The sequence below is a fragment of the Muscardinus avellanarius genome, assembly GCF_963383645.1.
Source record: "Muscardinus avellanarius genome assembly, chromosome: 1".
NCBI classification, from domain to species: domain Eukaryota; kingdom Metazoa; phylum Chordata; class Mammalia; order Rodentia; family Gliridae; genus Muscardinus; species Muscardinus avellanarius.
Genome location: NC_137786.1, coordinates 50,137,162 through 50,209,250, shown reverse-complemented (window position 1 = coordinate 50,209,250; position 72,089 = coordinate 50,137,162). Strand labels below are relative to the sequence as shown.

The following is a 72,089-nucleotide window of genomic DNA, read 5'->3' as shown; positions in this document are numbered from 1 at the left end:
ACCAGAGGATTTTTTTTTTAAGGTGAAACTATTATACATTTATTTATTTTTCAGAAAAAATCTATCCTAACATGAAGTATAAACTCTAAATACCCAAAACAATCTCAAAAAAGAACAAGGCTAGAAGATGTACATTTTCTGATTTCAAACCTTGTAAAGCTACAATAATTGAAACAGTGTAGTACTGCTATAAAGGCAGATATATAAACCATTGGAGTTAAATAAAAGCCTAGAGATAAATTCTTCCATATATTGTCAAGTTATTTTTGACAAGTTTTCCATGAACATTTGGTGGTGAAAATAATAATCTTTTAACTAAATATTGTTGAAAATAATAATTACATGAAAAAGAATAAAATTGGACCCTTACCTAACACATATACAAATATTAACTCAAAATAGATAAAAGACCTAAATATAAATCTTAATACTATATACTTTTAGAAGAAAATCTGGGTCATAAAACCTCACAACATTGAAATTGGCAGTGATCTCTTGGATATGATTTCAATGGCACAGGCAACAGAAGAGTATACAAACTCCCTAAAAAATAAAAACATATTGTATATCCAAAGACAATGTAAACAGAGTTAAAAGTTACTGATAGAATGGGATAAAATATTTCCAAATGCTATATCTGAAGGTATATTAATATTCCAACTAGAAATCCTAAAAATTAGCAACAATAAAAGCAAACAATACAATTTAGAGATAGGTAAAAGACTAACATAAATAATGAATCTCCACAGATAACCAATCTTAGTTGTCTGTTGGATGGAAACTCTTATTTCTCAGGTTCTGGTGTGTGTTACCTATTTCTTCTTTGTAGTTAATCTCTTTGAGTATTTTCTCTAGTGCTGGTTTTGAAGACATAAATTCCTTCAGTTTCTGTTTGTCATGGAAGCTTCTTATTTCCCCATCTAATTTGATAGAAAGTTTTTCTGGGTAGGAAATTTTTGGCTGGAAGTTGTTTTCTTTCAGAGTTTGAAATATGTTACTCCAAGCCCGTCTGGCTCTCATGACTTGGTTTGGGAAGTCTGGAGTGATTCTAATTGGCTTGCCTCTGAATGTCACTTGGCCCTTTGTTTTTGTTGCCTTTAAGATTCTCTGCTTGGCTTCCACATTGGTCATTTTGACAATTATGTGGCGTGGGGATCCTCTTCTCTGATTCTCTCTAACGGGAGTTCTGTAAATTTCCTGGATCTGTGTATCAACCTCTTGCTCTATGTTTGGAAAATTTTCTGCTATTATTTCCTTGAAAAGATTGTTAATCCCTTTGGTTTCACCTTCTTTTCTCTCCTCTATTCCAATTCTTAGGTTAGCTCTCTTAAAATGGGCCCATATTTCTTCAATATCAGATTCCTGCTGTCGGATTTTTTTTTCTAAATTAGAAAGTATGCGTTCATTTTTTGAATGATCATCTTCTAGGAGCGAGATTCTATTCTCCATGTGGTCTAATTGGTTGTTTGTACTTTGAATTGAGGCCTTTACTTCATTAATTGCATCCTTTATCTCTCTTTGGCTCTCTCTGAATTCTTTTCGAAACACCTCTATTATTTCTACAGTTATTTTCCTGATTTGATCTTCTATAAATCTCTGAATTTCTGTTTTATCAGGTTCTGATGTTGTGGGGTTGTGGGCATTCATTGCTCCATTGTTATTCCTCTTTCCCATGCTTTCGGAAGTTTGTGCCTTCTCTGGGTTCTTCCCTGCGTCACTATGACTTCACTTAAGGTGCTGTGGATCTCGAGTCTGTGGTATCTCAGTCCCCAGTACTCCTTTACTGGGTTGTATCGCAGAGTCTCAGACCCAGGGAGTCAATCGAGGCTGCTTTAGACCATGGGGGGTGCCAGGTTGGGCGTTCTCCTATGGTGTAATATCTCTGCCACCACCACTCCCCCACTGGGTCAAGTCCCTGGGAGTACAGTACTGGTATTTCTCCTCTAGGGGCCCCAGTTTGACTCACTGTTGAGTGCACAGATGGAGCTGTCATGGACTCGGTGAATTCACTGCTGCTGCCGCCGGTAGCAATATGGTGCTGCTGCTGCGCCCTCGGCCGTGAGGCTGGTGTATTTCTTTTCTGTTTTTGAACTCCACTCTGGGTCCCTGCAGAGTGCGCTGAGGCCAGCCCCTGGGAGCTTTAGCTGCTCTCTGCGCCGAGAAATTTGCCCAATCCTGCCCGGCTGTTCCGCAGCGGCTCACCTCAGCTCGCTGTCCGCCACTCCTCTCTGGAGCTTGGTAGGCTGTTGAGTGTGTTGGTCTTGTGCCGTCCGGTGAACTCACCGCTGCCGCCAGCAGTAGGGCGCTGCTGCCGCGTTCTCAGACGTGAGGCCAGCTTATTTCCTCTCTGGTTTCTGAACTCCGTTATGAGTTCCCTTCCTCTCTGGAGCCTGGTGCTGCAAGGCAAAATGGCGCCCGCCGCTTCACACCACGGCTCTGGCTGCAGCACTGCGGTCTGGTTTCTGGTGTCTCGTTTTTCCAGCCCTCTTTTTCTCTGTCCCTTAAAATTACATTTTTTGTTTCTCCGCTGATGGTGTTTTCTGGCTATGAAAGGCGCTGATTTTGTGGTAATAGAGATTGGTTGTTAGCGGGGCTCATAAGCCCCGTTTTGCTCCGTCGCCTCAGCTTCCAGAGGTACCATGACTATAGGCATGCACCATTATACCTGATAATCTCATTAAAGCTTTGTTAAATCCACCTCACAGTGGTTATGTCATTCCCTCGAGGCACCTATAAGGTATCCTTACCTATTCACCAGTTAAGAGTGAAGCTTCCATCATCAGTCTATCTTGTTATTCCATTCCTGAATCTTAGAAGAAGGAGGTTAGGATTGATGCCTGTGCTTCTCTTCAGATTTGGGGATGCTGGCAAGAGTTTTCAGACTCCTTTGCCACCAGCAGGACAGCCAGGGGAAGAGGCCATGTTGAGTGAGGAGCCTTGCCACGTCTCGAGTGCCACTCTGCTTCCAAGCCTTTCTGAGCCACACCTTTCTGGGATTTAGAACATTCATAGGTGGCTTTTCCATATTTGGTTGCTTCTGTGAAGTTTTGTGAGATGTGTTCATTTGTCTTTTTTCTTATTTATTTATTTATTTATTTATTTATTTATTTATTTGTACTTGGAGCCACCACCAGGCAGTTTTATCCTATAGTGTTCTCTTTCTTTCTTGTGTCTGTCCCTGGCTTCTCTTTCTGTTTCCTAAATGTGGGTGTTTCCTTCAGGTACTGCCTGTTGGCTCCTCCTATGTTACTTATCACAAAGATTTACACTACACCCATGCAAATGATTACCTCCCTTTATTGCTAACCACGGCCTTATCCTGAGCTCTGATTCTGGAATTTTCTTCAAGTTGAAAGAACATTTTCACTTGGCATTTTAGTTTTCTAGTGCTACCATAACAAAGTACCACAAAGTTGGTGGTTTAAGCAACAGATATGTATTATCTTACAGTTGTGGGGTTTAGAGGTCTGAAATGGAGGAGTGAGTAGGGTATGTTTCTTCTGAGGTCTATGAAGGAAGGATCTGTTCTTGGTGTCTTGTCTTGGCTTTTGTAGAATGTTGTCTTTCTGTTCACATTACATTCTCCCTTTGCGTATGTATGTCTGTGTCCAGATTTGCGTACGTATGTCTGTGCCCAGATTTCCCTTTTTATAAAACAGCAGTCATGTTGGAATAGGACCTACCCTAGCGACCTCATTTTTACTTGATCGCCTCTATAACGACCATTCTCCTAATGAGGTCAAGTTCTGAGGTAATAGGGGTTAGGGCTTCAAATGTGAATCTTAGGGGGATGCAATTCAGTCTATAACATTTGGTTATTCATTCATGCTACACATATTTTCAGTTACATGCCAGACATTAATCTGGGCACAAAGATAAAAAGACAGTGAGTCTCTTCCCTCCTGATGAGTAGAGAAGATAAAAATTAATAAACAGATATTTGCAATACCCTGCAGTAACTGCTCTCATAGATGAGAGATGACTACAGGACATCTTAGTGGGGCATCTATTCCCGACTGGCTAACTCAGGGGTGACATCTCAGAGGAAGTGATGCTTGTGCTGTATCTTTCCCATCAGGATGCAGCACTCCAAGCCACCCAGCCCTGGTTCCCACCACCTGGTTAATCTTTCCAAAGCAACCCTCGGAGGAAGACATTTCCCAGTTGTAAAACCTGTAATGACTCCTCACTGTCAACGTTCTAAAGTCTGAAAACATTCTTTAGCCTGGTTAGTTGTTGATTCCTCCACAATCAAATACCACCTCTGAGTTTGCCTTTTCTGTTTTGATCTATCATTCCCCTCCCTAACATTGTCAAATATCCTAAACACACACCAGAGTTTTTCCATAACTTTATGAAGGCAGGATTTTCATTTTGTTTTCTACTTAGATCACTGATACTGACAACAGGGTTTGACAAATAATAGATACTTAAGAATACTGATTGAGTCAATGAATGAGTTTCTCATTGGCAGTCTCTGCTTTCGATGAGGCCTCTCCTCTCTCCCAGGTGCTCACATTTTTGCCCATTGATCTTCTCAAGACTCAGCTCATGTGTCCTCTCCTCCAGTATGCCTTTCTTCTTACATGTGCCCAGAAGATGTGACACTTCATTCCCAAAGGCTTTCATATTCTGTGCAAACTGTTCGCATGGCTCTGCATTTCTGCCTTGGCATTGTAGACACCTATCTGAATAGGTATCGTTCCTCTGCGAGATTAAAAGTTGTCTGAAATCAGGAACCATATTTAAAAAATAATATTGTATTCTGCTTAGCGTTTCCATGCACAGTAATAGGTGCTGAATTTTTTTCTATGTTTGCAGAGAAAACAAGTGGGAATATTTTGCCTTAATTTCAATAAAATTGGGAAGAAGGCCCAAGGAATAATGCCTTTGATTTGGCTCCCTTGCTTAATCTTATTTTTTTCTGAGTTAACAACATTCTAAAATTTATCCAAGCCTGGTATGGTGGTAATATCCTATAATCCCAGTGTTTGGGAGGCTGAGTGAGACAGGAAGATTACAGGTTTGAGGACATCCTCAGCAAATAATGAGACAATCAGCAAACTCGTGAAACCCTTTTTTATTTTTATTTATGTTTATTTATATTTATTTATTTTTGTGGGTCTGGGGATAGAACCCAGGGCCATTCGACCTCTGTACTGGGGATTGAACCCATTCTACCTCTGAACCACACTCCCCACTCCTATTTTTTTTTTTTCAAAACAAGGTCGTATTAAGTTGACGTTACTAAGTTGCAGAGGGCCTTGCTAAATTGCTGAGGCTAGCTGCAGACCTGCAATCCTCCTGTCTTAGCCTCCCAATTACTGAGATTATAGGCATGCATCATTGTACCTGACGACAATTTTTTTTTTTTTTTTTGCATACTAGGAAAGGAACCCAGGAGCATTCTAACTCGAGCTATACCCCCAACCATATTGTTTTTTATTCTTTATTTTGAAACAGGGTCTCACTAAATTGCAAAGGGCCTCACTAAATTTCTGAGGCTGTCCTTGAACCACGATCTTCCTGTCTCAGCCTCTCAAATGCTAGTATTACAAGCGTGTGCCACCAGGCCTAGTTTGATGACAACTTTTAAACCTGATTGAAGGACAGGCTGGAGACTATTCATGTAACCAGTGCATTAACATGTATTCCTATGTCATTGTTACAGGGGAGGTGGGAACCATCCATTTTATTTAAGTAGACTGTATACCAGCCATAACAATGTAAGTTTGTGGAAATAGTATAATGACCATTACAAGTATTGTTTAGCCCTATGGTCTCTGGGTTTATAGATTTATGCTGTGTCATCTATGCCTAAGAGGTTGTGGCACAAGGTCATTCTAAACAGCAGGTACATAAAACTCACTCAAAAGTCTTATATGGTACCCCAAAGCATGCCTAACTTATTACTTATTTACTTATGCTTTATTTTAAAAAATCAAGATCTGTTTAACTTGAGCACATATCAGCAGGAAGGGTAGAAAATGCCTGGATACTGCAGGCTGTCAGAGCTTTGTTTCGTATTTGAGAAGGCACTGGAAGCCAGGCATGATGGCACACGTTCTGTAATCTTATTGCTTGGGTGGCTGAGATAGGAAGATTTCAGATTAAAATCCAGTACATGGTAATTTAGACCCTGTTTTAAAATAAAGAATAAAATAGGGCTTGGCGTGTAGCTCAGAGGTAGGATTCCTCTGAGTTAAACCCCCAATACCACAAAGGAAATAAAAAAAAAAAAGGCACAGGATCACAATCCCTTATGACATAGTTTCTCAAAGCTAAGCCCCTCCTTCCTGTGGGCTAACTACTTTTTTCCATTTCAGGATTCTCCCCTCCTCCCTAAGGCCATGCTTCCCCATGACACTTGGGGAAAGTATGGAGGTAGGGATAAGTATAAGCCTGATTAACAAAGGAACCACTGCAGCCCCAGTCCTTTTTCGGTGCTTGGTTTAGATGTTGATGTGAGGTGCATTTCTGTGAAAGGGGCATTTAAGGGCTTTCTGGGGAGCAAGGATAAGGGCTTTGAAACTCCTAAAAAGAAATGCAAAGAAAATTTCCTGTCATTGCTCTGGAGGAAAGTGTATGTGAATGTGATATTTGGAGTGGCTGGCACTATCTTTTTCAATAAATCAACAAGTCAGAACTCTACCAACTCAGGACTGTTCTTTGTTCTATAAGTCACCTTATCTCCTTACTGGTTAAGTAATTCTGAGTTGAATGTGCTGCTATTTGCAGATAAAGCATCTCCCCTGATTTGGTAACATTTTCATTTGAAAAATAGAAAGTTAAGTGCTTAATATCTTTTTTGATATTTGATTCAATCAGTCAAATTATTTATTTGTTAGATTTTTTTAACCTATATAACAAAGTTGTGGTTTTTCTTTAACATACCAAGACCTAAGATGTAGAAATGATTTTTCTCTCTCACTTCAAGCTTATTGCACCTCCAAAATAATAGGTTAGTTTCTTCATATCCAGGATATATAAGCTGACTCAGAGATCTGCTCCCAGATTTCCCAACGAGCTGCTCTGAATCATCAGATTAATCTCTTTCAGTTTACACCTCCTCTTCCCGCCCTTCTCCATCCAGATGGCTTGCCATGTCCAGGTGACGTCATTTACGGAATCGTCTGTTGGGTATTTTATCCTTATTCCACATGCGATGGGTGTTCTCCTGAGAATGGTTTATGTAGTATTAAAAAAAGAGGTTCCCAAAGCTAGCCCATGATCAGCATTTCCCCAAACACTAACTGAATCCATATCTTTCTCTCAGTAACTCTGATTCTTTTCTTTCTTCCTTCCTTTCTTCTTCTTCTTCTTCTTCCTCTTCCTCCTCTTCTTCTTCTTCTTCTTCTTCTTCTTCTTCTTCTTCTTCTTCTTCTTCTTCTTCTTCTTCTTTTTTTTTTTTTTTTTTTTTGCGGTACTGGGGATGAAACCCAGAGACATTCCTAGTACTCCAAGCTATATTCCCAGCCCTATTTTTTATTCTTTATTTTGAAGCAGGGTCTCACTAAGTTGCAGAGGGCCTCACTAAATAGCTGAGGCTGGCTTCAAACTTGCCATCCTCCTGTCTCAGCCTCCCACATACTGGTATTACAAGCGTGTTCTACCATGCCAGGCTTCAGTAACTCTGATTTTCAATGAGGTTTGGGAGCAACTAACTTACCAAGTACAAAATACAGAAAACTGTACTAACCTCTTTCCTACTAACTGGGACAAATTTACCTGGGATTCTGTTGTAATATCTCCTCTTTCATTTTTCATTTCATTTATCTGAATCTTCATTTTTCTTAGTGTAGCTAAAGATTTTGTCAATTTTTGTCGATCTCTCCATAAAACAACTCTTTTGTTTTTTTTTAATTATTTTATTGTTCTAGTATCTATTTCATGTATTTCTACTGAGATCTGTATTGTTTTCTTCTTTCTGTTGATTTTGGATTTAGTTTCCATTTCTTTTTTAGTTCCTTGATGTAATGTTAGGTTTTTCATTTGAAATACTACTTCTTTTCTAGTATAGGCATTTATTTACTATAAGCTTTCTTCTTGTGATTCCTATATTCCTTAAATTTTGGTAAGTTGTCTTTCTATCTTCATTTGTCTCACAACATTTTTAATTTTACACATTTGATTTCTTCTTTGACATATTAGTTGTTCAAAAGCATGTTGTTTACTTTCTACATATTTGTGAGCTTTCCAGGTTTTTTTCTGTTAATGATCGATCTCTCTCTCTCTCTCTCTCTCTCTCTCTCTCTCTCTCTCTCTCAATTTTTGTGATACTGGGGTTTGGAATAAGGGGGCATTTTACCTCTGAGCTATACTCCTAGTCTGATTTTTTATTAAGTTGTAAAGGGCCTCACTAAATATTACTAAGTAGCTGAGGCTGGCTTTGAACCTTCAATCCTCCTGTCTTACCCTCTCAAGTACTGGGAATATAAGCATGTATCACCATACCCAGATCTGTTATTTATTTCTAAGTTCATGCTATTGTGGTTGTGATTTCAGTCTCCTTAAATATCTGTAAACGTGTTTTGTGTCTCGCTGTATGCTGCTTCCTGGAGAATGTTCTGTGTTCTCTTGAAAAAATAAGTGTACTGTATCTCATAAGCCACAAATTGAACATGTCAGCAGTAAGATGTTTTATCATTAAACTTGGTTCCACTTTCCCATTCCCATTGGTCTGGCCAAATTTGATCTGCTTACCTTCAAAATCATTTTTTAACTTTTGCATTTATGAACTTATTTTTTATAAGTGGAACATACTGAAAGTGGTGTACATTTAGATTGAGCTTCATGCCCTTCCTCCTCCCAATAGAGATTGTCCCGGTTAACCATGTTACATTTATACTATTACACATATTCGGATATAGCTCCTCCATTGAACAACCTCAGCTGTCTTCCTCTCCTATCCTTCCATTCAAGCTTTGCTGAGATTTCCCCTCCATCATCTGGAGTCCCTCTGGTATTAACCACTACTCCCTAGCTTGGACATATTAGAGAAAACATGTCCCTTTTCTTTCTGTGCTTGACTAATCTCACTTAACATAATGTTCTCCAGTTCCTTCCATCTTCTTGCAAATGCTCTTATTTTATTCTTCTTTATAGCTGAATAGAATTCCATTGTGTCTATTTCCCATAATTTTGCAATCCATTCATCTGTTGATGGAGATCTAGGTTGGTTCCATATTTTGGCTATTATGAATTGTGCTGCTATGAACATGGGTATGCATGTGTTAATGTAGTTATGAACTTGATTTTTAGAAGCAGTAGATAGATTTTCTCCTAAAAAGCCACTTAAATGAAATTCTGGAAAAACTCTAAAATTAACTTATAAAGAAAAGCTCAGACATTGTTTTGGACTTCAGCATCCCTGAAGCAAGTATCCAGTTGACAGGATGAGTACTACAAATTACTACAAATTACTTTTATTTGGATGAATATAGGTTGGTGGATTGAACTAGTGGTTTATAACCTTGGAAATTTTTCCCTCCAGGGCACGTTTAGTAATTACTGGAGACATTTTGGTTGCCTAAGCTAGAAAGGATGGGTTTTTGGAGTCTTTCTAGTGGACAGAAGCCAGGATTGGTTCCAAACATTGTACAGTGCTCAGGACAGGTTTCCACAAGCAAGAATCGTCTAGCATAATACACGAGTACTGTCAAAATGGAGAAACCCTGCTTTAAACCAATATTACCTTATAGTCCTCCCTTACATTTTAATATAATTCAGAGTTTCTCTTCATACTAAATCTTTGGGATCAAACAAATTCAAGCTCCCAAATATTTCTGACCAGCAGTGGAGACTTCTTTGAGGCTTTATATTTGTTTCATTGGACAGGGTGGGGAAGGAGGAGGAGACCAGTTCCAGCAAGAAACATATGGGGAGGAGAATACAGGAAACACACCAATTAATATCTAGGTGGAAATTTCCTTAGCAACCCTGGAATTCTTATCTCAACGGTTTTTCCTGCCCAAGATGATAGAAGCTGAGACCCCATCTGACCTCTGATTTCCTGGAGTCATAACCCAGAGAAATTGTCTATAATCCCTCCCTCCCCACCCCCAGGCAGGAGAACGCTTTCACCTCCCACCACCCTAGGGTAACTGTGCTGGACTCCCCTGCCTCCGGGCTGCCTCTTTCCCTCCACTCTATGCTGCTCCCACTCACTATCCTTGTAAAACTTTCATTTCTTGATTTTGTATAATTAGCTAATTAGCCTTCTCTTTCATCTCCTGAATTCTGAATCACAGTTAGAAAAGTCTTTCCCATGCCAAGGTTTTAGAAGTCTTCTCCCGTGTCGGCATTTGGTGTTTTCATGGTTCGTCTGTTCCCTCTGCCCCCCCCTTCATTCATTCATTCATTCATTCATTTATTTATTTATTTATTTATTTATTTATTTATTTATTTGTTTATATATTGTTACTGGAGATTGAACCCAGGGATATTCTACTTCTGAGCTATGCCCCCATTTTTTTTTTAATTTTTTGTTTTGAAACCGGGTCTCTTTGTGTGCCGACAGTCTTGCTAAATTGCTGAGGCTGACTTTGAACCTGCGATCCTCCTATTTCTGCCTCCCAAGTACTTGCATTATGTGCACCCCTACACGAGGCTTCTGTTTTTCTTATTTAGATATATTTGGAGTTTATCTTGATTTGTAATCCAGTGTTTGATTCAACTTTTTTTGAAGATGGCTGCCCAGTTGAACAAAGCCATTCGTTGAATATTTTTTAATAATTCAGTGTCCACTTATTTGAAGTGCCACTTTATTATATACCATGTGTCTTTTTTTTTTTTTTTTTTTTTTTTTTGCGAGTCTGGGGATGGAACCCAGGGGCATTCAACCTCCGAGCTACACCCCCTGCCTTATTTTTTATTCTTTATTTTGAACCCGGGTCTCACTGATTTGCAGAGGACTCACTAATTAGCTGAGGCTGTCCGCAAACTGTGATCCTCAGGTCTCAGCCTCCCGAATGCTGGGATTACAAGCGTGCACCACCATGCCCGACTTTACCATGTGTCTTATATATTTATTCCTATTTATGTAAATAAAATTGATTTATTTTAGAATGCTAAAAGTCTTGTGTGTGTGTGTGTGTGTGTGTGTGTGTGTGTGTGTGTGTGTGTGTGTTACTGGGGATGGAACCCCAGGAACATGTTCTACTTCTGAGTTACACTCCCAGACCTATTTTATTTGTTATTTTGAAGTAGAGTTTTCCTATGCTGCTGAAGATCTAAGTTGCTGAGGCTGGCCTCAAACCTGTGATCCTCCTTCCTATCTCAGCCTCCCAAGGACTAGGATTACAGGTATATACAACTATGCCTGCCTGAAAGTCTCAATTTTTCTGTGGCAAACTTAGTGAATTTTTTATTGTGGTAAAACATGTATAATATAAAAGTTATCATTTTAACCATGTTAAAATATAAGGTTTGCCAGGTGTGGTGGCATACTCCTGTAATCCCGATACTTGAAAGGCTAAGACTGGAAGATTGCAGGTTTAAGGACAGCCTCAGTAATTTAGTGAGGCTCTCATCAACTAATGAAGCCCTGTTTCCAAATTAAAAATAAAAAAGGGCTGGGGCTGTAACCTAGAGGTAGGATGCCCTGCATTTCATCCCCAATACAACACACACACACACACACACACACACACACACACACACACACACACACAGTAAGGTTCTATAGTATTAAATACATTTACATTAGAGCCAGGCGTGGTGGCGCACATTTGTAATCCCCGCATTTGGGAGGCGGAGACAGGAGGATCGCGCAGGTTTGAAGCCAGCCGCGCTAGCTTGAGACCCTGTTTCCAAATAAAAAGTATAAAATAGGTCTGGGAGTGTAGCCTGGAGGTAGAAGGGTTTCAAGAAACCCCAGTACCACACACGAAAAAATACATTTACATTGTTGTGCAACCATCACCACCATCTCTAGAACTTTCATCTCCCTCCATATGGCTTTAAATCAAGCACACCATTATTTTGTGACTCACCATCCATTTTTAAGGTGTACCCTGATTGTGGAGATGTGTTTTGGCATATTTCTGGATGTTCTGTTTTGTTCCACGTATTTGTTTCTTCATGTGCCAATACCATACTGTTTTAATTATTAAATATTTACAATATTTTTGATATACAATAGTGCTAGTTTCTGCTCACTGGCCATCTTTTCCTGAAGACTTTTCCTCCCAGATATTCTTTACTACATGTCTAGATAAACTAAGTAGCTCCTCCTTGACTCTTGTATGTCTTTCTGCCTCTATTCCACTTTAATTATAAAAGTATGCACATAGAAGACCTTAGTGGGGCTGAAGAAGAGCTCAAAGCCTGGGATCAGTGTTCCTTCTCTGGAGGTTTGTGTATCTTCTCAACTTCCTATTAAATTTTTACTTCGGCATTGCCTTAGTAGGTGCAGTCCATTGCTGACCTGGAAAAATGCTTCTACAAAAGTTCTTGGAGTCATTTACTTTTTTAGTATCTTGGGCATAGTGTCTTTTTTTTTTTTCCCCAGTGGAGTTAGCAGTGTCCCTGGAAGAGTGGGAAATCTGAAATGTTTACAACTGTCTCAGATATTAATGTTATTAATAAATATTAATAAACAGATTGATCCTCTGTTGAAGTTGGTTGCTCGGCCAGTTTTCCTATTTTTTTTATCATTTTTAATATTGTGTTACTAAAAGCTTATCTTTATTTGCATTTATAGATCATAGAGTCATTCTTGTTTTGTTATACTGAAGAATCCATTAAAAGAGCCAGTGAGTCTTGTGAAAAATGGCCTTCAGCGATCTTACGTCAAGGACTGTGCGTTTTTATGATAATTGGATCAAAGATGCTGGTGAGTAACCATATTTCCTAATGCAGTCTCATTTTTCCTTTTACTGTCAGATTCCCATAGTAATAGCATTTTATTAGAATAGAATAGAAAACTTTGCAATTTCACACTTTATTATTAGTTAATGAAGAGGAGTGTCAAGGGTTTTTGTTTACAGATGTGTGCAGAGATGGAACTATGTAGATGTTCATTACAATATTTACAGTAGTAAAAATAGCCCAATCATCCACTGAAGGAAACTGCTTAATAAATGATGGCACATTGACAGTAATTGTGGCAGGATAGTGCTCTTTGGAATGATTCTGCCCTCGTGCTCCAAAGAAAAACTGGAGGTACAGCCAACAGCGGTTCAGTCAGTCCATGGTGATTCTAGAATGAGAGAGCTGCAGCCCTAAATGGATATCAAAAGGAGCAGGGTGTATTTTTTGGGGACACCCCTGAGTGGTTCTGAGATGCCTGCCTTCTCCCTTTGCCCATTAAAAGAAAAAATCAACCTATTAGAAGAACCCATAATGATATAGCAGGAAGTTTAAAATATGTTAACTGAAAGCAAGGTATAAGGCACCACATGTATTTCTTTTGGAGAGGTTAACAGTTATTTCAGAATTATGGGTAATTGGGGGAGGGGGCACCGGGGAATGAACCCTGGGCCTTGTACATGCTAAGCATTGCTCCACCATTGAACTACATTTCTGCTCTCATGGTTGATTTTTATTTACTTATCTATGTATGTCAGTATTTTAAAAAACCACAACCCATGTTTATTTTTATAACTGTTAAACAATATTTTAAAAATTGAACAAAGCTAAAAAGAACCAGAGCATTTTAGAGTTTAGATAGACAGACCTTTGATATCATTGAAGCTAATATGTCATTTTAGAGTTGAAAATTGAGATCCACTGATATGACCTTCACAAGGTCAAGATTAGTTGATGGAAAAAAAAGACTAGTTCCATATTTTCTTTTTTTTTTTAATTAGCATTCTGGTATTTAACATTTATTCTTGAGTTACTGAGTTAAACATACTCACTGCCGTCACCGCTGGAAATTTGTTCTTACCTATCAATCAAAAATCACATGTACACCAAATTTAGAAGGAAAAAAAATACCACCTTTTGGTGCCTAACACAGTTGAAATTAGATTCTGATTTACAGTGATTTCAGCAAAGACACACTTATTCAGGTTGTCATCTTTCTCAGTAAACTGCAAAAGACCAATTTTATTTCATAATAGGTCCCAATAGCTTCATTCTTGAAAAATGCCAAGGATATTTTTAAAAAAATAAAAATAGCTATACTCTGGTTGGAGATGGAAGTGACTATTTACATGTTATTCTTTTTCTCTTAGTTTTTTTTTTTAACTTATTCAGTGACATAGAAAACAGTTATCTTTAGAGGTTATTTTGAAGGTTCTCTGAAGATTTACAGTACTTCTTATAAACTCAGTAAATTTAAATACTAAAGTTTTAATTGTTCTTTGAAGTAGAGATCTACCTTGCTAACTGAACTCTCACTTTGTACTTATGATTTTTGAAATAGGTCTATTAGGAAGAACAGATCCTTTGCAATCAGAACCTTGCTATTCATATTTCCAAATGCAGACACCTAAGGGATTTATAAAATCAATATTCTCAATTAAGAGCCAAATAGGCTTAGATGATGGTAAATATTTTAGTGGTCCTACAAAACCAAAATGTTTTAATGTGAGCTGCTTCGAAATTGTACTTTCATGTTTATTTGTGGGTCAACTCTACTTTTTATTAGGAATACCTCATTGAAAAGCTGAGTAACATTAGGTTGGACAATGGACTGATGAAAGGCCAGATGGGATTAGAGAGGTGGAGAGAGTCCTAGAAATAGTACAAACAACGCAGGAAGACGAGATAAGAGAAGCAGGGATAAAGGAGGGAATGCCACACAACTGAAGTTATGTGGATTTCAAGTCTAGGGAGAGGAACAAGGGCATGTGCATGTGGAATGAGAAGACCTAAAGCTAAGGTCCTTCACTACTGCAGACTAATAGCTGATCTTGAAAAATTATGCATCTTGAGTGAGTAAAACAAAGGTGATGATAGCACCTGACAGCTAAGTAATACGCAAAAATTACCCTGTCATTTGGGAAGGATCCCAATACAAATGGTGGTAATTGTTAGCAATGATAGAAAATTTTGTCTTTAAGTACTTTTAATATAGCATATCACTTTGACCTTTTTTCTTTACATTTTCCCCCTTGATTGTAGCAGTTGAGTTTTTTGTTGTTTTTGTTTGTTTGTTTGTAGTCAAGATTTACAACACTATGAAAACCCTACTGAGTACAATAGAAGAGTGTTTTTTTCCTCCTACTTAGTGTAGTATTGATCTCTGAGAGGCATTAGGAATCATTTCTGGCCCTCTTAGTCCAGTTTTACTCTGCTTACTCTGGGAAGGTCTGAACTCATGATCAAGGGCCAAGAATTTCAAGTGTATTCTTGGCTTTCACTCTAATCCTGAGTAGCCTTGGGAAAATTTACTTCTATTCATTGGTTTTCTGATTGCTGGAGAAATGGTAGGTGCACATAATTATTTAATGTGGAAAATTCCACAGCTACAAAAAATTTAACTGTCTTAATTAATCTTAAGCTATAAGAGGACTTTATTGTGACTGAGATATTAGATATTAAAGTTTAAAATAATGCTATTGTAGCATTTGGGGCTGTAGAGAAATGAACAAGGTTTTTAATAATTAAAAACAACTCTATTTAAATTTGTGTAGTACTAATGGCATTTCAGTCTTAGTTGTGATCCTTTTTTTTTTCTCAAGAAGATAGAGTATGAGAAAGATTTCTGCCATTTTGAACCTTCATAAAGTGCATGAGAAACAGGTTTGCTTTTCATTCCAGTTCATTTCATTGGTGCTTAGAATTTTTAAGGGTGTACTCTTGGACCTAGTACATGCTGCTTAGGAAAAGAACACTGTCTTATAAGTAGTTGATGGAAAAGCTCATTAATATTATATATATATATATATATATATATTCTTGTACTTTTCCTGTTCGTTCTCGTTCTCTCGTTCTCTCTCTCTCTCTCTCTCTCTCTCTCTCTCTCTCTCTCTCTCTCATAAAAGAATTAAGCTCATAGTAAATCAGAACTCTGGTAATCTCTGGGGTATAAACTCTCAGATAGCCTGCTTTCCCATCCTCTGCTTTCCTCTTGGCTCTACTCAAGACACTTACACCAACTCTGATTCAAAAAGAAGATATGTGCAACCCCTTCCTCTGGGGAAAGCAGAGAGCACTCAGCCCTGAGCCTGATGGGATTTGTGGTAGTCTGAGACTGAATTACCTTGAAATGCCATTGAGCAGCCCTATCTAGAACCCCACATCAAGTCTTCCCTGGCACCTGGCCTGCAAGGAGCCCACTACCTCACATGGCAGTGGATTCCCCTTCAGTGCAGTGTGACTGTTGCTGAGAGGGAAGGGAAGGAAAATGAGTAGCAGTTGTGAACATCTTAACTTTATTTGCTCCTGGAGGGAGAGCTAATTTAAGCAAGAGAGTAATCTAAACAGAGCTTTACTCCTAGAATGTGAATTTGGCATTAGTATGGAGGTCAAATGTGGCAGATTGGACAAAAAGGCAGGAAAGCACATAAAAATTATTACAAACTGGGTGTGGTGGTGCTTGTAATCTCAGCAATTGGGAGGCTGAGATAGGAGGATCAGGGTTCATGGACAGCCTCAGCTACTTAGTGAGGCTCTTTGAAACTCAGTGAGGCTACAGAGGATGTTGCTCAAAGGTAGAATGGCCCTGGATTCCAACCCTAGTACTGAAAAAAAAAAATCATTACAGAGTACCTAGTGAAGGACACCATAGCCCTAAGGAGAGGTGAAGGAGGCTTGGTCACACATCAAAATCCTGGTTCTGAACTCTGATAGGGCATCATGATCATCTCAACAGCTTTTAAAACAATTATTTTCTATTAAAATTGTAATTTAATCTATTGGATATAAAATGATGTGATAGCTGTAGAGACTGGTATGATTAGATCAGGCTAATTAACATACCCATCACTTTAAATAATTATCTTTTTTGTGGCGAGAACATTTGAAATGTGTTCTATCAGCAGATTTGAAATATACAGTGAACTATTAATAATTATAGTCACCAGGCCATACAGTGAACCTCAAAAAAACCAGATTCCTAGTGTCTAACTGAAACTTTGTACTCTTTGTGCAACATCTCTCCATTTCTACTCTTTTTCTAGCCTCTGGTAATCATCTTTCCACTCTGCTTTTACCAATGTTTTAGGTTTAACCTGTAAGTGAGATTATATATCTTTCTTCCTGCATCTGGCTTACCATAAGTATACTAAAGTCTTCCTGGATCGTCCATGTGATTGCAACAAACAGGATTTTCTTTAAAGGCTAAATTATATTCCAGTGTGTGTGCGTGTGTGTGTGTGTGTGTGTGTGTGTGTGTGTGTGTGTGTATGTGTGTGTATGTGTGTATGTATATATGTATGTGTGTATGTATGTATGTGTGTGTATGTGTGTGTGCATGCAAACTATATTTTATCTATTTGTTTATTCATGGACACCTAGGTTGATTTCATATCTCAGCTACTGGTGAACAATGCCACAGTGAATCTGGAAATAAGTACCTCTTCATTTTCTTTGGATATATACTCACAAGTGAGGTAGCTGTATAATATGGTAGTTCTACTTTTAGTTTGTGAGGAACCTTCAAATAATTTTTCATCATAGCTGTACTAATTTCCATTCCCCTCTGAGTGTATAGGGTTCCCTTTTCTCCACATCCTGGCTAGCAGTTTTTATCTTATCTTTTGTCTTTTAGATTAATAGTAACTCCCATGAACATGAAGTGCTGTCTCATTATGGTTTTTAATTTGTGTTTGCTGATTTTTAAAAATGTCTTTGTGGACCATTTGTGCATCTTCTTTTGAGAAGTATCCATTCGAGTTTGTTGTCCAGTTTTGGGGGGGCAGATTTTAAAAACTTTGAATGCCTGGTATCCACACCATAGGATTCTGGTTCAGTTGGACCAAGGTCATTTTTTGCCATTTGACTTTTAAGTACTTTAGAGGTCATCCTCCTGTGCTAACAGAGTTGAAATCAGCTATAATAATAGTAGCAGGCTTATTGAGTGCTTAAGCACTTTGTGTATAATTCATTCAGTCCTCTATGAAATACATGTTGTTTTATGCCAAATGAACAGATGAGAAAACTAAGTACAGAGAAGTTAAATCAGTTTCCCAAGGTCACATAACAGGCCAAGGGGAGATTCAGGGTCACAACACAGACCATCTGGCTCTAGAGTTTTGCTAAAATAGGATTTTAAAAGCTGGGCATTTTGTTTTATTATTTGAAAATAACATCCGATAAAATTAACTAGCTTTTTCCATAATTTTTTCTCTGTATTACTTGAAAGTCAATTTTAAAATTATTTTCTTCAGTTTCCTGAGCCAACCCACCATGCTTTTCCTGGTTTATTTTCTTTCTGTTGCATCAGAAGAACAGAAAGATGATGTCATTTGATTTCCCCCCTCGCTGAGTCAATGAATGAACAAAATAAAATACATCTCTAATTAAGGAACTCATTTGCTGACACTTGGAAATAGCCTATTTTTTTAACCCTATATGGGCGATTAATAGAAACAAAGTTACAGATTTTTTTTTTTTTTTTTTTTTGGTACTGGGGATGGAACCCAGGGGCATTCTACCTCCGAACTACACCCCCAATCCTATTTTTTTCTTCTTTATTTTGAAACCGGGTCTCACTAGGTTGCAAAGGGCCTCACTAAGTAGCTGAGGCTGTCTGCAAACCGCGATCCTCCAGTCTCAGCCTCCTGAATGCTAGGATTACAAGTGTGTGCCACCACGCCCGACTCAGAATTTTATATTACAGAATTTTCTATTTTCTTCTTCCTCACTACATCTCAAAACAATAGACTTTTATCTTCTCCTATTACTACCTTATCTTTAACCATTTAATTTATAAATTTATTTTAGCAAATTACTCTATTTCACAAACTGTTTTCCACATAGAACAGCTAGTTTTTTAAGAGGTTAAATGGTATTCTAAAAAAATAAAATAAGCCGGGCGTGGTGATGCACACTTGTAATCCCAGCATTTGGGAGGCAGACACTGGATCTGTAACCATATTTTTACATTTGAAAGAATGTCTGGAGGGAGAACATTTTAATGTTACAGTGGTTATAGATGAATGAATGACCATTACTGGCCATCCTGTCCTCCAGATCTAACTTACACCCCGTGCTGGGCCCTGGAGAATGACTAGTAGGACTAGATATCCTTATACTTGCTTCTCTGCCCTCTAGTTTCTGTTTGGATTCAGCAAGGGGAGAACCCCAGAGAATAGAAAGAGGGAGGAGAGTGAGCATCTGTTTCTCTGGCCCTTTACTTGTGGAACTATTCTGCATGAACCCAGTCCCTCAACTGATGGTCGTAGCTTCTCACTCTGTTCAGGTTGCTGCATCAAATTACCATAGGCTGGGTGGCTTATAAGCAGCAATAGATGTTTACTTCTCCCCGTTCTAGAGGCTAGAAATTTGAGGTCAGAGGGCTAGCATGGTTGGGTTATGGTGAGAACTCTCCCCCAGTTTGCTGACTTCTCACATTATATACTCACATGGCAGGAAGAGGGCAAAAGACCTTCCTGGGGCCCTTTCTTATAATGGCATTAATCCCATGCCTGAGAGCTTCATCCTCCTAAAAACCCAAAGCCCCACCTCCTGATTCTATCACATGGGGGCTTAGAATTTCAACATATGAATTTGAGGGGAACACAAATATTCAGTCCATAACACAGTTCCTTCCCAGAAGAGTTTCTCCACATGACTCTCTCCTTTGGGGATCTGGTAAATACTGCCCCTTATCCCCTTGAGACTTAATGGTCGTGACAGCCCCCCTATTTCTAGCTTGGGGGTGCTTCACCAATCCTGGTGATTTCTCATCATCCTTCCTAAAGATACCAGTGATCATTGCCCAAATAGTTCACTTTTGATATTAGGATCTTGGTAATTGGCTAAAGAAATGTTGATTGCTGTCAGTTATTTTTTGGCTAAGTGGATGTGTACTTACTTATTATTTTTCTCTTAGATCCAAGAGTTGAAGATTGGCTCCTCATGTCCTCGCCTCTGCCACAAACCATCATCCTGGGACTCTATGTCTATTTTGTTACTTCTCTGGGACCAAAGCTCATGGAGAATCGAAAGCCTTTTGAACTCAAGAAAGTCATGATAACGTACAATTTTTCCATAGTACTCTTTTCTGTGTATATGTGTTATGAGGCAAGTGTCTTCAGTATTCCTAATGGGAGAATTTTGCCTGTCTTTCTGTTTATATGTCATTATATTTTTGTTATAACCATATTGTAACCATTGACAATTAAGGCATTCAGAAACATACCTGAGCTCATGAGTGCAGGTATTTAATTTTTTTAAACTGTTATGTCTAGACCAAAAAGCAATCTCTTTAGAATATCTCAGGATAGTCTACCTCACAGTAAGAAAATTAGCATTTAGTACAGGATTTACATATAGTTGGTCTTCATAGATGGATGGATGGATCCAAAATGTTAATTTTGAAGAAACTCATACCCAGAGAAATTAAGTAACTTACTCAGAATCATAGAGCTGGTAAGTTGAAGACTGATATTCTTCTCTGTAATGAGCTGTCATCATCATGGCGGGGACTTGTGGTCTCCAGATGTTCTGATGAGCTGGGCAATGGTGGACAGGTTGGTTTCTCTCTCTCTCTCTCTCTCTCTCTCTCTCTCTCTCTCTCTCTCTCTCTCTCTCTCTCTGCTTGTATTATGTCTCAGCTGCCTTCACATATCCACTTCTCTGAAATTCTTTGTTTCTTCTTCAATGCTGGCTGTCTTCCTCATTCTCCATTTTACCTCTTCTCTAGTATAGCTTAGGCTTTGTCATATGGGCTGAGAAGTCCCCCCATCAGGGCCCCCATGACTTCTCTGGACAATACAAGCTCTCCATGAGCACCCTTCCAACCCAATTTCCTATTGCAAGTCCACTTGGTCAGTTCACTTTACATATACCCTTGTCTTATTTCTCACAGGCCTTTCCTGAGTGAGGACTCAACTCTGCTGCTTTTTATTTATCTTAATTTATTTCTAAATTAACCCAGAGGTTATGCTATTGTCCCTTCCAGTGTAGGGGCCATTAGATGGGGAAGGTTCTAGAGAGAGACAGAAAGCAGAAAAAAACACCTGCTCTTAGGATGTTCTCAGAGATAGTGTGTAGCAATAGTATGTTATTTTAGCGATAAGAACAGACTTGGAAGCCAGGAAGCCAGGTGCTAGATAATCCTGGTTTTATTAATAATTAGAAGCATGATTTTGAGCAAGTTGCTACACCTCTCTAGGTCTCATTCCTCTCAATTTGAAAAGCCAGGATTGAACCAGTTGTCCCTCAGGTCCCAGAATGCTCTGTCATTCTTAGGTTCTGTGTCTAATTGTGTCACTAATTGTGATGTCCCCCAAATATATTTCTCAAAGTTGGAAAGAATCTACTTATAACCATTCAGTTTGGGTCTCTACTTTATCAACTAACAATGTAAAAGAAGGTTTGAAAATATCTGAATTTGAGAGAGTCTGTTTTCCATTCACCACTAAACTTGAGTTATTAGTGCTGAAATATATGCCAGTTTCAGAGATTATATACCTGCCAAATATAAATTATTACTTTTTACTATTGCTAGCATCGAATATAGACATATGTCAAAAGCTTCACAGGCTATTGGAATGAACTTAATATCAGGAAAACATTACACATTCCACTTTCTGTTTAAACAAAGAGTTTTAACAGACAAGCAGTGTGCCATCTGCTGATGGCTCCTTTGCACACATGGTTTATTGTCTGGAACACAGATTCATTTGGTGTGCAGAGTAAACACCTCCACTAGGGATATTGAGCCAGATATGATCAAGGTGAAAGGGAAGCTCATCAGACTAAAAGAACTCAGATTCTGTCTAGTGATTGTCTGAATGTGATAGATACTTGGCAGGAGGTCAGGTCAGACCCTACAGAAAGCCAAGTCACACACTGTTCAATACAGTACTTGTTTGTATTTGGGTGGGGCAAAGAATTAGTCATTCCAGTCTAAGAAAACAGCTCCTAGGCTTTCAGTTTACCTATATCAGTTAAAATTGGTCCAAGCGCAAGAAAATATGAGACCACTCACTATAGCAGGATTTTGTAAAACAGAATTAGCTATTTCTGTCACATTCCCTGTTCCTTTGAGAACATCTGTTGACTTGTTTTTGTGAAATATGTTCTCATCCATGAAATGTATACTTTGTCCTTTACTGAGCCTTGATTTTCAGGACTTCATAATTTACCAAATTAACAATGTGATTACATTGTCTTTTTTTTTTTTTTTTTGGCAGTAATGGGGATGTAACCCAGGGACATTCTACCTCTGAGCTACACCCTCAGCCCTATTTTTAATTCTTTATTTTGAAACAGGGTCTCACTGAGTTACAGAGGGCCTCACAAGTAGCTGAGGCTGTCTGCAAGCCATGGTCCTCCTGTCTCAGCCTCCCAAATGCTGGGATTACAAGCGTGCACCACCACACCAGGCTGCATTGTCTTATAAATCAAACCAAGAGAGAGAATCAGAAAAGGATGATGTGTTTTTAGCTATCTTCATTGCTGTTGTTTTCTCCTTTGCTTTATTTTTGCACCATTAAAATATGAAATATTGCCGGGCGTGGTGGCGCACGCTTGTAATCCCCGCGCTTGGGAGGCAGAGACAGGAGGATCGCGCAGGTTCGAAGCCAGCCGCGTGCGCTGGCTTAGGAGACCCTGTTTCCAAATAAAAATGTAAAAATAGGTCTGGGAGTGTAGCCCGGAGGTAGAAGGGCTTCCAGGAACCCCAGTACCACCAAAAAAAAATGAAATATTAAAATTTTTTGTACATTAAAATATTTATCATTCTGATAAAGCTCAATAAGTGTTTTTGGAATTTAATGTATTGTGAAGTTGTAATTTTAACTTTAGTAGCCAACAATAAATGTAGAAATTCAACCTGTGCTTCAGTGCCTGGAAAAAAAATGAGAAGACATTCAGAAAAGATTCTGGCACTTGTGAGAATAAGGAGTTAGAGAAGAGAATCATGTTGTCATTCTCCTAAATTAAGCCAGCCATTTAACCATATGCATTCATTTAAAATTAAAACCCTTGGATTTCAATTTTCAGATACTGTTTTTATTAAAAAGATCTTTCCACCGTAAGCCTGAACATCAATATAATATCTGAATTGCAATTCAGAGTTATCAACAATAAGCTTTTTCTTCTTCCCAGCAGTGGAAGGTCACTTTGTGGGTGTGTTGGAATTATGGCCTGCCAGATTGCACGCCCATTGTTAGCAGGGGCATGTTCCTCTCCTACTTGTCTTGTAAATCCAAAGCACAACTAGTATCTGAGTCTTGTGGGTGGTCAGTCTTGTTTTTTTTTTGTTATTATTTATTATTATTATTATTATTATTATTATTATTATTATTATTATTATTATTTAGTGTTACTGAGGGTGGAACCCAAGGGCTTTCTACCTCCAGAATATACTCCTAGACCTATTTTATATTTTATTTGGAAACAGGGTCTCCCTAATTTGCTGAGAGCCTCACTAAGTAGCTGGGACTGGCTTTGAACCTGCGTGATCCTCCTGTCTCAGCCTCTCAAGCACAGGGATTACAAGGGTGCGCCACCACACCCGGCTTTCCATTGTTTTTTACAGAGCCAAGGATCTGAACCAAGGGCTTTGCGCATGCTAGGCAAGTGCTCTGCCACTGAGCTAAATCCAAACCCCTCAATCTTACTTTTAAATGAAGGAAGAATGAGAAAGCCAGGGGTTACCACTTTATACCACACCCACTAGCCAAGGGTGTAAAAAGCCCAGTTACCAAAATCACCTTATCAGTACACTGAGGAGTCTTCGTTTGTGCATTTATTTATTGGCTATTGATTCAGAACCAGTTATTACCCTAAAAAATACACGCATACACTTACATAGGTGTATCTAAGATGAATTACCTTTCAGTATTTGCTGTTGAAGCAAAACACTCCCAAGATTTTGTTCTGTATCAGATCAATCATCCCAAAAATGGGCAATTTAGTCAGAACACAGTTTGTGTAAGTAACATGGGTTTGAGGTTTTCAGGATTTTTGTATCAAGCCTTTCTGTCAAGTGTGTTTGGAGTTCATCATTGTTCGAGTGGTCTTTTCTCTGTGCTGACTGCTTGCTAAGCTGATAACCGTAAGAAGACACAGTAAATACCACCACGTTATAGCTGTAGAGCAGATGCCTCCTTTCTTAATGTGTGTGTGCTTCCTTGCAGTTTGTGATGTCTGGCTGGGGTACAGGCTATTCATTTCGATGTGAAATTGTTGACTATTCACAGTCACCCACAGCTTTGAGGGTAAGTTTCTCTTTGGAAAAATTTATGATTTCAAATCCATGCTAAAACTTTTTGGATTCTGTTTGCCGCATTGGATGTGAACTTAGAATAAGTGAATAACTCAATTATGAGATTACATATGTTGGAGGAAAAGGCTAAAACTTATAAAATAGAATTAAACAGGTGTATGCTTTTTGGAAAATAAAATTTAGTGCTTTTCCTTTTGAATTTTCTTGATTTTTAAATTTTTTTTATTTTTGGCGGATCTGGGGATGGAACCCAGGGGCATTCGACTTCAGAGCTACACCCCTGCCCTATTTTTTATTCTTTATTTTGATACCGGGTCTCACTGAGTTGCAGAGGGCCTCACTAAGTAGCTGAGGCTGGCCACGAACCACGATCCTCCAGTCTCAGCCTCCCGAATGCTGGGATTACAAGCATGAGCCACCACGCCTGGCTGAGTTTTGTTGATTTTAAAATAGATTTATATCTGGTTTCTGAAAACATGAAAAATAGAATTACCATAAGTGCTAGTAATTCTACTTCAGGGTATACACCTAAAATAATTAAAGGCAGGGATTCAAAAAGATTTTTGTGCACTCATGATCATAGCCACATTACTTATAATATCAAAAGGTGGAAGCAACCCAAGTATTTGTGGATAGATGAATAGAGAAACACGATGGGATATCTGCACTCATAGAGAGAGAATGGAATCTTATAAAAGGAAGAAAATTCTTACTCATGCAAAAAACATGGATGAATCTTGAGGATATTATGATGACTCAAATTAGCAGTCACAAAAAAGACAAATATTGCATGATTCCGCTTATATAAGGTACTTCAGCCTCAGCAACATAGTGAGACCCTGTTTTACAAAGGTACCCAAAGTAGTCATACTAGTAGAGACAGAAAGTTGAATGATGGCTGGGGTTAGAGGGCAGCAGAAATGCAAAGTTATTTTGAATGGGTTTCAATATTAAAAGATAAAAAGAGTTTTACAGATGGATGGTAGGGATGGTTGCATAACATTGTGAATGCAATTAATATTTCTGAACTGTATACTAAAATATTTTAAGTCAGAAATTTTTGTTCTATTTTACCAAAGAATTAAATGTAAACTTTTCTTCCGTGTAAAAAAAATAGATGGAAATAAATTAATATTTATGTGTGTTTTTGCAGATGGCACACACCTGCTGGCTTTATTACTTCTCCAAATTTATTGAGCTGTTAGACACTGTGAGTATGTAGTCACATTTGGTGAATGTTTGATGTTTAAGCCAAAGCAATAAACTGCTATAGTTCAGTTTTCTAATAAGCCGTTATCTCTTCTCAGGTAGACTGCTATCTCTTACCTTTTATTAGTAGTAATTTTAGAGAATAGATAGGATAAACTTATTTTCCAGTATTTCAAAATCTAAAAGGTTACAACCCACCTGATAAGTACGTATCTGACACATATACTCCCAAACTGTACATCTTTGTGTAGATGGTGGCTGTTTTATGATGCAAGCTTAGGAATCAGAGGGGCCACTACCTTTATTTCTGTATACCATACTATGATTCAAAATTATACTAGTGTGTGAAGTTACCCTCTGGGGTGTGGGTAATTTAGGGAACACCAAAACTATTTTTAGCTGCCTTTCTGAATTCTGTGCTTAATGGTTTCTAGCTCTTCCTGATTCAGATCCTAGTGAGAACCAACTCTGTACTTGGATGACTGGGCCTTGGAGAGAAGCAAGTGCCAGAATTAGAGTCTGTGATGAAAGGAGAAAGCTTGTGAGCCTGTATTTCCAGAGCAGCTTAGGAGAGCTGAATATCTATTGTACCTCTGTTGCAAGTACATTTTAGTTACTATTGTATCTCTGTTGCAAGTACATTTTAGATATTTGGAGCAAGGTCTCATTTTTAGACTATAAGTGTATACCTCTGGAAAAATATATATATATATTTCTTGTAGGAAATCTCAATATGCTTCACCATCCCAGTTGCTTATAATCATATAAGGTTAGAATTGGAAGGGACTTTAGTGAATTTAGAATCCGGTGGTTCTAACTTTAGCGTGTGGCTTGTTAAGCCACAAATGCCTGAACCCACCACCATTTCTTCTGGTTCAGTAGGTCTTGGGTGGGGCTCAAGAATCAAGATTTCTAACAAGATCTCAGAAGACGCTGATGCTGTTGGTACAGAGACTACTCATTGAGAGATTCCTTCATAGTCCAGCACTTCTCAGGCCCCATGGTACTGTAGAATGAATTACATTAGGAACCAATCAAACAAACAAACATGGGCCCTACAAGATTCAGTGTCAAATGGCTATTTAAAAAATATTTTTGAACCGCTGGGTGTGGTGGCGCATGCTCGTAATCCCAGTGTTTGGGAGGCTGAGACAGGAGGGTCTCACAGGTTTGAAGCCAGCCTCAGCTACTTAGTGAGGCTCTCAGCAACTTAATGAGACCCTGTTTCCAAATAAAGTATAAAATAGGTCTGGGAGTAGAGCCTGGAGGTAGAAAGCCCCTGAGTTTCACCCTTAGTACCACACCCCCCCAAAAAAAAATCTCGAACCAAGCATGGTGGCTCATGATTGTGATATCAGTACTTGGGAGGCAGAGACAGGAGGAGTTCAGGTTCATGGTCAGCCTCAACAACTTAGTGAGACCCTGTTTCACAACAACAAATAAAATAAGACTGGGAATGTAGTTTAGAGGTAGAATGCCTAGGTTCAGTCCTAGTAGCGCGCACGCTCGCACGCACAGACACACACACACACACACACACACACACACACACACACACACACACACATCTTTTCATAGATATTATAATATGCACTTGAGTAACCATTGATCTAGTCCAGAGTCCTCACTCAGAAAAACAAACAAAAAAACAAACAAACAAACAAACACCTGAAGCTAAAAGTGACTTACCTAGAAGAAAACTACTACTGACAAGGGCTAGGACCCAGGTTGCTAGTTTCTGGCCTTTTCTGCTGTGCCAGGCTGCATTTTTCCATGTACATAAGCAAATGCGTTTGGCCTCATTGGTGCTGCTTTGCATGCTTTCAGTTCCAGCTTCCATAAGAAAACTGCCACTGTCTCTACATTCTTCCCTAAAACTACATTTTTCATACACTGCATTTCTCAAACACTCCTATCATAGTAATACTTTTCTTTGTGTTATTCTGTTTAGTTCTGAATTTAAAAGTCTAACTAAACACAGGTCTTCTGAATCTTGCCTTGGTATATTTTTTAAACATTTCTCCCCCCAATTCTGCTCTTCTGTTTATAGAGTTTCTGCAAACCACTGGGAATGCAGGATGTGAATGGGCCCTCTGTTGCCCTTCTCATTTTTCTTATGCAGCTTTGCTTTCATTACCATCATATTTTTCAAATTAACTCTTCAAGTTTTTCCTCCTTCATCTTTCTTTAGTAATAAATTGTTAACTTTTTATTCATTGCAAGTCCTTTTTCAGTTTGCCTATTCCTTTATCCAAAATGATAGCATGTGCCAGAGAGCAATGCAGAATAAAAGTAAGTTTAGTCCTAAGCATTAAGGACTTCTCCTTTCCCATAGACTTTTTAAATCCACTGGGCCTTTTAAATTTTTTTCCCCAGTGGCATTTATTTCAGTATTTTTGGTCACATTCTTCATTGTACAGATTTGATTTTTAAATCTAGTTAGGATTTCTTTTCACCTTCTTACTGGTTCTCCTATGATTAGAATCATTCCTAAGTTCCTTTATGCTAGTTAGATTTTTGAACTGCCCCTTGGAGAATCAGCTAATTCTATAAATATTATGTCAGTGACCCTTTCAAAGCAAATTATGGTGTGGAATGGTTTGCTCTTTGCCGAAATCTTTATAATATTTAATATGTTATTGCATGCTTTTTATGAACTTGATTTTCTTTAAATTATTTCAGATCTTTTTTGTTCTGCGTAAGAAAAATAGCCAAGTGACTTTCCTTCATGTCTTCCATCATACCATCATGCCATGGACCTGGTGGTTTGGAGTCAAATTTGCTGCAGGTAGCCAAGGGAGAGCTGGGATAATGTGATATAAATGATAACATTTCTGTATGCTACAAAAATTTTATCCTTAAATATAATTTATACTAAACTCAAAAAATAAGTCACTTTGGTTAGACCTCTAACTTTCAAATTGTGACCTAAAACATAAATAGAGGAATTTTAATTTGCCCCTCTCCTCCAGTCTTTAGATGTGCATGACTTTTGGGTACAATCTTTTATGTGTATTCTTTAGTTTTGTTTGGATTTTCTTTTTTTCCCATAGAGTTCTAATACTTGTCTTTAAGTAAAAAATAAACAAATAGGTAAAAAGGTAAAGCTTGGGCTCCATAAGAGTTTAGTTAGGTAACTGTTGCTTATATGTTCCCAGGAAGGTTGTTTATCTCAATTTCCATATCTTATGTACATTCAAGTTCTTAATGACTGATACACACCCTCTCTTGGTTGATTTTGTGTTTCCATAACAAAATACCTGAGGCTGGTTGATTTATAAAGAGAAGGGGTTGTCTAGCTCACAGTTTTGGAGGCTGGAAGCCCAGGACTGGGCAGCCCTATCTGTTCAGCTCTGGTGAGGGCCTCCTGGTCATATCATATTATGATGACATTATGGCAGAAGCCTCTGGGAGAGAGCAAGAGTGGCATAGAGGGAGAGAAAGCAGGAGACTAGAGAAGGTCCTGGTTCACACTCTTAAAACAGTCTGCTGTGGAGAAAACTAATCTGTTTCACCCTGGGATACTGGCAATAATCCCTTTAGGAGGGTGGTCATGATCCATCATCTCCCTGTAGGCCCCACCTCTTAAAGGTCCCATCACCTTTCAGTACCATTACATTGGGGACCAAGTTTCCAGCACATGAACCTTTGGGGAATAAACCACATTCAAACCATGACACTTTGCATCCCCTAATGGTTCTTTAAGATGTATCAAATTAGCCAGGTGTGGTGGCGCACACTTTAATCTCAACATTGGGAGGCTGAGACAGGAGGATCACGGTTCGTGGACAGCTTCAGCTACTTAGTGAAGCCTTCTGTAAATCAGTAAGACCTTGTTTCAAAATAAAGACAAAAAACAGGGCTGGGGGTGTAGCTTGAAGGTAGAATGCCCCTGGGTTCCATCCCCAGTATCAAAAAAAAAAAAAAAAAAGAAAGAAAGAAAAAGATGTATCAAATTGCAGTTATTCTAGCTTCCCAAAGCATTCTACCTTGTGAAAGGATGTTTTGCTAGTGGTTTTTAGGTCAAAATGGTTTAAATAAAAAACTTAACAAACAGCCTTCCTCTCTTTTCATTTCATTTTGGTTTTATGTTTCTGAACATCTGGATTTGGTAGTAATTTCATCTTATCATAAAGTTTTTAATAGAAAACTTTAGTTGGAGGGTTTATTTAGTTTCTTGAATTTAAGAAGTCTTCAAGTAAGCTGGTAACACATATTAGACAATGCTTTAAAATATTTATGAATAGCATGTCTCATGCTGCTGGCTCTGCTAGATGAAAAGGAAACACAATTGAAAAACTCTTGTTTGAGTTTTAGACTCTCTAGGACTGGGGGTGGGGTCTGTCTCAGAGTACAAGAGGACCTTGATAAGCCAGTGGCAGGCAGAGGATACCAGAACCTAAAGAAGCCACGAAGGCTGAGAAATGTGAGTAAGAACTGTACCTACCAGGACCTGTGGGCCTTGGATTTCTCAGTATGTAAAAGGTATCTTCTTGCCCAAAATTAGCATTAATCTGTTGAGGAATTTAAAAAAAATACGTGAGCCGGGCATGGTGGTGCACGCTTGTAATCCCATCATTTGGGAGGCTGAGACAGGAGATCACGGTTCACGGCCAGCCTCAGCTACTTAGTGAGAACCTTTGCAACTCAATGAGACTGTTTTAAAGTAAAAAATAAAAAATAGGGCTGGGGGTGTAGCTCAGAGGTAGAATGACCCTGGATTCCATCCCCAGTACTGCCAAAAAAAAAAAGTGTGGCTGCATTTTTTATGATGTATGTTAATGTAAAAATTTAATTATGACAAGATAGTCTTAAGCTGTGTACATTTTACAATTAAAAGATAGCTATAGTGTTTATTCTTCATTATTTTACTTTACTATTTTTGTCTTTTCTCACATCAATATTGTGCCTGTCAGTCAGTTTTTCCTATGTGATAAACATGGGAACTTATTTGTGTTGATGAAAATTTAAAAACTACCAAAGCATCAAGGAATAAGGTGCTTATGATTTCTTATGTGTTTAACATCATGAAATGAAAATTATAATGAGAGGCATTTAGTTCATCTTCTCTGTTAAGCAGCTTGACTCCTAATGGTCAGAAAAATATTTATTTATTTATTTATTTTTTATTTTGGTGTTACTGGGTTACTGGGGTTCCTGGAAGCCCTTCTACCTCTGGGCTACACTCCCAGACCATATATATATATATATATATATATATATATATATATATATATATATATATATATATAATTTTTTTTTTTTTAATTTGGAAACAAGGTCTCTTAGGCTGGCTCCGAACCAGCACGATCCTTCTTTCTCTGCCTCCCAAGTGCGGGGATTACAAGCATGCGCCACCACGCCTGGTCTTTTATTTTTTAAAGAATGCTTGTAAAAACTGGGCATGGTGGTGCATGCTTGTAGTTTCAGTACTTGATCGACTAAGATGGGATTGCAGCTTGGAGGCCAGCTTTAGCAACTTAGGGAAACCCTGTTTCAAAATAAAATAAGATATCTGGGGAGTATAGCTTGAAGGTAGAATTTCTCCTGGCCAAGTTCAGTCCCTACTACAAAAAAAAAAAAAATGATCATAAAGTTGTTTTCATACCCTTATACTTTATTTTAGTTTCTTTCAGGATACCAGAATACAACTGGCCCTTTATATATGTGGGTTCTGCATCTTTGGATTCAATCAAATGTGATTTAAAAAGGGGGAATTGGCCGGGCGTGGTGGCACACACTTGTAATCCCTGCACTTGGGAGGCAGAGACAGGAGGATCATGCAGGTTCGAAGCCAGCCACGCTGGCTTAAGAGACCCTGTTTCCAAATAAAACTATAAAATAGGTCTGGGAGTGTAGCCTGGAGGTAGAAGGGTTTCCAGGAACCCCAGCATCACCAAACAAAACAAAACAAAACAAAAAAACAAGCAATGCTTTCTGTAATGAAAATTAAACATATGATATACATAATTTTAAATGTTACCGTGCTTATGGATATTAGTCACTTTATAAATATTTCCTTGTACATGACTTAATCCCTGCTTTTTTCACAAAACGTACATGGTGAAAACTAATCTTCTCTTGTGTGTATGTTCATTGGTCCTGTGTTTCTGTCCATTCTTATCTGTGAAATTCTAGTGACCTTGTCCACATGCCTGATACCTGTTCATTGGCAGTCACAGCAGCAGGAGCTGGTTCCAAAAGTGTGGTTTGGCACTGGCTTCCATCCCTAGAATGAGACTGTCGGGTTTAAGCTGTTTTTTCCAAAACTTGAATACAGCTGATCGCTATCTACTATTTAATTTCCTGTTTGCCTCTTGTGCCCCTCTCTAGGATAATAGCCGTCCAGCTTTTATTTTTTAAATATGGTGAAAATATTCCTGTGGCAGGTTTTTATTATTAATTATGCATATGCCCTCATTGAACAACAGGGATAATTGTGATATACACCCAAATAATTTCTTTATTTTTTTTTCAAACCAAAGGAGTAGAATGTGGTGGAAGTGCCTGTAATTCGCTCTGGGAGGTTTCATTTTCAAGCCCTTGCTTACAAAGGAAGCAAGCTTAGGAAAGACTTCCTATTAAAAGCCTTCCAAACAGTAAAGTAAAAAGCATTACTAATTAAAATGTGGTTGCTCTCTGGCCAAACTTACTAAAATAACTTAGAAAATAATCATAAATAGGAAAAATAAGCTAGTTAACTTTATTTGATAGATTGTTTTGATTATTTTTTAGCTTTTATGTGTCATTATAATCTCACATCATAATGTAAGTCATGTTGACAATGGCATACATGTACACAGTACTTGGTGCCTCCTCCCAACCCGCCTCCCCATTTTCCTCCCTCCCAGTAGCCGAGTGCCCAGATTTTTACAATGGTATATTCACATGTATACACATAGTCGATGGTAGTATTTCCATTAGTGAATCCAAGTCTTCCTCCTTCCCTACCTTTACTTCCTGGCTCCACTGAAGTTTTCCTCCATTAATCTGGAATCCCTCAGGTATCCCAAATATTCTCTGGCTGGAGCATATTAGAGAAAACATATCTCCCGTTACTTTCTGTGCTTGGCTAATCTCACTAAACACTCTTAGCAATACTAGTGCTTTGTTAAATCCCTGTTGTAGGATTCACATTTTTGGACATTTAAATGATGAAAGTGTCCAAGAGGAAAATGGATACTCCTTTACCAAATAATGGGAGACATGTTTTAGTGAGAAAAGGCTCTGATACAGTTCCTTTGAAAGCCTGAAATAGATTTCCTGTGGGCATATTATCATGAGACAAAAATGGACTTGGGAGGTATTTGGCTTATGCCCCCATGAAGCAGCCTGACTCCTGAGTTATCAGAAGTAGACAATTACTCTATATTTAAATTACCCTATAAATATAGTTCACACAACTCTATTTATTCAAGTTTCTTTTAGGGAAAGAAGACTAATCCAAATGTAAACAGTAAAAGCTGAAAGGTTGTTAATAAGTTTCATGAATTCAGCTTCTGAAATTTGTGAAGATTGAGGGATTAGCTAAAATTTCATTTACTCTACTGAGGAATAGAAAGTTTATGAAGCACAACACAGTATAAATATGCTTTGGGGGAATATTTAGCTACTTAACAGAATTATCTAAAACAGGTTACTTAAAAGAAGTAATTTAGTAGAGATAGTATCCAGAAGCATCTATAATTACTGCAGTTACGAGCAATTATTAAAAAATAGTTTCTACCATACAACAGTTCTATGACTTTTTTCCTTATATTATATTAGAAATAATAACTTTCTATTTCCTTTAAAACTTCTATAATTATTAGCAATTATGAATTCAGTCCTTTCTGTACCATACTTAAGTAGTCCAGACTTATAAGGGTTTGCTGTATTTCTGGAATCAAAGAATTTTTGATTTCCTTTTCTTGCCTTATTTCTCTGGCTAGGGTCTCAAGAACTATATTGAAGAGAAGTGGTGATAATGGACATCCTTGTCTTGTTCCTGTTTTTAGGGGGAATTCTCGAAGTTTTTCCCCATTTAATAAGATGTTGGCTGTGGGCTTATTATAGTTTGCCTTTATGATGTTGAAGTATGTTCCTTCTATTTCGATTCTCTGCAGTACTTTTATCATAAATGGATGTTAGGTTTTTATCAAATGCTTTTTCAGCATCTATTGAAATGATCATGTGATTTTTGTCTTTGGTTCTAAATGTTTATATGATGAATTACATGGATTGATTTTCATACGTTGAACCAGCCTTGCATCCCTGGGATGAAGTCTACCTGGTCATGGTGTATGATTTTCTTGATGTGGTTTTGAGTGTGTGTTGCTAGTATTTTGGTTTAGCAGTTTTGCATCCAAGTTCATCAAAGATATAGGCCTGTAGTTTTCCTTCCTTGAATTCTCTTTATTTGGTTTTGGTATAAATGTGATGTTGGCTTCATAGAATGTATTTGGGAAAGTCCCGTATCTCTCTCTATTTCACAAAATAGATCGAGGAGTATAGAGATCAGCTCTTCTATAAAGGTTTTATAAAATTCACTTGGGAAGCCATCTGGTCCTGGGCTTTTCTTTGATGGTAAGGTCTTTATTGCTGTTTCAATCATTTGATTGTTTTTGGTTGGTTTAAGTGTTCTATATCTTCTTGACTTAGTTTAGGAAGGTTGCATTTATCTAGAAAGTTGTCAATTTCCTCCAGATTTTCCATTTTGTTGGAGTATAGTTTTTTTTTTGTTTTGTTTTGTTTTTTTTTTGCGGGTCTGGAGATGGAACCCAGAGGCATTCGACCTTTGAGCTACACCCCTGCCCTATTTTTTATTCTTTATTTTGAAACCAAGTCTCACTGAGTTGCAGAGGCCTCACTAAGTAGCTGAGGCTGTCTGCGAACCGCGATCCTCTGGGTCTCAGCCTCCCGAATGCTGGGATTACAAGCGTGCGCCACCACGCCCGGCTTGGAGTATAATTTTTCAAAGTAATTTCTGATAATCCTCTGGATTTCTGCACTGTCTATTGTGATATCTCCTTTATCATCTCTTACCTTCAAAATTTGGGTTGATTCTTTCTTTTTTTTAGTTAAATTGGCTAATGGTTGATCTATCATATTAATTTTTTCGAGGAACCAGCTTTTGGTTTTGTTGATTTTCTGTATTGTTTTTTTATTCTCTACTTCGTTTATTTCTGCCCTGATTTTGACAATTTCTTGTCTTCTACTGGCTTTGGATTTAGATTGTTCCTGTTTTCAAGGGCTTTGAGGTGTGTCATTAAGTTATTTATTTGATGATTTTCTGTTTTTCTTATGTGGGCATTCAGTGCTATCATTTTCAGGAAAATGGATGGAACTGGAGGACATTATGCTAAGTGAGATTAGTCAGTCGCAAAAAGTAAGAAATTGGATGCTTTCCCTAATATGTGAAAGCTAAGGTGAAATGGGTCATAGCAATATCTCCAAGTGAAAAAGGAGATGCTATAGAGGAGTAAACAGGGCACCCTAACTGAGGGGATAGGAGGGGGGAAGAAGGAAACTCTCTAAAGCACATGATGTACTTAAACAAACATATTGATGTCAACCACGAAACCAAGCATGGGATGGCAGGATGGGGAGGGAATAGGGTAGGGATAGGGTAGGTTCTAACTGGGTGATGTGTGCATGCATGTCTACACAAGTTTATTTTTTATCTCATTATGATGTATGAATACATTGCCCCAATAAATAATTTTAAAAAAAGAAGGCAGGGTACACATACCTTGCTTTTCTAGTTACAATTTTATAAGGTTTAATTTTTTAAAAAAACTAATTGTTGACAGAAATCAGAGGTTACCTTGGGAGGGATATATACTTTGGAGGGGCACATGAGATCCTTATTGTGGTGTTGTGAATATTCTGTATCTTGTTCTTGGTGGTGGGTGAGTACATGTGAAAAATCTTAAATTGTACTCTTAACATCAAGGTACTTTATATGTGATAACTTTCACTAAGAAAATAGGTTTTGATTATTATTAAAGAATATATCTTATTTTCAAGAGATCTCAATCTAGTTTGTTAATGTAAACCAAAATCATAAGGCCATCCTGAGGTTAAAATATATAACAAAGACAAGCATCACTTATTTTCTGAGATTTGCATCTTATATCTTACTAAATATATATCATCTAGCTTTCTCTGGTTTGATAGCTGCTTGAATCAAATTTATATTTCATATGTTTTTTCTTTCTTCTTACTAAAATTCAAGAATTATTTTTACTAAAATCTCAGTTCAGGCAAAATGTGTCTGATTTTAGGAAACAATTCCCTATGTCATAATACCTTTTTTTTTCTAGGTGGTTTGGGCACATTTCATGCCTTTGTAAATACAGCTGTGCATGTAGTCATGTATTTCTACTATGGTCTGTGTGCAATGGGACCAGCCTTCCAGAAGTATTTGTGGTGGAAAAAATATTTGACATCTTTACAGCTTGTGAGTAATTAATTTTCTTTAAAATCAGATAGGAAATTAAACTGGAGCCCCTTGTTTGCACTGTGAATTAGGATACTAGCTAAACAAAGAATAAAGTTTATAAAACAATAGAGGAATTGAGGTGCTATCACCATCCTTTTGATATTATTTGAATGTTGTCAGGATTTTTGTTGAAAACAAAGCATATTTGGTAATAGAAAGACTTCAACAATTAAAGTAACATGAGTATCAATACCACCCATATGCTATTTTATACATTTGTTAAAAAATACAGGTTGGGGGTGTATTCATTTCGAGTCACCCCCTCATGCCATTTTGGCATGGGGCTGTATTTCTATTTTCTGTATTTCTATCTTTTAATAAACTTCTTTAAATCTTCAAAAAAAAAAATACAGGTCACGGTGTAGATCAGTGGTAGAACACTTACCTAGCATGTGTAAAACCCTGAGTTTAATCCCCAGCACTGCAAAGAAAAAAAAAAAAGAAAAAAAATATATACATACATATATATGATCAAAATAATCTGAAATTTAGAAGTTAGAAATTCCATATTCTTATTCTAAATTACATTAGGAAATATAACTGTGAGGGAATTATGAGCTTTTCTATCTGCTTACCTATAAAATTGGCAAGTTTATCTTTCCTCCAACAAGTGAAATGTATTGTGAGGACTGTAGGCATGGAATAGTAAGTCAGCATATATCCACTGCATAAATTTTAATAATGCCCTCAAGTAAACAATGCTCAAAAGAGCAGAAACACTCAGTTTATCCCAAATAATACCTAAGCATTAACCCTAAAATATGTTGGCCTATATTTTTAAATTGTAACTATGGTTTCAGGATAATTATTTGCTTTAAATTTTATTGTCTTCTATTGATAGAAATTCTGCTATCCTCATGGTTTCAGATTTGAAGTCTGTAGTAAGTTGAGTGCCACATTCTGCCAGTGATACAAAGGAGAAAGTATGAGTTTAGGTATAAGAATTAGGTTGGGAATTAATGTTTTTTTTAATTAAAACCCTACAGTGTGCTAAATGAAATTGAACACATTTATAAGGTGGTCTCCCATGTGAGAGACTGACATTTTAGTTTGTAGCGATCCTAAATCAAGATCAGAGTATATCTTTTCAGTTATTTATTATATCTGAAATTGGCAACAATCTAAATGACCAATGATAAGGAAATGGTGAAATAAATTATTTTAATGCATATTTTGGAATAGTATAGTCATGAAAATTATTCATTATTGTTTTATTTGATATTTTTTCTCATTGTTAAGTAATATATGCTCACTACAGAGAAATTATACCACCTAATTAGGCAAAGAGAAACATAATTCTTTTTTCTTTTTTCTTTTTTTGGTACTGGGGATGGAACCCAGGGGCATTCTACCTCTGAGGTATATCCCCAGTCCTATTTGATTTTTTATTTTGAAACAAGGTCTCACTAAGTTGTAGAGGGCCTCACTAATTTATTGAGGCTGGCTGCGAACATGTGATCTTCCTGTCTTAGCCTCCCAAGTACTGGGATTATAGACATGCACCACCATGCCTGGCCATTTTTGTCTTTTCTTTTTCTTTTCACTTAACATTAAGTGCAGTGAACCGTTAAAAAAGTGGAAGAAAAGAAGGATAGATACATGTTCATTTTTAAAATGTTAGTCATATACACCCACACATATAGAATCCTAAGGACCCCCTTGTCCTTTCTAAGGTTTTGTTTCTTCGTTAAATAGAGAATATAGTTGTAGCTACTGCATAGGAATGTCATAAAAGTTCATTAGGATAAAGCAAGGGAAGTTGATTATGTTAACAATAAAATGATCCAAAAAGAAAATTTTGGGAAATTGTTACCATGGCTATATCTACATGGGTTGGAGAAAATTGTTAGTTAATTCTTTATAGAGCTTTACTTTTCTAAAATTTCCCCAGAGCATGTTACCTTTTTATTTTTTGTGGTCCTGTGGATGGAACCCAGGGGCCTCTACCTCCAGGTTATGCACCCAGCCTAGTTTATATTTTGTTTGGAAACAGGGTCTCACTAAGTTGCTGAGAGCCTCATTAAGTAGCTGAGACTGGCTTCAAACCTGTGTGATCCTCCTTTCTCAGCCTCCCAAGCGCTGGGATTACAAGTATGTGCCACCATGCCCAGCTGAGTATGTTACCCTTTAATCACGAAAAAATATAAGTATTTTTTCTGAACATTGACATAGAAAATGTACCTCTTATGACTGCATAGAATGCTCCTATCTACAGAGCCTCTGTATTCCTTGCTAATGTCCTAGTTGGTACCAAAGACTCTTTATTGTGGAGGACACGTTGTGGATCCTGGGATTCTTTGGATCCTTCAAAATTCGAAGAGCTCTCTGCCGGGTGTGGTGGCGCACACTTGTAATCCCAGCATTTGGGAGGCTAGGACCAGAGGATCGCGATTCGCAGACAGCCTCAGCTACTTAGTGAGGTCCTCTGCAACTCAGTGAGACCTGGTTTCAAAATAAACAATAAAAAATTGGGCAGGGGGTATAGCTTGGAGGTGAAATGCCCCTGGGTTTCATCCCCAGACCCGAAAAAAAAAAAATTAGAAGGGCTCTAAGTTGAATTTTTTTTTCTTTTTTTGCGGTATGCGAGATGGGGGGCATTCTACCTCTGAGCTATATCCTCAGCCCTACTTTTTAATTCTTTATTTTGAAACAGGTCTTCACTGAGTTGCAAAGGGCCTCACTAAGCAACTGAAACTGTCTGCGAACTGCAATCCTCCTGTCTCAACTTCCCAAATGCTGGGATTACAAGTGTGTGCTACCATGCTCTACTAGATTGAATGTTTTTATTTTCCAAAAAATTGAAATACTTGGTTTAGCAACAGAGAAGAATATTTGAGATCAAATACACCATGGGAGTCAGGCATGTTGATGCACTCTTGTAATCCCAGCATTTGGGAGGCTGAACAGAAGGATTGCAGTTCGCAGACAGCCTCAGTTACTTAGTGAGGCCCTTTGCAACTCAGTGAAGCCCTGTTTCAAAATAAAGAATAAAATATAGGGCTGAGAGTGTAGGTCAGATGTAGAATAGCCCTGGGTTCCATCCCCAGTACTACTACTACTACTACTACTAATAATAATAATAATAATAATAATAATAATATGCCATGGGAAATTAGGCTGCAGTGTCTGATGGACATTTCATCAGAGGTAACGACTCAAATCAGGTACTTCCAAAGACAGCCTGCTCTTCTAGTTCTCTGAGCAGTAAAGGGTGGCTGCACTGCCCACTGCAGAAAATAGTTAAATAGGACCCCTGCCTATACTTTTGGCAGGACTCAATAGTGGTTCCAAACTCCAGTCTAAATTTTGACAGTATTCCCTCCATTTCCACTACTAGGCAGGCTACATTTAAAGTTGAAGTTTCTTGCCTAACAGTAGCTCAGATACAGGTGAGGAATGGGTAAATACTAGTCAAGGAATTGCTGACTCTCCATAACTAAATAATTTACTTTACTCTTTCATTTTCTAGGTCCAGTTTGTTATCGTCACCATCCACATTGGCCAGATCTTTTTCATGGAGGATTGCAAGTACCAGTTTCCCATCTTTCTCTACATTATTATGAGTTATGGGTTCATCTTTCTGCTGCTCTTTCTCCATTTCTGGTACCGTGCTTACACCAAGGGCCAGAGGCTGCCCAAAACTGTAAAAAATGGAAACTGCAGAAACAAACAGCACTAAAGTACAAGCGCCACATAACTCTGTGATCGAACCTGAGATCTTGTCTTCCTTGACAATCAAGAGAAATTTACCTATGCCATGCATTTTGTATATTTTTCACAAACAAGAGCTTGTATTTTTTGATAAGTTATTGGGGTTTCTGAGACTTGAGAGCCCAAAGCGCCCACTTAAGTCTTCTGATAATAAGAGCCTAGAGCCAGCAGAAGATTTCCAGCTGCTTTTAAACTCAACTAAAAGGTTTGGTTTAATACATTTGTTACGGTGAAAGAAGGATATGAAGCAATACAGTACTCTTCAAAGAAGTCCAGTATAGATGAAAAATATTAGGTATTTTGAGCTTGGACTGAGACTCATGGAGTACAATAGATTCCTTCTCCGTGTCTGGAAACTTCTGTCAGTGGCCTCTGGCCCTGTCACTTAACAGAATTCAGAAGACACTACACTTACTCTAGAGTTTAATTTCTATGCTAAAGAGCTGACACAGGTGATCCTTAGATGAATTTTTAATCTGTTGTCATTTAAAGTCACTAATGATAAGTTTTATGGGTCTTTTGAGTAGCTGCTACCAGTTTGCTGATAAGACTTCCTCGCAACCCTTTTGTTGTGCAAACTGTTTCAAAGCAACAGCTAAGCTTTCAGTTAGCACGCTGGTGCCCTTGACACTAAGGTGGAGTTCATATCTTTTGGAAACAAGATGATTTGTTTTGTAGGTTAATGAACACTTGGCTATTACTGGTTTATAATTCGCTTTGTATATCTCTAGAAAGAGGTAGCTGTGTCCATGAAGAAAGTACTGTGTAGTCAGTTTTGTGGGGAAAATCTGTTTTAATGTCACCTTTTGTGATATTGTCATGGTTTAAAGAATTATCTCAGCTAAGCATATATTGGTACTTAAATGCTTATATGATTAGCATAATGCAGGTACCTTTAAGTCTAAATAGTTTCAGACCACCCATTATACACAGTGTCCAGATAGGGGTTGAAGTGACTTATGAAGCAACTGGAAGCCAATGAATACACAGGAGAGTGTTGGGGAAAGATTTGGCTCTATAAAATGCTATACTACTTTGAGAGGTAGGAAAATTACATTATAGTTATAGATTATGTATATTTAGTATTACAGATACACTGCATGAAAAAGTATCTTCCAGAATTGTGAATTAGCCTGGATTTCTGTTTTTCAGACCTATAAACCTTATAACAAAGGGCTAAAATTTACTTATGATAAGGTCTTTTTTCCCCCTCTCTTTAAAATTGCTACTTTTTAAACTCTTTTGTTCTCACATTTTCTTGTTGGAGAATCAAAACTACTGATCAGTAGTTCATCTAAGAAATAGCAGTATTTGGTAATTTTTTAATCTTTCCTTGCTAAATTTACGCTCAATTTTGAAGGATTGTTTATGTGTGAAGGACTTTAAACAATTCGTACTTATGATGCCAGTTACTGTGTGACACACAGTGATACCTTGTACAACAAAGCTGAGTTTTCACCCATTGCAAAGTCTATGCTTGTGCCTCCCTCCTAATCCACTACCCTGTGCGTGACCTTTTGTCTTCGTGCTTACCAGATTCATAAGGTTATTTGCCATTAAGTGACCTTTAGTGAGTTCACTAGCTTATAATATGAGATAATGAGGGGTGAAAAATGGAGGGAACTTTCTATTTTAAAAAATATAAAAAACCCAGGAGAGCAGTGCTAAAATAAATAGCTGCTCTAAGTTTATTTCACTGTGAAGGTCTCAGGGTTCCTAAAGCATTTTCTGTTTTGTCTCTTTGTATTCAACCTATGTTAAAAAGTTAAAGGTGTGGTAGGTGCTTTCACACACACACACACACACACACACACACACACACACACACACTTCCTAGAGACTGAAGTAAATACCAAAAGTAAGCAGAAAATTGGAACAGGATTTATTTTCTTCTGACCCATATCATATACCCTCTGCTCACCCCACTGAAGTCTAAGACATTTGACTTGCCTGTAAACTAGCAGCGACCTATGATGAAACAGATGAAACTGTGTTTCAAATTATGTCAGTAAAATCTGGAGTTAGGATGTTGCATGAAGACAGATCCCAGCTGGAAGAAGTTTTCTTTGTGTAAACATCAGTAGACTAAAGTGAACGTCACTGGATGTAGAATATGTGTGGGCAATGTATTGTACAAAGGGTTCTGTGTTCAAAGAGAGCTTCTATTGGGGTTGCATCCCACCTTCTAGGATTTTACCTAACAAACAAAAAAGCCTACCTACAAAATCTAATTCATTATATAAATCTTGGTGAAACCTTGACAACCAGACCTATATTGTAAATAAAAACCAATATAAATTTTAAAATATATGTGGATGTTGCCATTTTACAGTCTTCATTCTTAAGTAGAATTCTTAATTGAGTCTGCTACCTTGTTTCATGAAATTATAAAATTCTGAGATTATGTTCTCTCAATTATCCTATATGTCTGTTAACTTTAATGACTGTGGAAAACTCTGGCATTGTCAAAGTTTGGGTTTGTTTTTCTCTGTGTATTATAATAAATGTGTGGCATTACATGTACATGTGTATGTGTGTGTGTTATTTTGGAATGCCGCTGTTTGTGTTTGCATGGGTCGAAGAGTTTTTAATTTTTTTTATTGGTGCACTGTAGTCATACATCTTAATAGGATACAAGATGGTGGAGAATTACATGCACACATCACCCTATTAGCCCTTATGCAATTCTCACCCTATTCCCTCCCCCTCCCTCCTTCTCATGTTTGGCATGGTGATTGACATTGATATGCTTGTTAAAGTACATCATGTACATTAGAGAATTTTCATCTTCCTCCCTCCCATCCCTTCAGGTCACTTTATTTGCTCATCTATAGAAACTTCTTCTTTGTCTAGAGTTGAGTAGAGGATTTTTAATCTTATTATTCACCTAACCAAAGTATTGGTTATTGGTATTTTGTAAATTTCCTAGGTTCTGAGTGCTGTGCTGGACATTAGAGTAATGAAAAGTTGCCTAGGACATACTTGGGACCTCCTGGATCTCAGACTGGCAGAGAAAATTATGCTGCAGAGCGGTATATGATAGGTGCCAGATGAGTCTAAGTCCTGCTGTTGAGCAAACAGGAAAGGCTATCTGAAGGAATGTGGATTTGATTTGTATATTTAAGATGTACAGAATTACAAAACACATGGGGGATTAGTAAGCAAGGTATTTTAAGTAAAAATAAATAGCAAAATATAAAAGAATACTTTGCCATCCCTAAACTATACTAAATAATAACTAAATAATGGCCCTAGATAACAATCATCTAAGTTTTCTAAACAATTAGGTAAAAGGAAAATGGAGGAGTTCATAATAGATAACTTAATGCTAACACAAGAACCCACCAATCAATCTCAATGTCATTAAAAATGGGGACAGCCAGATATGTATTGTGTATGTGTGTGGGAGGGGTGCTGGAGGTTGAACCCAGGGGCCTTTTACCTCTGAGCTACACCCTCAGCCCTATTTTTTTTTAATTTTGAAACAGTATCTCACTAAGTTGAAGTTGGCCATGAACCTATGATCCTCAGTCCTCCTGTCTTAGCTTCCCAAGTATTGAATAATAGGTGTCAACCACCACACTCAGTTGTATTTATTAATATGCTATAATACTATGAAGTATTCTTGTCACTTTTTATTTTGAATCTAATCAATCATTTATAAAAGCTACCAGTTACAAAGAACACAGTGGACAGAAGATGTTTAAAAACACCAGGAGAATACAATCAACCAAATTCTGAATGTAGAAAATTCTATTAGACAAATGACCATTTTCTGTAACCAAAACTGGTATCTATAAAAATGACAGAGGGCTGAGGATGTAGCTTTGTGATAGAACACCTGCTTAGCATGCACAAGGTCCTGGGTTTGAGCCTGAGCACCAGCAAAAAATAAACTAAGGATGAAAAAAGAGAGAGAGAGAGAGAGAAGAGAATTGCATTGTGGCACATGTCTGTAATCTCAGATACTCTGCTGGTTGAGGTAGAAAAATTGCAAGTTTGAAGCCAGCCTCAGCAACATAGTGAGATCTTATTGAAGGAAAGGAAGAAAAAGACTTACTTCAGATATATCAATCAAATCTCATTTGAAAACCAGGTACAGTGGCCCATGCCTGTAATCCCAGTATTTGGGAGACTGAGACAGGAGAATCACAGCATCAAGTCCAGTCTTAGCAACTTAGTGAGACCTTGTTTCAAAGACAGAGAGGTGGGGGTAAGAGACAGAGCTAGGGATTATAGCTCATGAGTAGGGTGCACTGGGCTCAATTTTTAAAAAAGGAAGTTTAAGAAGTAGTTTACAGAAAAGTTAGAGACACCTACATAATTTTTTTTTTTTGTGGTACCAGGGATGGAACCCAGGGACATTGTACTTCTGAGCTATGCCCCCAGCCCATTTTTTAGTCTTTTAAAAAATTTTTGAAACAGGATCTCACTGAGTTGCGAAGGGCCTAAGTAGCTGAGGCTGTCTGCGAACTGCGATCCTCCAGTCTCAGCCTCCCAAATGCTGGGATTTCAAGCGTGCGCCGCCACGCCCAGCACCTACATAAATATTCAATAAAAACTAAGACAGCATCCTTGTTGCCAAGTGAAAAGTTTATTACCGATTCATAATATCTATGTTCCTTACATGAGAGTTTGGGTATAACAATAAAGAGTGTTAATTGGGAATCTCTGAAGGGTTTTGATCAAGAGAATATCAAGATCTTTCTAGTTATAAAAGGGCTTTGGAGAAGCATCCCTCAGGTGGAGCCTGAGGCTCCCTGTCACCATTAACAATGTTTCCTTCTACAAAGCATTTGGGTGTCACAGACCCTGGCTGTAATTTATAGTTGTAAAGGGCCATGCTATAAGGAAAAGTCTGGAGACAGGCAGGAGCCCAGAGAAAGTCTGCATACCTGCTGTGGCACATGTCTTTCTTGCTGTGCTGGGGATTGAACCAGAGCCTTGCACATGCTAGGCCGGACTCAGTGCCGGATGATCTTGACAGTACTTCTCGGAAGTACTGGTCAGGCTTTGTAGAACATCTCTCAGCTAAAATGTGTCTCAGGTTTTTCTCGTGGTCAAATTGGAGTGATGGAGTTTAGGCGGAAGACAATAGAGGTAAAATGTCATTCTTTTCACATTGTATCAAAGGCACAGCTATCAATATGACTTTTCACTCTTGATTTCAAATTAGGCCATCTTGTTTGAGTTACTGTCCCTTCCCCCCTCTTTTATAATATACTCCTTGAAGGAAGTGACTGCATATCACACCTAAGGGTCCCCTTTTAAGGGCAGACTATTTACATAAATTACTTGGAATTCTTCTGCCTGAGGGAGTTACCTATTACCTTCCATTTATTTGCTTATTTAGCCAACCCTTGTTGGTGTCAGCATTGGACTCATGAATATCTATTTTGTACATTAGATTATAATCTAATACGACTTGATTCTGTTGCTTAAATTCTTCCACTTATGGCCACGTGGGACTCTTTATGACGGCTCCTTTGTCATGTTTGACATACGCACACTCCTTTCCTTTTTAACATAATGATGTTTCAGGCTTATCATATATGTATAGTATAATATATATTTATGTATAGCTCTGAAGATCGATAGATCGATAGCACCCCAGTGCTAGAATCAGTCCGTTCTTCAAGGAGTCCTTTAATGGACAGTAATATTGGAGAGCAATTCCTGGTATTAAATGTGTCTGTTGCTCCTGGCGGTGTCTGCTTCTAGGTCCATTCAGCTAACAGTGCAAGGAGTGTGTGTGTGTGTGTGTGTGTGTGTGTGTGTGTGTGCACTCGCATGTGTGCATGCATGCATAGATGGTGGCTAGTACATGTACATATACCTATACATATTTCTGTGTGCAATCATGTGCATATAGTAAGGTAAGCAGGAGTATACACTGCTCTCTCCAGCTCTGATCCATTACCACGTGGATTATTCTAGCTCTTCCTCTTTGCTTGTCTCTTAACTCCAATAGTGAGTTCTATCCCCTGGTTTAATCTCCAGTGCCATACACACACAAAAAAAAGAAAAGATACAAGAAAAAGAAAAAGTACTTTCAGTGCCCTGGGGGTTACTAAATATAATGTAGGATGTTTCTGGTGGGAATGTGTTGCACATCTATCATATTTTAACAGTATTTGACATCACAGTAGAGGTTTGGGCAGCGCTTCATAAGCAAGCACATGCATATGTTTTCAACATCTGCTGTCTAGTTAATTTTTCAGTTCTAGTATACATGGATAGTGTGGTTCAGAGTTATTAGTTCATGCCTCACATTATCAACCCTAATTCCATTTGTTTTTCATCTTAGAAACTTAATGCATTCCAAACGCATTTAGACTGACACTCCCTTCCATTTTACTCAGTGATGTTGTTTTATATACAGTTGTGATACAATTCAATTCTCTGATCACGTTCTGTATTCTAACCTGGGATCCTCTCGCCTCCAGGATGATTTGTTTTTAATTTTTACATACAGTAATGTTAACTCTGTCCTATAAACCTGAGTTTGATAAATGCTTGGTGTCATATCCAACATTACAGTGTCATACAGATAGTTTCACTGCCCTAAAGAGTCCCTATACTTCACTGATTCAACCCTTCCCCCAGCCTGAGCCCCAGGCAACCACTGATCTATTTATTATATTGTAGTTTTACCTTTTCCAAATTTCCATATAAGCAGAATTGTATGATATAAAGCCTTTTCAGATTAGATACTTTCACTCAGAAGATTTATTCATGTCTTTGGATGCCTTTTCTATTACTCAATAGTATTCCATTCCATGACTATATTACTGGTTGTTTCTGGTTTGGGAGGATTATGAATAAAATCACTATAAACATCCACGTGCTGATTTTTGTGTGGATGTAGTTTTCATACCAGATGGTAATTTTTTATAAAGAAAATTACAGCACTGTATAGTAAGATTATGTTTAATTTTGTAAGAAACTGCCAAAACATCTCCCAAAGTGCCTTTCATTGTAGTATTGTGGAATTACATCGTACCTATATCTAACTTACTCAGATTAAACTCCTGAGCCAAAATCTCTCCCTGTGCTTGTGAAATCCACAATACTCTAAACTAGATGTTTGTAAGATTGCAGCAAACTTATTTGTTGGCCAAACCTGACTTTATCCATCCATATTGAGTGAATCTAAATGTATTTTGCTGCAGAAATATGAATGTGTTTCAATATGGAGTGCTTCTCAAATCCTTACTGTGATATTAAATAATGTTAAATTCATGATAGTTATATGTTTCCCTCAGAAACATCCCACAACACATTTAATAATGGTTAGGGCAGTGAAGGAACTTTTTTTTTTTTTTTGTGGTACTGGGGTTCCTGGAAGCCCTTCTACCTCCAGGCTACACTCCCAGACCTATTTTTACATTTTTTTTTTTAATTTGGAAACAGGGTCTCCTAAGCCAGCACGTGCGGCTGGCTTCGAAACTGTGCGATCCTCCTGTCTCTGCCTCCCAAACGCCAGGATTACAAGTGTGCGCCACCACGCCCGGCAGAACTTTAACTTTTAAAAAAAATTTTGTGGCAGTGGGCATTGAACTCAGGGAAGTTCTACCTCTGAACCACCTCTAGCCCTTTTTGTTATTTAAAAAAAATTTTTTTGAAATGAAGTCTTGCTAAGTCTTGCTAAATTACCTCATGCTGGCCTTGAACCTACCCATGATCCTCCTGTCTCAGCTTCCCAAGAACTAGGATCATAGGTGTGCAGCACCACATCATGCAAAAGTATTTCCACCTTCTAGGGACATGTAGAGAGAGGCATCTGATGAGACTGAGAGATACCTGTGGCTTTTGAGAGCAGAGGGAACATATATCTGCCTCTGATAGTATCCCTGGAAAGATGGCACTACCTCAAGCTTGAGACATCTAGTCAGACGGAGAAAATAGATGAGTGGTTTAGTCAGCTTCGTGGTACTTTAATGAAACACCTGAGACCATTAACTTAAAAAAAGAAAAGGGACGGGCGTGGTGGTGCACGCTTGTAATCCCCACGCTTGGGAGGCTGAGACAGGAGGATTGCACAGGTGTGAAGCCAGCCTCAGCTACTTAGTGAGGTTCTTAGCAATTTAGTGAGACCCTGTTTGTAAAAAAAATATAAAATAAGTTTGGGAGTATAGCTCGGAGGTAGAAAAGCCTCTGGGTTGCACTCCCAGTGCCATAAAAAAAAAGAGGGTTATTTTGGTTCATGTTATGGAGGTTATAGCCTAATATTGGGTATCCCTCTGCTATGGGCCTGGCAAGGGTGATATTATAGTAGAAGTGTCCGGTTAGAGGAAACCTTTATATATTGAGCCAGGAAGTAGAAAGAGAATGAGAGACTGGGGACCCCACAGTCCCCTTCAAAGACACCCCCTAGTGATCTAAGGTCTTCTAAATTCTGTGTGTGTGTCTGGGTGTGTGGTGGTAGTGGTAGTGGGGTGTGTGTGTAATACTGGGAACTGAACCCAAAGGCTTTCTACTTCTGAGCTATACCCCCAGTCCTATTTTATTCTTTATTTTGAAACAGGATCTATCTCACTAAGTTGTGGAGGCCATCATGTTGCTGAGGCTGACCGCAAACCTGTGATCCTCCTGTCTCAGCCTCCCAAGTATTGATATTACAAGTATGCACCACCACACCCAGCTTCTTCCAGACGCTTAAAAGGTCCTTAGTACCTCCTCATACCACCACTCTGGGGACCAAGATTTAGCACATGGACCTTATGGCGACACTCATTCATACGATAGCACCTGGTAAAGATTTCTGGGCCTTGAGGTTGGTTCCTGAGAAGAAAGGAGACCAGAAGGACCACACTGAATCCATGGGAGGTGTGGGGGTGAAGTGGTCAGTGGATCTCTCAAACATATTTCTTTTTTTTTTTTTTTTTTGGTGGTGGTACTAGGGATGGAAACCAGTGACTTTCTACCCCCAGGCCACATTCCTAGACCTAATTTTTCATATTTTATTTGGAAACAGGGTCTCACTAAGTTGCTGAGAGCCTCATTAAGTAGCTGAGGCTAGCTTTGAACCTGTGTGACTCTCCTGTTACAGCCTCCCAAGTGCTGGGATTACAAGTGTGAGCCACCATGCCCGCTTCAAAGGTATTTCTAAGGTTAGATGACAAAAGAGCTCCCCTCCCTCCCTTTCCATATCTTTAGAAAACTGCAGAAAGAACTGAGAATCCTCTTTATCTGCTAAATAGGGCCAAACCAATAGAATAATGGTGGAGGATTATAAAAAAATGTGAACTATAAAAAGCAGAGAAAGTTCTATTTACTTGGAGTCATGAGTTTGTGTATTAAGATCTATTAAATATTACAAGCCGGGTGTGGTGGCACACACTTGTAATCCCAGCATTTGGAAGGCTAAAACTAGAGGATCCTGGTTCGCGGGCAGCCTCAGCTACTTAGTGAGGCCCCCTGCAACTCAGTGAGAAACCTGTTTCAAAATAAAGAATAAAAAATTGGGCAGGGGGTATAGCTCAGAGGTCAATTGCCTCTGGGTTCTATCCCCAGACCCACTAAAAATAAATAAATAAATAAATAAATAAATAAATAAATAAATAAATAAATAAATTACAGGAGGTCAATGTTTTAGGCCAATCTCCTGGAGTAGGTCTCAACAGATCAGGCTATAAATCAAAATGGAGTCACTCATGCTAACATTCCACCTCCCCAAGCTAAAACTGTTTATCTGAACTGAGAAATCAGGATTAGAGAGGAAACAACCAAAATTTCCAAGCAGAACAGTTTCAACTGGCATGGTAATAAAGTTCCCTCTGCCATAATCTTTATATTAAAAAGGTAACCTGAAATAATCTAATATTAGTGGACCAGTTATTTTTCTAGTGTTCTGTCTCCCTGAGCCCACCTTACAAAGAGTGTAACTGTGGAGTGACTGTTTTTTTTTTTGTTGTTCTTTTGTTTCTCCTTTCTATTTTGTGTGTCCAATATTTTTTTATTTAATTAATTTATTTATTTTTATTGGTGCACTGTATTCATACATCATAGTAGGATACATATTTTTGTAGACATACATGCACACTTTTCCCAGTCAGCCCCTACCCAATCCCCACCCCATTCTCTCCCTATCCCTCCCTCCCATACTTGGCTTAGTAGTTGACATCTAGTATTATGGCAATTTATCTAAAATTAAAAATGATAATCTCACATAACAGTTTCATTTGTCTGATACCAAGCTTGTGATGACTTAAAGATAACATTTCAATATTTCTTTTTGCTTTCTTTCTTACCAGAGAATATTTTTTTCTATTTTTTAGGTGAAACTATCATATATTTATATATTTATTTTTCAGAAAAAAATCTATCCTAATATGGAATATGGACTCTAGGTACCCAAAACAATCTTGAAAAAGAACAAAGCTAGAAGATATATATTTTCTGATTTCAAACCATATAAAGCTACAATAATTGAAACAGTATAGTACTATTCTAAAGGCAGATATATAAACCATTGGAGTTAAATAAAAGCCTAGAGCCAAATTCTTCCCTATATTGTCAAGTTATTTTTGACAAGGTTTCCACGAACATTTGGTGGTGGAAATATTAATCTTTTAACTAAATATTGTTAAAAATAATAATTACATGGAAAAGAATAAAATTGGACCCTTACCTAATCCCATATACAAATATTAACTCAAAATAGATAATAGACCTAAATATAAATCTTAAGACTATAAACTTTTAGGAGAAAATCTGGGTCATAAAACCTCACAACATTGAAATTGGCAGTGATTTCTTGGTTATGATTTCAATGGCACAGGCAACAGAGGAGTATACAAACTCCCTAAAAAATAAAAAAAAATTGTATATCCAAAGACAATGTAAACAGAGTTAACAGTTACTAATAGAATGGGATAAAATATCTCCAAATGCTATATCTGAAGGTATATTAATATTCCAACTAGAAATCCTAGAAATTAACAACATTAAAGGCAAACAATACCCTTTAGAGATAGGTAAAAGACTAACATAAATAATGAATCTCCACAGATAACCAATCTTAGTTGTCTGTTGGATGGAAAATCTTGTTTCTCTAGTTCTGGAGTGTTACCTATTTCTTCTTTGTAGTTAATCTCTTTGAGTATTTTCTCTAGTGCTGGTTTTGAAGACATAAATTCCTTCAGTTTCTGTTTGTCGTGGAAGCTTCTTATTTCTCCATCTAATTTGATAGAAAGTTTTGCTGGGTAGAAAATTTTTGGCTGGAAGTTGTTTTCTTTCAGAGTTTGGAATATGTTACTCCAAGCCCTTCTGGCTCTCATAACTTGGTTTGGGAAGTCTGGAGTGATTCTAATTGGTTTGCCTCTGAATGCCACTTGGCCCTTTGCTTTTGTTGCCTTTAAGATTCTCTGCTTGGCTTCCACATTGGTCATTTTGACAATTATGTGGCGTGGGGATCCTCTTCTCCGATCCTGTCTGAAGGGAGTTCTGTAAGTTTCCTGGACCTGTGTATCGACCTCTTGCTCTATGTCTGGAAAATTTTCTGCTATTACTTCCTTGAAGAGATTGTTGATCCCTTTGGTTTCACTTTCTTTTCCCTCCTCTATTCCAATTATTCTTAGGTTAGCTCTCTTAAAATGGGCCCATATTTCTTCAATATCAGATTCCTGCTGTCGGATATTTTTTCTAGATTAGAAACTATGCATTCATCTTTGTATTGCTCATCTTCTAAGAGCGAGATTCTGTTCTCCATGTGTTCTAATCGGTTGTTTGTGTTTTGAATTGAGGCCTTTACTTCATTAATTGCATCCTTTATCTCTTTTTGGCTCTCTCTGAGTTCTTTTCGAAGCACCTCTATTATTTCTACGGTTATTTTCCTGATTTGATCTTCTAGAAAGCTCTGATTTTCTGTTTTATCGGGTTCTGATGTTGTGGGGTTGTGGGCATTCATTGCTCCAGTATTATTCCTCTTTCCCATGATTTCGGATGTTTGTGCCTTCTCTGGGTTCTTCCCTTGGGTCACTATGACTTCACTTAAGGTGTTCTGGATCTCGAATCAGTAGTATCTCAGACCCCACTACTCCTTTACTGGGTTGTATCACAGAGTCTCTGACCCAGAGAGTCGATAGAGGCTGCTTTAGATTGTGGGGGGTGCCAGGTTGCACGTTCTCCTATGGTGTGATATCTCTGCCACCGCCCCTCCCCCACTGGGTCAAGTCCCAGGGAGTACAGTACTGGGATTTCTCCTCTGTGGCCCGCAATTTGACTCACTGTTCTTGAGTATGCAGATGTAGCTGTACTGGCCTCGCTGAATTCGGTGCTGCTGCCGCCGGTGGCAATATGGCGCCGCTGCTACGCCCTCGGCTGTGGGGCTGGTGTTTTTCTTCTTGCTTTTGATTTCCACTCTGAATCCCTGCAGCGTGTGCTGAGCTCGGCCACTGGGAGCTTTAGATGCTCTCTGCGCGGAGAAATCCCGCCCTGCTGTTCCGCAGTGGCTCACCTCAGCCGGCTGTAGCCATCCCGTGAATTCGCCAGTGCCGCCGGCAGTATGGCGCTGCTGCCGCGTCTGCCGCGTCCTCAAGCGTGAGGCCAGTTATCTCCTCTGTGGCTCTGTTCTCAGTCCACTTTCTCTCTGGAGCCTGGTGATTTTTTGTTTCACTGGTGATGGTGTTTTCTGGCTATGAAAGGCGCTGATTTTGTGGTAATGGAGATTGGTTGTTAGTGGGGCTCTTAAGCCCCGCTTTTCTCGGTCGCCATCTTCCCGGAAGTCCTTGTTTCTCCTTTCTTTAGCCTTTCTCTGTCTATAAACCCAGCCTCCTCTGCTGTGACTATTGACATACTTACTCTATTTTAGGGAATGAAGTGTTCCCTGATTCTAGAATAAGAAATAAAGCCAATTGGATTGTCAAACTATAGTATGCATGAGGCATTGGGTTCAATTCCCAACACTAAAAAAAAAAAAAAATCTGTAAACAAAATTGTAATATTTTCCCCTTTGATACTAGGTAACAAGATGTGAAAGAGTTCAAGAGCACTCTTGGCAAGACGAAAAGAGATGAAGGGAATGAAAAAGTGCTAGGGGATTACACCACAATGTGAAGGCACTCAGCACTACCGAGCTGAGCACTTCCAAAGAGTCACATTGTGATGTGTATGTTACCCCTTCCCTTTGCATTTACGGTGTCTGTCAGCCTTGATGTCAGAGATATGTTAGCATTGTATAAGGTGGAAAGCATTTGAGTCTTTAAAGTTTTCTAGAGCACTTTCATATAGCTTAAGAATGATAGGTTTTTGTATTTCTTTTTCCTGAAATGGGTTCTCACTAAGTTACCCAAGCTGGCCTTGAACTTCTGTGCTCAAGTGATCCTCCTGCCTCAGCCTCCTGAGTAGCTGGGACTCTAGAAACAGCTTTATATGTACTTTATGATCATATTTTTTATTGGCATGTAATAGTTATGCAGAATAGTCAGTTTCATTGTGGTATATTTGAACATATATGCACATAGCATAATTTGAACAAGTTTATCCTTAGTGTATTATTAATTAATTAATTTATTTATTTATTTATTTGGTACTTAGGATTGAACCCAGGGCATCCTACCTCTTAGCTATACTCCTAGTACTTTTTATTTTTAATTTTGAAATAGGGTCTCAGTTGCTAAAGGTGTAGCTAAGTTGCTGAGGCTGGTCTTGACCTTGCAACCCTCCTGACTCAGCCTCCCAAATACTGAGACTACAGGTGTGTGCCACCATGCTTGGCCCTTAGTAGTATGTGTGTGGGGGGAGGTATTGAGGATTGACTTTAGGGGTGCTTAACCTCCAAGCTTTACCCCCCTTTTATTTTTTTATTTTTTATTTTTGTTTTGAAATTGGTCTTGCTTGATTGTTAAGGGTCTTGCTACATTGCTGAGGCTATGCTTGAACCTGTGATCCTCCTGTGTCAGCCTCTCAAGCACTGGGGTTACAAGCATGCGCCACCACACCCCACCTCTCTATACTGAGTATATTTTAAAGGAGCGTTCAGGTTAACTCTGTGGACTGCCTTTCAGCTATCCTTGCAAAAATTCTTCATCTCTCACTATCTGCCGTACCTCAGTGTAGCCCACAGTCTTTTCTGCCATACCCTAATTGTTACCACTCCATCTACATCAAATACTCCCAGTGCTGTAAGAGATTCTCAGTGGTGCCTCATCTTAGCAGAGCAAGGAGCTAGTCCTTTGGGTAAGGTAAGCCCTGCGTTCGGATGCCCCTCCACTCACCCACCCTCTCCTCCTCCACTCCAGCTCTGTCTTCTTCCCTTCCCACAGAGGTCTCCACCCTACTGCTAAAGGTTTTTGAAGTCTGTTACTGGCTTTGTGTTCCTAACTCTGATCATCAACTCCAATCTCACCAGTGTGTTTCCCTCCTTGGCCTAAAAGCAAAAGGAGAGCAGGAACTGGGATGGTGAGCTTAAGAAAGTTTATTAATTAGATTCCTCCTTGTCTTCAGAAGTTTGAGCAGCCACAGAATGGGTGTGTGCTTGTTCGATAACAGGAAGTGACAGTGGTTTCGCAGCCACCACCCTAGAACGTGCTACTTGCCAGATTTGCACTGCTGCAGAGCGCCTTCCAGCTGGAATGCTAGCAGGTACCCTGCCCCAGAAGTCTTTGCTTTGTTAGCCTGTATTAATTTCTTTTTTCTTTTTGGTGGTACTGCGGGGTGGAACCCAGAGGCTTTCTACCTCCGGGCTATATTCCCAGACCTATTTTATATTTTTTTATCTGGAAACAGGATCTCACTAAGTTGCTGAGAGCCTCACTAAGTGCCTGAGGCTGGCTTTGAACCTGTGCGATCCTCCTGTCTCAGCCTCCCAAGCACGGGGATTACAAGCGTGTGCCACCATGCCCGGCAGCCTGTATTCATTTTAAAATATAGATCTAATTAGGCCTCTCTGCAACTTAAGCTTTTTTAATGGCTTCCCTTTACACTGAGAAGAAATAAGACTGCAACCGTGTGCCCTCAAGCCCTGCAGAGCCAGTGAGGAGATAGAAAGGAAATAGGCAGATAGGGAAAAGGCCTTGGTAGAAAAAAGTTAATTTCCTGAGTTTCCTGAGGGGCGACAAATGCCTGAAACTCCAAAGGCTCAGAGATAAGAAGGATCAGAGCTCAACAAAGCCACCTGTTTACTAATTAACAAACCCAGGAGCCAGCACAAAGCAAGTCGGACACTCCTACTGAATGAAAGGAGACCCTTCAAAGGACTTGCAAATACCCTATGCAAATTCTCCTTAGAATCCCAAAAGTCACCCTAACCAAAAATGGACTTACAAGCAGTCAGGCCTTGGCCAGTCGGATGGCAAAGGGGACTTTCCCACGCGGGACTCCCTCCCCTTTTGGGGAGCTGTTCTCTCTCTCGCAGGTCGTGTTGGCCCTGAGAGAAGGCAGAGTGCATCTGAGGGCACGTGGCTCGGGCGACTCTCGAGTAGTGACCTGAAGGCCTCTGCTGGACATCATGGCTGGCCAGGCCCCTAGGGGTGACCTGTACCTCTTTTCTGGCAGATCGTGTGGACTCTTGGAGAAAGTAGTTTGCAACTGATGGGCACTTGGCTCGGGCAACACTCGGGTAGTGACCCTGAAGGCAGCTACTGGACCCCGGAGTTCCGACTGCCCCTATGGGGTGTTCGGCCACTTTTCTCTATTCCCTTCTGGCAGATCGCATGGACTCTAGAAGAAAGCAGCCTGCACCTGAAGGCAATTCGGCTTGGGCTACTCTCAAGTATTGTCCTGAAGGCAGCTTCTGGACCCAGAGTTCCAGCCCCTTTGGGGGTGTTAAGCCACCCTTGCCCCATTCCCTGCTGCTTCCAATAAACCTTTTACTCCCCTTCCTGAGGTCTGCGGGTGTCATTCTTCGCTCACTGTAGACAAGAACTTCGCCGGGGTTTCTTTCTCTCAAGAAACCCCCGTTTCACCAGCATCCGCCCGGCCTTCCAGCCACACTTGCTGTTTGTTTTAGTCTCTCGGTGTTTCTAGTGTTCAAGTTTCTCTCTTCGCTTGTATATAGGTCAAATGTGAAGGTTCCCAGCTTACATTCCACCCCCTGGGCTGCCCCTCAACTACAGCATACACATGGGCCCCTTCCCTTGGCCTAACAGCTCCTACCTATTTTTTCAGATATTAGATTTAGTTCATATTTTGGGGGACACCTCTTTCCAACTACCCACAGAGATTCTCTATTATATGCCTAGAAGTCTGTCCATATTAGGGCACTTACACTATTGTAGTTAATTGTTTATATAATCACTGTATTTACATTTGTATTCTCCATTAAGACTGTAAGCACTATGAAGATTAGGACTCTGTGTCCTGCTTAAAATTCTATCTTCTGTGTTTAGCATAACCCTGCAGAGCATAAGAACCCAAAAAATATTTGTTGAATCAGTATAGAAATATAAGAGGAAGCTACGCATGGTGGTACATTCCTGTAACTTTAGTACTTGGGATGTTGAGACAGAAGGATCACAAGTTCGTGGCCAGTCTCTGCAAAGTAGTGAGACCTTGTTTCAAAATAAAGAATAAAAAAAAGAAATAGAGTTGGAGGGTATAACTTGGAGGTAGAATGCCGCCTCTGGGTTCAATCCCCAGTCTCTCTCTCTCTCTCTCTCTCTCTCTCTCTCTCTCTCTCACACACACACACACACACACACACACACACACCACACAATGCATGAACATTTGTTGGAGAACATGGTATTTATATGGTTTCATGGTATTACTCTACAGATTACTTATTCAGTATTGTGTAAAGGAGAGGGTATCTTTATAGGGGAAGGATATCTGGTGGGTAATTAAACTTAGCATCAGAGATAATGGGACTGACATGTTCTTTCTGATAGCGTGCAGTTGGAAATACACAATATCAACATGGTATTCTTATAAAAATGTGTCACATGAATCCAATCATAAAGACCAATAATTATGGGACATTCTATGATACAGATAAACTGGAGTTTTCAAATTTGTCAATGTCTAGCAAAAAAATGGAGATTATTTTAGATTATGGGAGATAAAACAACCAAATGCAGTATGTAGTTCTTAAAATAGCTATTAGAGAAACTTTTAGGTAAACTAGAGAAATTTAAATATGGATGATATATTAGATAATATTGGGTTTGTTTGTTACAGTATTGGGAACTGAACCCAGGAACTGGAGCATTCTAGACAAGTACTCTACCACCAAGCTACTCTATGCCCAAATTTGTATCAATATAAAATGTGAAAATTATATTGTGGGGTGTGTGTGTGTGTGTGTGAGAGAGAGAGAGAGAGGGGGAGAGAGAGAGAGAGAGGGGAGAGAGAGAGAGAGAGAGAGAGAGAGAGAGAGAGAGAGAGAGAGAGAGAGAGAGAAATGTGAAAATTATATTGCACTGAAGTAGAAAAAATGCCCTTGTTCTTAGGAGATAATTACTCAAACATATAGTTTCAGCCTAAAAACAAACAGAAGTATATCACTGGGTGGGGAAGGAGAGAAGGAAGGAAACAAAAACATTAACACATGATAAAGGTAAGTAGAGCATATATTTGTCTCAATGGATTATTCTTTGAGATTCTCTAATAGGTTTGAAAATTTTCAAATATAAAGTTGTATAAGTGGTTAGGAGAAAATAGCTTTAGGCCTGTGACTAAGTGGGCTTGCTGATACTTCCTCTTCCCTAAATTAGATGATTTCACTTGTCATAATCACTCCTAGTAACAATAGACTTCCCCCACTTCCTGTTTCCTTTGCCCTTGGCATAGGCCTGTTCTTATAAAATTTATGGCTCAGAGTTGCAGAACGGAACTTTACAGACAGGCAGATCCTACAAGCACCCAGAAGTGTCTGAGCCATGCTTGTCCAGTTCTACCTCAGAAATTCCTCTTCAGAGAAGTTACAAGGCCAGAAATATACCTCTAGAGCATAGATTCTTAAACTAGACTGTGTATTAGAATCACTCTGGTGGAGCCGGGTGTGGTGGTGCACACTTGTAATCCCAGCATTTGGGAGGCTGAGACAGGAGGATCGCGGTTAATGGACAGCTTCAGCTACTACTTAGTGAGGCCCTTTACAACTCATCGAGATCCTGTTTCAAATAAAGAATAAAAAATAGGGCTGGGGGTGTCACTCGGAAGTAGAGCCCCCCTGCCCCAGGTTCCATCCTCAGTACTGAAAAATAAATCACTCTGGGATCCTATACCCGGGCCATACTCCAAAAGAGTTCAGTTATAATCTATGGAGGTGGCATCAGAAGATGTGAAGCTCCTCAGATAATTCCAGTATGCAGACAACTTTGAGAGCCACTGCTCTGATGAAGTCTCTCTGTGTGGAAATATGAATAAGAGAGAAATAAGTATTCATTCCCAACATCAGGTATTATGGTTAGACATAGAATGTCCCCTGAAGAGCTCATGTATTCATGCTCACAGCTGATGCAATTAAGCAATGAGGGCTGTAATCTTATCAGTGTGTGAATCCATTGTGATGGTTTACTGAGCAGTTTACTAAGATGGTTTACTAAGCTAGGCAGGTGAGGTGTGCCTGGAGAAGGTGTGTCCCTGGGGGGTGGCCTTAGGGACTATGCTTTCATCTTTGAATTGCCTTTCTTGTTCTCTTGCTTCTGCATCCATGATGTGAGAGCAGAGCTTGTTCAATCCCTCTCTCTGCTTCCTGCTGCCATGCCCTAAGCTCTGTAGACCCTGGCCTCACATGGACAGAACCCAGAATCTCCAAAAAACTGTGAGCAAATAAGTCTTCCTTCCTCTATGTTGTGTGGTCAGTTGTTCAGGATTATAGCAATGAGAATATTGATTGAGACACCAGACAAGAAAGAAAAGAAACCTACCTGGGGACTAGAAGTATGGAAGGACAGATGTCCCTTGAGGATCATACAATAGATAGCGCTAACCCTTCCAGCCATGCAGCACCTGCCCTGATGGGGTCTCTGCTGTTGGCCACAGAGATGTCCCCCAGTGGCACAGACTAGGGAGAATTTCCTTTTCCACTTCCTAGCAGGTGGCAATGAAGAGAGAGGTAGAGAGCTCTCTAGCTAAGTCTAAAAATGGGAGAATGCACAACACACTTCAGTGGCTGGGAATATTCAGTGATAACCCTAGCAGAACAGTAAATTGGAGATATATCAAGCTTCATAGGCTTTCATTGAAGGTGCTGGGAATCTTTCTATAATATCTAATGTTTCTGGTTTATATAAAAACCATGTACTCAGTTAAAAATTATTTACAAATAAATGTTGCTGATAATAACACATTAACATATAGTTTCTCCTGTTCCATTAGTTTATCTATTTCTATACCAATACACCACTCTCTTGATCATTCTAGTTTTGTAGTAAATCTTGAAATTGGATGGTGTAAGTCCTCCAACATTTTTTCTCCCTTTTCCAAGTTGCTTTAGCAATTCTAGGTCCTTTATATTTCCTTATGAATTATAGTTATATTAGCTTTTGTCATTAGCTTATTATGTGCCACAAAAAGCTTATTGGGATTTTGATTGAGATTACATAAATCTATAAGTCAAATTTTGAAGAAATGGCATCTTTCTTACATGGGTCTTTTGATCCATGAATATTATGAATCTCCCCAGTTATTTGCACCCCTCACTGGTGTTTTATAGTTTCAGTATATATATTTAGGACTTGGACATCATAAGGCTTATCCCGAAATATGTTGGTGTGTCAATGCTTTTATAAATGCATTTTTAGGGGCTGGGATGTAGCTCAGTGGCAAAGTGCTTGCCTGGCAAGTGCACCACCCTGGGTTCAATCCCCAGTCCAAAAAGACAAAAAAAAATGCATTTTAAAAAATTCAGTTTCTGCAGGGCGTGGTGGCGCATGCTTGTAATCCCCATGCTTGGGAGGTGGAGACAGGAGGATTGAACCCAGAGACGTTTTACATTTAAGCTACACCCCCAACCCTTTTTATCTTTTGTTTTGAAATAAGGAAGTTCTCACTGTATTGCTGAGAGTCTTGCTAAGTTGTTAAGACTGGCTATAAACCTTGTATCCTCCTGTCTCAGACTCCTAAGTACTGGAATTATAGGCATTTACCACCATGTCTGGCCTATTTAATTATTTTTAATACTTTTATACTTTCATTGGTGCATTATAGTCTCACATCATAATGGACTTCACAGTGATAGTGAAATACAAGTACAAGATAATTGGTAGGTTTTCCCCGGCTCCCTCCCCTTTCCCCCTTCCCCATACAGGGTATTGAGATTGACATTGGTGTTCTCATATATGTGCATAATGTTGATGGAAGTTATTCCTTCATTGATCCTCCCTCTCTTCTCCCCCTTCCCCTAAACTACCTCCCTCACTCCAATGGAGTTTCTTCTCGATTATCTGAAGTCACTCTGGTATCCTGATTACTCCCTAGTTTCAACATATGAAAGAAAACATATGATCCTTCATTTTCTGTGACTCCCCAATCTCATTTAGCATAATGTTCTCTAAGTCTGTCAATTTTTTCTAGAAATGACATTATTTTGTTCTTTCTTCCTTCCTTCCTTTCTTCTTTCTTTTGTGGTACTGGGGATGGAACCCAGGGGCATCCTACCTCTGAGATACACCCCAGCCCTAGATTTTAGTCTTTTTGTTTTATTTATTTATTTATTTATTTATTTATTTATTTATTTATTTATTTATGGTGGTACTGGGATTCCTGGAAGCCCTTCTACCTCCAGGGTACACTCCTAGACCTATTTTATACTTTTTTTTTTTTTTGTAATTAGGGTCTCTTAAGCCAGTGCGACTATCTTCGAACCTGTATGATCCTCCTGTCTCTGCCTCCCAAGCATGGGGATTACAAGAGTGAGCCACCATGCCCGGTGTTAGTCTTTTTATTTTTGAAACAGGGTCTCATTTGAGTTGCAAAGGGCCTTGCTAAGTGGCTGAGGCTGTCTGTGAACCACAATTCTCTGATCTCTATCTCCCAAATGCTGGGATTGCAAGTGTGCACCACCACATCTTTATTTTGTTCTTGATTGCTGAGTAAAATTCATTGTGTGTATACCCCATAATTTGTAATTTATTAATCTGTTTATAGACATATAGGTTGGTTCCATAATTTAGCTAATGTGAATTGTGCTACTATAAACATGTATGTGCATATATTACTCTGATTTTCTGGTTTCAGTTCTTTTGGAAAGATAGCCAAGAGTGGTATATGATGGGTCCATTCCTAATTTTCTGAGGAGTCTTTACCAATTTGCAATCCCATCAACAACGTTTAAGAGTTCCTATTTCTCCACATCCTCGCCAGCATTTATTGTTGTTTGACTTCTTGATGATTGCCTTTCTAATTAGGGTTAGATGGAATCTCAGTGTAGTTTTGATTTACATCTCCTAATTGCTAGTGATGTTGAAAATTTTTTCATGTACTTATTGGCCATTTGTCTCTTCTTTCATGAAGTGTTTAATTGGTTCAATTGCCCATTTCTTGATTGGGTTATTCAGTTTTTTTAGTGTTGAGGTTTTTTTTTTTTTTAACACTAGGGATGGAACCCAGGGGCATTCTACCTCTGAGCTATACCCCCAGCCCTATTTTTTATTCTTTATTTTGAAACAGGGTCTCACTGAGTTGCAAATGGCCTCACTAAGTAGCTGAGGCTATCCACGAACCTGTGATTCTCCTGTTTCAGCCTCCCGAATGCTACAATTACAAGTGTGTACCACCATGTCCGGCCAGTGTTGAGTTTTTTAAGTACTTTATATATTCTAGATATTAGTCCCCTATCAGAAGGATAGCTGGTAGAAGATCCTATCCCATTCTGTATGTTCTCTCTTTAGAGTCTTGATAGTTTCCTTTGATGAACAGAAGCCTTTTTCATTTAATTAATTATTGTTTTAATTTCTAGTGCTTTGGAGGTCTCATTAAGGAAGTTTTAACTGTGCCTAGATGTTGGAGTGTTGGACCTATGCCCTCCTCCAGTAACTTCAAAGTATCTGATTTAATTTCCAGGTCTTTGATTCATCTCAAGTTGACTCTTGTGCAAGGTGAGAGGTAAGGATTTAATTCCACTTTTCTACAAATGAATTAACCAGTTTTCCCAATGCAATTTGTTGAAAAGGCTATCTTTTCTTTAAAGTATGTTTTTGTTGTCACCTTTGTCAAGAATCAATTGGTTATAAGTGTGTTGATTTGATTCTGTATCATCTATTCTGTTCCATTGGTCTACTTGTCTGCTTTTGTGCCAATACCATGCTGGGTTTTTTTTTTTGTGTGGTATTGGGGTTCCTGGAAGCCCTTCTATCTCCGGGCTACATTCCCAGACCTAATATATATATATATATATATATATATATATATATATATATATATATATATATTTTTTTTTTTTTTAATTTGGAAACAGGGTCTCTTAAGCCAGCAAGGCTGGCTTCAAACCTGTGCAATCCTCCTGTCTCTGCCTCCCAAGTGCGAGGATTACAAGATTGCACCACCACACCCGGCTACCATGCTGTTTTTATTACTATAGTTCTGTAGTATAATTTGAAGTCAGGAATTGTGATGCCTCCTGCATGGTTCTTATTGCTGAGTCTTTTGTGTCTTTTGTCTCTCCATATGAAATTTATGATTGATTTTTTCTCGTCTATGAAGAATGACATTGGTATTTTAATAGGGATTGCATTGATTCTGTAGATCACTTTTAGTAGAATGGCCATTTTAATAATATTTACTCTGCCTAATGAAGATTAAGGGAGATCCTTCCATCTTCTAAGATCTTTTTCAATTTCTCTCTTTAGTGTTTTATAATTTTAATTCTAAGGGTCTTTTACCTTCTTGGTTAGATTTATTCCTAGTTATATTATTGTTTTTGAGGTTACTTATTTAATTGTTTTAGATAGAGAGTTCAATCATAATGAAATATAACAGTAGTAACAATCCCTCATGTGTCCATGATTCAGCTTCATAACTATCAATTCACCAACAATCTCATTTTTCCTCTGTCCTACCCATGTCCATTTCTCCATATACACTTTTATTTTGCAGTACTGGAGATGGAACCCAGGTGCATTCTACCCCTGAGCTACCCCCCCCCCGACCTCTATTTTTTATTCTTTATTTTTTGAAACAGGGTCTCACTGAGTTGCACAGGACCTCACTAAGTAGCTGAGGTTGCTGTGAACCAACGATCCTCCTGACTCAGCCTCCTGAATGCTGGGATTACAAGAGTGTGCCACTATGCCTGGCTCCATATACTCTTAAACATATCTTAGACATTGTGTCATATTATCATATGTATTCTCAAAATACATATCTAAAACAATGATTTTTAGCATGTGGTCCCCAGACCTTCAGTATCAGAATTACTTGGAAACTTATTGGAAATGGAAATTCTCAAGTCCCAACAAGGTCATTTTGAACCAGAAATTCTAGGGGTAAGGCCCAGTAAATTGAGTTCTAACAGGTCCTCTTGGTGACTTGAATATATGCGATGATCTAGAGCCACTGACCCATCCTCTAGATTAAAGACTCTTAAAAGATAATTATGATGTAATTATCATACCTAAAAACCTAAGCTATAATGTGTGTGTGTGTGTGTGTGTGTGTGTGTGTGTGTGTGTGTGTGTGTTACTAGGCTTTGAACCCAGGGCCATTTTACCTCCGAGTTACATCTCCAGCCCTTTGTATTTCTTATTTTGAGACAGGGTTCTTTCTAGGCTGTTGAGAGTCTCGCTAAGTTTCTGAGGCTGGTTTCAAATCTATGATCCCCTTTTCTCAGCCTCTCACATACTAGTATTAAAAATGTATGCTACCATGCCCAGATAAACTATAATTTTTATTATTCTCAAATAGCTACTGAGAATACCAGCTTCCAGTGGTCTCATTATTGCTTCTAATCTTGTTTAGTTTTTATAGTTAATTAAATCCCAATCTAAATAGTATCCACACAGTTGATTTGTCTCTCAATTCACTTAGGGATTCTCCCTCTATCTTCCACTTTTCCTCCTCCTTGTGATTGCAAGCACCTGGTCATTTATAGTTTATTACATTTCAGATTTTGCTGGGTACAGCATCCCCCCCCCATTTCTTGATCTCTCCATTTTCTATAACTGATAGTTGGATCATAGTAATGAGATATGGCTATCTTGAGCCTCAGTATTTTTGGCAAGAATACTTATTAGATGGACTTGTGGTCTTTGACTCTTTAAAAGCTCCTGGCCATCTGGTCATGGCGGCAATCCAAGTACTTGGAAAGCTGAGATAGATGGGTCAAAGGTTCGAGGCTAGCCTCAGCAGCTTAGTGAAACTCTCAGTAACCTAGGCAAGACTCTGTTTCAAATCAGTAGCAACAAAAAAACAGCTGGGTGTGGTGACTTATGCCTATAATCCCAGCACTTAGGAGGCTGAGACAGGAGAATTGCAGGTTCCAGGCCAGCCTCAACAATTTAGCAAGCCTCTGTGCAACTTAGTGAGACCCTATTTCAAAATAAAGAATAAATTAGAATCGGGGGTATAGCTTCAAGGTAGACCACCTCTGAATGTAACCTCCAGTACCACACTCACACCCAAAAGCTGTTGGCCAAAACTTGGTCCTGGCATTTGCACTGCAGTTCTATAGCTACTCCGGGTTTTGCCTCAATCTTCTCTCATGCCACTCCCTCTGTTTCCATCTCCGTGGGCTTTCTATGGTTCCAGGTGCGGTCTGAACACCTGACTTGACTCTGCTTATGACATTTGTCTAATATTCCTTTATGATGCTGTTTCTGGTGACTTTGGCTTCCAGCACAAAACAGGTTACGATCTGTGTAGTAGTGTAGAATCTCACCAGGTCCCCTGTCCTGGGGATCTGGTCGGGTCAGTAAACCCCATCTCCAGCCTTCAGCTTTTCTGGAAGAAGAGATCAGGTAATAATAGCTTTCTGTGGTGTCCCCAAAGGAGCTACTTTCAGGAGATCTTAAGTTAGAACCTGGTATCTGTGTTTTAAAGTATCCAGCGTTCTAGGGTAAATGGGTTTGGGGGCAACTTCATAGTGAACTCTGCAGAGCCACATTCCCTACTAATTTGTAAACTGAGGCCCTGCCAATTAATTCCAGGACTAAGCCAATCAGAGACTTCAGAGGAAGCTGGATAAGAAAATGCCGACAAACCGGTTTGAAAGTCTAGGACACTTCTCTGTAGTTTTAAATAAAAGGGGGAAATCCACATATGATATCAAGTCAAGGCTGGAAATGAGTGCTGTGTTTTGTCTGCTAAGTAAAATTCTTTCATCCCTTCTCCCTCCATTTTCCAAAGTTAGCTGGGTCTGAATGTGGATAGACTAAATTCCTAGTGACGGTAACGTGGCACCTGCTTCCTCTTTGGTCTGGGGTACACTCTGGTTCCTCTTTTTCCTTACATAGCCAAAGATTTGTGTCAGTTATCCTAGGAAGATGGAGACTGGAGGTGCCAGGGAAGGGCCTTCTCAGGTGCTGGTCATGCTTCATTTCTTGAAAGTCTGTGGCTGGATTCCTCTTATACCATGAAACCACCAGAGCATGGTTATTCTTCATGTTTTGTTTCTTCATATAGATGCTGGTTACAAGAATGTGTTCAATTTGTGAAGATCTACTGCTCAAGTGTATAGATGAAATACACTCTTTTCTCTATATAGTTGTGTTCTGTATGATGACATTTCAGTTAATGATGGACAACATATATGATGGTAGCCCCATAAAATTACAAAGTAACTAAAAAATTTCCATTGCCAAGTGATGTTGTTCTTGCCATTGTGTTACAACTGCCTCCAGGTTTGTAGCCACTAGTGATAGGCGATATCATGTACCGGGGAGCGTACCATGCTGTGCCATCTAGATCTGTGTTAAATACACTCTGATGTTTGTACAGTGATAAAATTGCCCTACGAAGCATTTTCCAGAATTATCCCATTCTTAAATGATACATAACTGAATATGTTATAATCTAGTAAAAAGTAAAAAAATGTAATCAAAACAAATGCACCACTGACAGCCTAAAACTCCTCTACAAAGGGTTTTTAAAAGAAGTATTTAGCTTTCACCACAGAGTGTTTAATATAATTAAACAGTAAGCAAATACTTGAATATTCATTAAGACTTTTGGAATTTAACAGAAATAAGAAAAATGGGGAGGGGAGGAGGAGGAAGGAAATCGGTGTTAGGAACAAGCAAATAAAAAATACCAAATGAAATAATCAACATCAGTAAGGGCAAAAGCTTAAAATGATTTTGCTTTTTAGGTCCAAGTAAGTTTCAATTACTTGGCTCTGAGAGGAAATAAGAGGGTCAGTGTTAGAGGCAAACACAATGCCCATTGTTGCCTTTGTTAGCCCTCCTGACAGCCCAACACACACAGGCACCCGACCCCAACCCCAGCTCACAGACCTTCCTTGTTCCCCAACTGCTCCTCCTCACAATCTCAATTTCACCCTGTTTCTGGCTTAGTGATGCTGACCCCGTTCCATTTCTGATTCTGGGTTCCTGTGTTTGTGAACCATAGGACCAGGCCCCCAGGATCCTTTGCTGTTGCTGCCAGGAGTAGGAAATTTCCTATTAACTGTCTTTCCCTGCAGGAAGATACCCTTGCCTGGGCTCCTAACCGCTTTCAAGTGAGAGTTGTGAGCCTTAACAGTATGACCCAAAAGTTAAGTACATTCTCCACTCCCTTACCCAAACATTTTTTGTTTTGATTTGAATTTTCCCAGCTACATTAAATACATTTTTCTATTTTAAGGGCCATTTGTGATGACTCTTTCAAAATGCAGACACTTTTAATCAACTTGAAACTTTTCTCTTAGAAATGGCTTTAAGTGCTATGGGTCAGGCACTCTAACTTTTGACTATCAGCCACCAGAAAGTTCAAGAATATATAATGCTTTGTAATCCTGCTGAGAAAAAACCTTGGACCTTGTGCTTTTAAGTGTAAGTCTTTGATCGCTCTCCAGAGCATCAGCCTCCCCGATGAACCCTAAGGTGGGACTGTCCCCTCACAGAGCCATCACAAGCCCAGGGCCAGCTGAGGGACTGCAGTAAGCGCAGGGCAGGGTGGGCAGGCAAGTCTAGGTGCAGGAGTGAAGCAGCAGGACTAAGGGCCAGAGAAATAGGCCAGTCAGAAGAGTAAACCAAAAGGCCTGAAATGAGACACTGGAGAGGGCCTTTCCTCAAAGTCTCATTTATCTGCCAGGCATGGTGACACACGCTTGTAATCCCAGTACTTGGAAAGCTGAGACAGGAGGATTGCAGGTTTGAGGACAGTCTTAGCAAGGAGTGAGACTCTTCTCAACCCAGTGAGACCCTGTTTTAAAATCAGTAAAATAAAATAAGGTAGGGATGTAGCTTGGAGGTAGAATATTCCTGGGTTCAATTCCCAAGACAACACACACACAAACGTTCTTTTTATCTAGGGCTTCAACTTCTCCAGCCATACCCTATCTTCTTATTCTAATATTTTCAACCATGGGCCATTTGTATTTGGAAGTCTCACTGTGACTCGGATGCTGCAAGTCCAGATTCCAATTTCTTTTGGCCTTTGGCATTTATAAGGGGCAGGTCCAATGACTTTGGTGAATTTTCAAATACCAGTACAGCACAATATTGTTCCTGTAATATACATAGGCATAAAAAGTGGAGAACAGCAAAATCATATTGCACTGGGGGTCCTGGGACTTAAGTCACACCTAAGAAAGATAATATTCTCTTACACATGGGCCCCCAAGGGGGAAGGTTCAAGTTTTGTTTCACTGAGATGAGAAATCTGTCCGTGTCATGGCTCTTTGAGAGTGCCAGCAAAAAGTCAAAGCCACAAAACAACTATGGAATCTAGATGCCTCTGTGTGTGGAATTCATAGAATTTAATTTTGAACAAGTTACCTTGGTGATCCTTAGGCATAGTCAAGAGCGAGACTTGTCTCCACATTCTTTCTTGCTTACGCAGACATCTCCTGTTTCATTGTGCTTTATGGTGTAGTCTTTCTACCAGCCTCCCACGTGACATTGGTTTTTTGTTTTTAGTTTTTGGAAGCAGGGTCTCACTGAGTTGCTGAGATCCTCATTAAGTAGCTGAGGCTGGCTTCGAACCTGTGTGATCCTCCTGTCTCAGCCTCCCAAGTGCTGGGATTACAAGCATGTGCCACCATGCCCGGCCATTTTTTATCGTTTTTCCTCCTTCTCATTCTTTATAGAAAATCACTCATTGTGTGTGTGTGCATGGAGGTAAGGGGCACACTGGGGATTGAACCTAGGAATGTTTTACCTCTGAGCTATACTCCCAGGCTTATTTTTAAATTTCCAAATAGGGTTTCATTAACTTACCACACCCTGGCCTCAGACCTGCAATCCTCTTCTTTCAGCCTCCCAAGTACTGGGTTCAATGACATGTACCACCAAGCCTGGTACAAATAACTCATTAAATATCTACACTCCTAGCCAGCTGAGGTGGCCCACATCTGTAATCCCAATACTTGGTAGGCTGAGACAAGAGAATTGCAGGTTTGAGGTCAGCCTCAGCAACTTAGCGAGGCCTTTAGCAACTTAGCAAGATCCTGTTTTTTAAAAAAAAGTGTTAGAGGGTATAACTGAGAGGTATAGCACCCCTGGTTCAATCCCCAGTACCACACATTAACATACCCTCAAATACACATTCCTTTTATTCTTAGTACTTCCATGCAGTAGTCACAGCAAACATTTGAGAGCTTTGTAAATAAAAAGTGTATCAGTTTCTATTGTTGCATAATAAATTACTGTAGAATATTGTATTTTTACAATACCCACTTACTAGCTCACATTTCAGTTGGTTGGAAAGCTGGCATGGTTCAGCTGCCTCTGCTCCATCAGCAGGTATCAGAAGGCTGAAGTGAGGGGGTCATCCAGGCTGAGCTCTCCTGTGGAGGTTCCATGCACATTCAGTTTGGTGGGATTCAGTTCTGCTTCAAATTTCTGACTTTGCTAGAGAGAACTCTCCTCATTTCTACGGCTTATATAAATGATTAGGTTAGGCTCACCTGGATATTTACCATATTTGAAGACAACTGATTTGAGACATTAACTATATATTCAAAATGCATTCACAGTAGTACCTAGATCAGTGATTTGTTAGATTACTGGAAGAAAGTCTATATATTACCAGAGGCTGAGGATCTTGGGGGGCCTGTGTTAACTTTATGTGGCAGTTTCACAGGTACACAGCATACCCATATATTTGATCAAACATTCTTGGTGTTTGTTTTTTTAAATTCTTTTTCAATTGACTTAATATTTGTACTAGTGTCTGGGGTGCATTATTATTCAATACATGTATGCCATGTATGATCAAATCAGAACAATTAGCATTTCTAGCTCCTCAGATACTATCATTTTGATGTTATAGAACCTTTGAATTCTTCTTCTCTAGTTATTTTGAAGTAGATAATTAATTGTTGTAGTCTATTTTTATGTTTTGAACATGAAGTGACCCCCAAAGTCTCATATGTTAAAGGCTTAATTCTCTGATGCAACACAGTTCACAGTTGGAGCTTTCTGAATTCATCAGCAGATTAACCTATTGATGGCTGAATGAACTACTGGGAGGTGGGACATAGTTAAAGGAAATAGGTCACTGGGCTTGCCCTGAAGGCAGTTCTTGTCCCTGGCCTCTTCACCCCCCTCTCTCTCTGCTTCCCAGGGGCCATGAGCTGAGCAGCTCTCTTCGACTGTCTTTCTACCTTGTGTCAGGTCCAAAGCAATGGAGTTAGCCCACATGGACTGAAACTGTGCATCAAAATAAATATTTCCTCCTTGGAGTTGGTATTCTCAGACATTTATCACAGTGATGAAAAGCTAACACAACTGTCGTTACCTTACTGTGCTAGGAACATTAGAACTACTTTCCCACCTTGAGCTGCATTATGGTACCCATTGTCTGTCTTCTTTCTCCTTGTTCCCTGCTATTCTTCTCAGCCTCTACATTTGTGTGATCAACATTTTAGCTTTCACAAATGAGTGAGAGCATGTGGTGTTTGTCTTTCTTTGCCTGACATATTTTGCTTTATATCTTCTTGTTATATTCACGTTGCTGCAAATGGCAGGATTCCATCCATTTTATGGCTTAATACTATTCCAATGTATCCATATACCCCTTTTTCTTTTTCTTTTTTGGTGCTCGGGATTGAACCTCATGCATGCTAAGCATGTGCTCCACTGAGCTATGCTCTCCGTCTTTCCCACGTTTTCTTCATCCATTCACCCACTGTGAACCCGGAGGTTGATTCCATATCTTGGCTGGTATGTATTGTGCTGCAGTAAGCATGAGAGTGAAGGGAACTCTTCAATCTCTTGATTTCAGTTCTTTTGAAAATGTACCCAGTAATGAGATTGCTGGGTCATATGGCTATTTCTAGTTTGGATTTTTGTATGTATAACTGGGATTGAATCCAGGGTGGTTCTTCCTTTGAGCTATACCTCCAGCTCTATTATATATTTTTAAATTTGAAACAGACTCTCACTAAATTCTTGAGGCTGGCCTTGAAATTGTGATTGTCCTGTTTCAGCCTTCCAAGTACTAGGATTAAAGATGTATGCCTCCATGCTCATTTTTAGTTGGTTTTATTTATTTATTTATTTTCTGTTAAAGATAAACAGTTCGCAGATACATTCTCCTATTCTGTAGGTTGTCTTTTAGCTCTGTTGTTTCTTGCAAGGATATTTTTGATGAGTTGAACATTAAAATTCATATAGAAGTAAAGTAGAATGTCCTCCCTCACACACGGGTCTAGTTCAGTCACCTGAAGGCCTGGATAAAAGAAAAAGCTGACCATCCCTACAGTAAAAGGAGTGCCTCTTGCCTGCCTGTGGGGACATTGTTTTTGTCTGTTTTCTGTTTTACCCCCATCTTTGAATTTAAACTGAAACATGAACTCTTCTTGGAAGACACTTTAGACTTCAGACTGGAACCACACCACTGGCCCTGGATCTCGGGCTTTTAGCCTTGGACTGCAGGTACCCCACGGCTCTCCTGGGTGAGCCACGAGTCAGCTCCACACCTACAGATCTATGATGTGAACCAGTTCCCTATAAGAAATGTTTGTTGGTTCTCCTGACTGATATAGAGGTCATCTTAGAATTCTGTTCTACCATACAAGAGACAGAATTCTAAGAGCATTATTCATATTTCTTCAATTAAGTCTTTAAACAACCCCTTGAAGGCAGAAATCATTATTTGCATTTTATTGATGAGGAAATTGATACTCAGAGAAGTCGGGTCTTGCCCAAGATCACACAGCTATTGTCACATGACACTCCATTGCTCTTGGAATTTTATTATCTATATTCCTTTAACTATCTTCTAAATGACCTCCCTATCTCCAGGATCTTCCTTTAATTCATCTCTTATTCCCTGGCTGCTATTATTGGTAGCTAGATTATTTTATGCCACTTTTCCAGAAGTAGAGAAATCTATATTTCTATATTATAAATCTATATTCCTAGACGCACGGAAATTTATATTACTTTGCTATACATGCTATGTGACATGGATATGATGTGCAAGTGACTGAGCTTGTACCCAAATCTAAAATCTATTTAGCTGTATTTTTAAAGAAAGGTTTAATTATAACTTTCAACTGTAATGATGTAAGTGTGAGGGAGCTGGAGGTAGAGGGGCAATTATGACACAAAGCAGGGTGTGTGTGTGTGTGTGTGTGTGTGTGTGTGTGTGTGTGTGTATGTGTTTTCAAGTATAGAGAACTTTCCCCCCCTTTTTTTGTGGTAATGAGGATTGAACTCAGAGACTTCTACCTCTGAGCTATATCCCTAGCCCTATTTTATTTTTACATTGCTACACTCTTGCTGAGGGCCTCACTAAGTTGCTAAGGCTGGCCTTGAACTGATTCTCCTGTCTCAGCTTCCCAAACACTGGGATTGTAGTCCTGTACCACCACACCCAGCAATACAGAGAATTTTAATAATAAAAAGTAATAGGGAAGTAAGTTCAGATATAAATTTGCTAGATTAAAATGAGAAAACTAGTTATTTATGTGGGAAGTGGCAGTTAAAGAAAGGATGAATCCAAATGTTCGTTAAGAAATGAATACAATTTTGAAACATAGTTTAATTTGTTCATGTATGTATTCTTTTCACAAATATTTGTTGAATACTATTATGTGTCAAGCACTGTACCAGGCAAGTTTATTTACTTTTTTTCTGCTGGAGTATTGCAACAGTTTCCCAACTGATTTTCCTACTTCCACTCCTTCCCATTAACCCTACTTTATCCCAGGCCTTATAACCCAGCAGCCAGAGTGATGCACAGAAGTCTCCCCCTCCCCTGGGCTAGAAGTGTAGCTCAGGGGCAGAGCACTTGCCTAGCAGGACAAGGCCCTGGGTTCTGCAAAACAAATAAACAAAATACTTTTTTTTTTTCAGATCTTGGCATTCTGATACTCAAACTTTCTAATACATTTTAACT

General features: G+C 38.9%; 1 protein-coding gene across 1 annotated transcript; it reads left to right on the top strand.

The window, feature by feature from the left end:
* Positions 1–12,771: 12,771 nt before the first annotated feature.
* Positions 12,772–39,666, top strand: ELOVL7 (ELOVL fatty acid elongase 7; the record flags this gene model as incomplete). The annotated part of the gene is made up of 7 exons (XM_080710429.1): positions 12,772–12,835; positions 19,949–20,139; positions 24,207–24,287; positions 25,449–25,505; positions 28,187–28,292; positions 35,809–35,945; positions 39,457–39,666. 7 exons carry the CDS (start codon positions 12,772–12,774, stop codon positions 39,664–39,666), a joined length of 846 nt encoding a protein of 281 aa, XP_080566555.1.
* Positions 39,667–72,089: the final 32,423 nt, after the last annotated feature.